Here is a 60,211-nt window from a genome sequence, read left to right on the forward strand (position 1 = left end):
GAATGTGACTCATCAAGCCGTGTTCCCTTCAAAAGGACACAAGAACAATAGCTAGCTATTAACATCCCTACTGATCACTGACAGCAAACTTTCGGGATATGGAGGGGGGTCCTGTTGAAGAAGGAGCTTTGAAACTAGGGCTCCTACTAGCTGGATGAGCTTTAAAACATTTCCAACAGAAAATAATTTTTCTTTTGAATCCGAAAACTTAATCACGTTCATCTAAAGTTTATTTTGGATAGATGAGAAAAAACTATTTCCTGGGAAGAAAGCTTTTCACTGACTGAATTTTGCCTCTACCCCTGGCAGTTGGTTGTAATAAAAATAAAAGAATATAAAAACTGCTCTGAAAAGTAAATCCTGTCATAATTAATGCATGATGAAGTAACCCTCAAATGCTCTCTCTCTCTCCCTCTCTCTGTCTTTTGCAGACACAGGACACATCTTAAGTCACTTTGAAACACAATTGTTATGATAAAACCAAATGAAGCGCACTATCCCTCCCTGTAGTTTGCATGCCCCTGCATGGTAAACTTGCATTATTTTACTTTTTGTGTCAATTCAATCCTATGTTGCATCTATAATCTTGTTTCAAGCTGTCACTTCAAACCACTTTGCCTGGACTTTGATGGACTTTGCCTACAAAGGGAGCCCGAGGACAACGAATGCCAAATAAGAAACCAGCTGCAGGGCCTCTGCCTATATAAAGATGTCCACAGCTGGTGTTTTGTGATGACAACTGTTGTTTTCCAAAGTAAATACATTATACATGCATAAGGACTAAGGAAAGCACGACTTGTGTCAGAGGCTGGCTTCTTGTTGGAGTATATGCTTCTTTGAAGGAATGCCTCTGCAGACATATATAAATGCTTGCTGTGGACCATCTAAAACTCAGCCTCCAAACATGATGCTGAGTGTCATCCAAGTTCCCTCTGGGTGCTCAGGCTTCCTCCCACAGTTGAAATGCATGCTTATTTAGTTCATTGGTGATTGTAAATTATGATTATAAATGCGAATGAATGAATGAGTGAGTGAGTGAATCTATTACGGGCAGCATGGTGGTCCAGTGGTTAGCACTGTTGCCTCACAGCAAGGAGGTCCAGGGTTCAATTGCGCCATCTGTGGAGTTTGCATGTTCTCCCCATGCCTGTGTGAGTTCACGCTGGGTACTCTCTCCCACACACCAAAGACTAGTGGTGTTAGGCTAATTGGTGAATCTAAATTGCCCATAGGTGTGAATGTGAGTGTTGTGAATGGTTGTCTAACTCTCTCTGTGTTAGCCATGCTGGTACGATTCTGATAAGAACATAATAAATCACTCTCACGGAAAGCCAACACAGCTTTGGTTAACAGGCGGTGCTTAAAAGTTAAACTTGAACACAAGTGGCAGAAACAGGGCAAAGCAATGCATCCAGCTGTCCAGGGAAGAAGAGGTGGGTGCACTGATGCCTGAAACAGGTTTGTGTAATAAAGTATGTTGAGCTTTTATCTCTATGGTGACCATAGTTTTCCATTCATATAATCTAAATGTGGCCTTCAAAGCACCTCACAAAAAAAATGAGTTTCCTTTGTTTGTTATTTCAGGGGAACCAGAAATAGCACAGAGACTCTTGGCAAGTACCGATACAGTACCTGCCATAAATAAACAGACATGAAGACATTTGAATGCTCAACAGCTTCTCCACTTGGCTGTGTGCCTGCACTGAAAACCCCTCTGAGCTCTGGCACTTAAACATTTGATGCCAGCACACTCACCTGCTGGAGTGTAATCAGCTTTACGAGAGAGGAATGGTGAATAAGGCTCCCCGTGATCGGCTTTTCATTTTAGCAAGAAAAGAAAAAAACAAAACAAAAAGCATCTTTTGCAGCTATCTAATAATTAAACTCTACACTACATCGCTCAGTGTAAGTTAAAATCTCTCTGCTTCTGATAAAATATTAGATCTAGCCTGGCACACTGGGATTTGTTTAGTACTCAGAGACATTTAAAAATTACCATGTTGAAACCCTTTGAAGGATTAAAAGACACATTACAAAGTCTCAAATTTTGATTTGTGCATTTTAACGTGAGCGGCAGTGGCACCTCTGGCTGAGTGTATTGAAAATAAATGAAAAAGCCCTTTGAGGTCAGCAGGTTCTCTCATTGCTTCTTTGCAACTCAAATCATTTGCCATTGACGTTATTCAAGAGTATCATTATGTAACACAGTGAGAACCAGATCCCATATTTACCCTCTGCTGCCTTTTGGTTGTTCTAATTTTAATTTCTTTTTCACCATTAGCTATGATGCAGGATGCTAAAAAAAATCTTTGGAAAGTGGATAAATCCACTGGCTGCAAAGAGTCCTCTAAGTGCTGTGATGGGCTGTGATGGGAGGAGGTAAAATTTAAAAAAAAGATCAGCTTTCCTCTGGAGAGATGTGACTTGCAATGACAGAATCCACAGAATTGTTTAAATTCACATGGTTTGCTCTTTCAATGATTTATAATGAGAACAATGCTTTCTTATCCAGAGAGAAAAACTGAGGACCTTAAAGCTTCCATTGACATTAATACTATAGCCTGTATCATATTTATCATATATTTATGATGCTGCATCATATTTGTTTGTAATGTTTTAAAAATGTAATACTGTACTCTATAGTACTCATTTATGACAAAATTACTTATAAACTATGTTTTGTTACCATATTGTTCCTCACAGTCTTCCCTGCACTCAAATATTTGGCAAAAAAATCTTAAATTTACTGCATTTCAAAGTGCATTGCAATCACCTTAACATCTGCAGTGCTTATGTTCAATTGCTAAATAATCATATAAAACTTACATTGCTGTTGATGCCTGCAGCTGTGACCTTTACAAGTGACAGCAGCACCCCCTCCGCAGGGGCCATACCGAATCACACTGCGCCCTTCATGATTTCGCGTCATCTGAAAAGCTTGTTTCGGGAGAATCTGTTCTGTGGCAGTTTGCTGCCAGAGGAACCATTTAATCATGGATGGCTACCAAAAAAATCACAGGGACATATTATACTGATTACATCAGATTCAGTGTCCAGACATGTTTTGGAGTTAAGGAACAATAACAGGGTGACATTTATTACTCTGCAGGCTTTTAAAATGCCTGGCGTGCTGTGGGGTTGCACTTGCACAACGCTATCAGGCTGATGACTGATTAAAAATCATCTTTTCCCCATCATCTCCTCAATATGTTCACAAACACAGAAAAATAACCCCTCTGATCACCCGTTGCTATAGCAACTCCAGCTTTAGCGCCGTGATGCTACAAGGCCACGGATGCTGTGGTGATATCAGGCGTTTGCGGCAAAACAGCACAGTCTGTGAGCAAAAGTACTTGGCACGCCGTGAATAACGACCGGAGAAGATAATTAGGGACAGAAATACAACAAAGAAAAAAGCGTGAGTAGGGAGGACACAGAATATGATAATCACGCTTCATGTGGACACTATGCAGGACAAACCCTTCATAGTTTCATGCTGTAAATGAATTAAAAGGCTACTTGGTCCTCTACCTTAAGAACACGTGTCAGTAAGTGTGCACTACAATGAAAAATATCAGCAGAAAAAGAAACGATATAGACTCTTAGACATTTTATGAGACTGCAGCACAATGAGGAAGAACATGATGTTGTAGCGACAGATCCATGAGACTCTCGTCTGTCTCTGACTCGAGATGACAGCTGAGTCTACATTCTGCACTAACTACTGCTTTGCCTCATTACATCACAGGTGTAGTCGTGACTGACAACAAAGTGACTAACTGTTAAACGTGTCAGATGTTGCTCTGTGCCACTCAGGATTGTAAATCCTATCTTTTTTTGCTTTATTCCTTTGTTCGTGAACATGCAGAGAGAGATAAGAAATATATTAATATCTCCTTAAACAGGTAAACTTTGTAGCAGCTCAGGAAATAATGCTTAGTTCTTGATGAATCCTGGCTTGCTTTCTTGTCAAAATTTCAGTAACTAGACTGCTCTCAGTGTCATGTCTGCTAGAAAGAGGGAGTAACAGGTAACAGGTGTATCCAGAGGTCAAGCTTAACTACTATCACCTAGAAGTATAAAAATCAACATGTACGCTTGGTTAAAAAAGATTAGTGTTTCATAACACATGCTTCTGAGAAGGCTGAGGTAAAACTATTCAACACAGTGCACCGATCCCTAGAAATAAATGACCTCGCTTTGCTGCAAAGCTCCTCTGCCACGCCATCGTAAGAGTGATCGATGCTGGTGAGCACACCGTGAACAGCTGAAAACTCGTGATCCCAGTTGGCACTAGTTATAAATGACCAGTATGACATGTTGGCTTCTCTCAGTACTTCCAGATGGCACCCAGCGATACCGCGGTCAACGGTCTGTCTGCGACCCAGCGAAAATGTTCGTCCTGGGTGGGAAGCTTCAGGTTTATTTGGCTCAGCAGATTTCTGCTGAATCTATTTCTTTTTGCATGAGGTGGTAGAACAGTTTGTAAAACAGTTTGTTGGGAGTCTTTAGAGTAATTCATTTAGATTAGTTATTAAAAATCTTTGTTTCTATTAAATATAATTTCTGGACTCTTTTGGCCTTTTATTTGTGAGCACATATGGAACACTGAATGTAGTCTCCATCCATTTGTTCCTTCCAGTACCAGGTTTTCCATTAGCCTATATGTTCCCCCCACACTTCATTTCTAATGTGTGTGGACATTAGGATGCTTCAGGGTTTTTAGAATGTTAGAGCAACATTTCATCTCCAATAACAGTCAGATTCTTGAATTAGCTTTATATAGGTTCCTGCATCCCAGTGAAGAAAAAAAAAACAAACAAGAAAAAAAAACAGATTTTCTCATTGTACTTGTGACATGGCAGTGAGCCAGAGAGATTTCTGCCATCACCTTGGTACGGTTGTCAGTGGAACTCCTTTATACTAAAGATATAGTCATATAATCACAAAAAGCACTATACTCCAAAATGGTTTGATGCAATACCTACTGAATAAAACATAAAACTTTGCCAATTGTGTCACAAAAAAGCCACAAAAAGGGATGATAAAGATCTCCACAGAAAACTCCACATGTTAAAATGCAATAACTTTAAACTGTTGAACATACAGAATAATCATGAGAATTAACTAAAGATCTTAGTTCATTCTCTAATTAAGAGATTTTAAAAGATCATTTTGTGATGTAATGGCATTATTTTACTATAACTTCAGCTGCTTCTCCTCAGCTCTGCTGAGAATCATTAAAGTGATGGTTGGGACTTCCATTCAATCAGTCTGTCAATGAATCCATTAAAACAGATTATCATGGATTTCAAAATCTTATTTGGTTTTTATTTGTACCTATTTTCAGTGATATCATCTTTAATAGCAGGAAATTAACTAGGCATATCCTTTCTTTTTTGACATATTTTTCAAGTAATCTATATTTGACAACAGTACAATAAAACTGCAATTTGTATTTTTGGTGTGCCATCCCAGTACTTTTAGTCGCTCCCCACATGGCCACACTCATGAAAAATTTCTGGAGGTGCACCTGATTGTACAATACTTATCATTTATTTATTTATCATCATTATTTACAGATTTAAAAACAATTCGTTTAAGTTTTTTTTTTCTTTTTCACAATTCCTCGTTTATGTGCTCATATACCTGTATGGGCTTTAAAGGCTATAAATGCAGGTCTCAATGAAGTGCATTTGTTGATTGTAAAAAAGTCAACCTGTAACCTCACAGTTGGGTCAACACCTCTATTTCAAAAAAGAAAGAAGGAAAAAGAAAAAAAAAAGAAAGAAAACATTTTAACACAGAACAAGAAGCAAGCAAACAAACGATGGTACAAATGAGTTTACTTGACCTAAACGGTGTGGAGTCTGAAAGGAGGCACTGGAGCATTAATTAAGAAGGCTTTTACAAAATAAACTGATTGAATCTGTATGTAAGTGATGCACTGTAAAAATATAAAGATCATTAAATCTGTCAGTGTTGTTTACGTACTCGGTAAATCGAGGTAAATCAGTCCATCACACTGAGCCATAGCAGAAGCTACATGGCTCTGATTTGCTGCCAGCACATCGGTCAGAGTCATGTTTTTTCTATTCGTGTCATTACATCACCAGCACCCGGCGTTCCCTTCCGTTCTGACGGCTAAGTTTGTTAACACAGTTGCTGGTAGCAAACTTACACACGCATAATACATTCACACCGCTTTTATGTGTCAATCAATCACTCGAGGTTACAACGGAGTGAGCCTATCTGAAGCTACATCTCAACTCGCTGAATCCGTTAACCCTAAAATCACTTTTTTTTCTTTTAATTTACTTCTTTTCTTTCCTCTTTTCTTTGTTTTATCAGTATATCTGAGATTAACTCCTGTCTCTGCGCCCCCCCCTCCTTCTCCTCCGTACCCACTGTGTCCTATTCGCTGTGCCGTGCGCTCCGGACCCTTCGCTCCCTTTTCTCCCCTCCTCCCCTCCTTTCTCCTCCTATCTCCTCTCCTGCTCTCCGTGCAGATCTCGACGCACACGGGCACAACAGATGGTACAGTACCACAGGCTGCAGGAGCGCTAGAATCGGCTGTAGAAGTACTTTTTATTTCTCTGAACTTCACAGGGACGTAAAGTGTAATAGGAGTGGGGAGTGAGGACAGACTCGACTTTGACAGGCACTGGATCCTACGTTTAGTGGCGGAATTTGGAGTCAAGGTAAGTTGTGGTGTTTTTTTTTCTTTTCTGAATAGCCGTCCACATTTTGGAATGGAAAAGAGAGAAAAAAAAGCGACCACGTACTGGCTTTATTTTATCGATCTGTTTAGTAAACCCAAACATTTGGGTTTGTTCTGTAGAATGTGCTGAATAAACTGACTATTGCAACCTGACGATTTTGGTGACTATATATATATATATATATATATATATATATATATATATATATATATATATATATATATATATATATATGGATATATTTAATAAAGTTATGTGACATCATTACCACTTTTTCATTAGTGATCGCATCCACAAAAAAGCTGGATTTGAATATGTAACGAAGTCCGCCAATAATAAGAATATAGAAGAATGAACCGGAATCCTTAACACCTCTAATCCTTGTTTAATTATTTATTTATTCTTAACAGCAAGTTTCACTCTAGTTTCTATTCCCAGAGTTTATTACAGCACTCTATCTTCACTGGCTCCCCCGGCACAAACACATGCACAGTACGTGCTGATGCTGAACGTGCAGGAGATGCTCTCACATCACCCAGATAAATGAAATCATAAAACGATCGGTGCTGACGATTGCCACGCCGCAGAGCAAACTTTCACCGTGGGGAAAAAAAGCTGGCAAACGGTGACATGTCAAAGGTCAATAATGTTCCTGTGAGACCTGCTGTTGAATGAGGTTTACCTTAAGTCACTTTGTCATTGCTCAGAAGCAGATGAAAACTTCCAGATGTGAATGTAAAAAATGGACTTAACCTTGCTGTCGTGTTCGGGTCAAATCGGGTCAAATTAATCAACAAAAAGTTTTAATGACATGTTTTTCATTATGCCTCACATATGTCACGAGGGGCAAATGTTTTAGGTAGTGGTAATTTAAACCACTAAATTGCACTGATGACCTTTGTATTAATTCAATTAAGTTTAGTTTTGTTGGAAAGGATCTCTCAGGAACAGCTAGCAATGGATAGAAGCCGCACCCTTGCCAGATGATTGAGTCACACTCAGAATTACATAGGAAAATAAATACTACAGCATTTCCATTATAGAGTCATGCCATTCATCATTAACTCATGTCCTTAAGGTACTTTAAGAAGGGTGATGCACTGGTGAGCTGTATGTAATGATTTGTTTAGTCCCAGAAGAGGTCCAGACCTCCGCTTAACCCCATGTGGCCCCAGTGGCAGCAGGAAAGTGCAGCAGATTACCACCTAGCCTTGCAATTTGTACACAATTAGATCTCTGGGGAGAGAGCTGCTCCAACTTTGCATTGCAACTGCTCTTGACTCTGCGTGAGCTTCTGGCCCAATATAGATGTGGAAGGTGCGGAGACTGCTTTGAAAAAGGCAAATGCAAATGTACAAATCTGTTATTGTTGGTTTATCTACGAGGACAACAGTAACATTGCTAATTAATAGAAATAATTGGGAGAAGAGCAGAGCTGGTTCCCCTGGTCTGCAGAAGTAGCTGTGGGATCACTTTCACGAGGTTTGCTCGTTCAAATCTGTGCTTTTTCTCAAAGTACTGCAGCACATTCAATTATGTAATATTACACTGTATCCTTTGTCTCTGAGATAGTTTATTTGTGCTCATTAAAATTTTTGTGGGACCGCTGAGAGCCACTAATGTGCAAGACCAACATAAAAAGCTGAGTTGTGCTGAGCGCCTGTACTGTGTATAGATCTGAACACAGAGTGAGCCACAATATTGGTACATAAATTGGTATGTACTGCAGTGAGATATCACACAGAGAACCGGTGAGATTATCATATATATATAGCATTTCTTTTCTGCTCTAACAAGTGGAAACAGTGATGCAGTGATGAGGAGGAGCAGAGGAGTTTGCTCATTTTGGAGGAGGCTGTGCTGCTTACACAGATGCTCCCAGTGTGGTATTTTTCATTACATTGTTTTCAGTGTTGTGAGAAAATAAACATAGTGGGCGAGGGGAGTTTAATGACTTAAGTCAGAAGAAACATCCACCGAGTGTGGCAGGTTTAGATCTAAAGTAATAAGAGATGGGACGGGCTGTTTTTATGAGGACTGTAGCGTGTGAGTGCGGTCTCTCCTTTTGAAGAGCGGAATCAAAAAGCATGTGGATACTCAGCCACTGCAGAGGCTGACTGTTGTATTGACTTTACATAACACAGATGTGAGGTATGCCTCATAGATACACATTTTTACCATTTAAACTGTTTATTTCACTTAAAAAATATTTTTCCAGACTTAATAAGCATGCAAACATATTAAATGCTACATTTCAACAGAGAGAAAATTAAATTGCATGATGCATTGTTGCTCATTAGAAACCATTTCCAAACAGCCTGCAGACCCTCAGTTTCATAAATGTGGTGCCATGCAAATATGATGTAATGCTCACAGCAAACCATATACTGTAAACAAAACAAATCATGCTGACTTCCACTTCCACGTACGTCAAATGCTGCCACTATTATCTCTGATTCAGGGTGCCCTGTTTAAATTAATATGCTTCATTTGACGGCTTTCCTAATTTTGCTGCGGCTCCTGTCCACCCATCAAATTGAAGTCGAAGCTGGCCTCACATGACTCAAGCGGCCAAGCAGGAATAAGTGACACCACCAAGTCAGAGACTAAGTGCACAGCGGCTGCTGTATCCGTGCTTGTAGCACTCCATTTACAGTGAATCAATACCCCGCTGTGACAAGTGAGTGAGAGGAAAATAAGGGGGATACTATAGTAAAAAATCCTGCAGTGATACCTGTGGCAGCTGTTAAGCACTCACGCAATGCAGCATCTAACATTAAGCTGCTAATCTCAACATGAAAGAGAAGACGCTCACGTTTGTGACAGAGAGGGAGGTTGCATTTAAAATGAGTACACTGAGCATACAGTGTATGCATACATTACTGGTTGACTGTCAGAATCCTTGTAAGCTCCTACGGTAGAGCTCCTATAGTAATGAATTTTCAATACAAACAGCCTTCCAGATCATCCTCTGACTGCTAAAACACCTCACAGCAGTTATAATAATAAATGTTATTACTGATTTATTATTATACATTGGGAGGCTGATAAAAGCAGAAGAAGAAAATACATCTGTGGAATTGACCATCATCACTTTCACGAGTGGCATGCAACAGTCAGCGTCTGGAATTGTGCACCGATGTATAAAATCCATAAAATATAAAATCAGTCAGGTGGACTGTCAGCTGCACTGAGCATCATCCTCTGTTTTTAATCACACGGGATATTTCATGTATTTTTTTTCTCTGTCCTTCTATCCAGTTTGAAGTTGGGCGACTGTTTGAAAATGCAGATGCAAAAAAACTCTTTGTGCATCAATCCAGTATTTAGAATCTAATTATGTTCTTTTTCTTTTTCACATAGACTCTGTATGAAAGATGGACATAGCTTCTGTGAAAAGTGAACTCAGTACATTCTTACTAATCAGTGAGAGACTCCTCACAAAAGACCTCTTCCCTGATCTCTTCAAGTCTTACTATATATGACATGATGTTGGAGTCCAGACTGGTTTGACTGGCTTCAGAAACTAAGATGCAACGATTACAAGTTACTCTGACCAAGGCTTTAAAAGTCAAGTAGTTACGTCCATCTTTCATATGCAATCAGTGAAATCCAATGAATCCACACCCACAGAGCTCTAATGATATACATTAGATGAGTTTATTTAAAAAAAAAATTTAATAAATGGAACTTAAAATATTTTGTGAAATCTGCCTCAGCTGATGTCTTTTTACTTGTGAGATCCTAGTCTAATATCAGAGATCAAGTTTTCAGAGGCTGTAAAATAGGCTCTGACATCTGCACGCCTCAAGAGTTGTTCAGTATAATGATACTTCCACAGCACTGAGCTACAGACTGTAGTTGCACATGCAATATGTATCAGGAAACTATTTTTGTCCATGTTTCAACTTCCACACACCACTGACTGTGCAGTGCCTCGCATGGATCATTGTTTACTCTCACCTTTACTTTTTTAAGATGCTTTGTTTGTTTCTCTCTTTAGTATTGCAGCTCTGCTTATTTACTGCAACGTGTTTTGTAATTTGGTGTTGTGAGGGAGGCAGAAGCTGAGGGGAAAGAAAAAAAAGATGCCAGTGCACGCTCTGTAGAGCAGATCAGCTGTGGATTGTCAGTCTGTCGTCGTTGCTTTCTTATTAGGCTGGTTTCTTCTCTGCAGGCACTTGGGACAAGTTGTTGACATGAGTCATTATGGGTCGTACCAGGGGAAGACACGGAGCGTGGTTGTGTTGTAACATGTCACGCTGCCAGCTCTGTTTACGGAGAGGAAACAATTAAGAGCCTTATAAATTGAGAGAGTGTGTCCATGTGGAAATCACGCAGGAAGGAGTTGTGTCTATCCTCAAACCTCATCTTTAGAGAAAGGGTTACCACAGCACCATGAAGCTTCAAAGAGCCACCCTGCCTGGCCATCCACAAATAGAAAATTTAAAGGGGAATTTTAAATTGAAGCAGATTAATATTTCACCTCAGGATTGATTCGCTCTGCCGTTGTCTGACATTTTCATCCGCAAGTGAGTTGCTTATGCAAAAATCAGGCAGTGACGTTGGTGTGGTCCTGATCTGGCACATCTCCTCCTTTTCACACTGCATTAGAAGTAACAGGCTACCTATTGCTGTCATTGGCAGTTTGTCACCCTACTTTGCCTGCTCTGTTATTTTCTCATTCACAGTAGTGAGAAGAAAAAGGGGGGTTAAAGCGATGCTGATTTGTGGTGTTGCATCTTGAAACAAAGTGTTGTTTCCATTAATATTTGAGGGTCTAAAGAAAATTTAGACGTTGACATTTTGCACATCAGTGCATGTCTGCAGTATGTTTCTGCCCTATATAACAAAACGCTGATGAAATGTGTTGAAATTTCTAGCGATATTTCCTTTTAATTTCCGAAATCAGTTAAATAAATAACATTACTGTTGATGTAACAAGATTATTATCTGGGACAAAAAAATGAAGCACTTTCATGTTTGTTGTGTTCTGTGCATGAGGAATGTTATTGGTTTTTCTGTCTCTTTTAATACTGGCTTGCCTACATGTGGCTCTGGTCCCTGTTGCATGTTGCACAGTTGAAGGACAGGGGCAATCTGTTTTCATTAAAGTTGTATGACAGGACCTGAATACAACGGGGCTGTTGCGTGACTATAATCAATGGCGCTCTGGTCGTTTGTCACCATGGTCACATGGGTAGAGATGTGCCTTGAATTGCCCCCTGAATCAGGACTTAATGAGAGTCTGAATTCAGCCTGAGGGATAGAAAGTATTTTTTAGACACCTTCAAACGGAGGCGTATTTCAGCTTGAGCAGGCTGTATTGTCTGTGTGTGTTTTCTGACTTCGCTCTGGATTTCAAGCAAGATGACAAGCTCAGATTTGTCAGTTTGCAGTTTTCAGAAGTGCAACACTGCGGCTTTGGCTTCTGGCAGAAAGGAGGAGAATGGGGAGGAAAGGCTCGGTGATAGAGCTGGCAGCTTTTAAGACAGTGTGCAATTAAATCAGAAATGTTAAAGGAGGGCAAGGATTTTGTTTTTTTCTAAAGGAGTCAACTTCAATCATACGTGAAATGCAGGCTTAATCACTATTGTCTCATTGTATATTCTTGTAAATTAGTAATTTCCAAATGGAAGTAGGATTCTGATTTTTAATTGTTGTTTAAATAGCTTGGCATTGACTACTTGTATGCAGCTGCCATTATCTTTATTGCCTAAATAAAACAGAGCATTAAACCTGGGTTATCTGAGGGGTTGTTGACCACTTTGGGGGCCCTGGAAACTGGTTGTGAACACAACACTGACCAGATGTCACCTTGAGAGAGAAAGCTAAAGCAAACAGTTGACACCATGCTGTTACGCAACTTCATAAAAAGCTGTATAATGAACCACAGGAGAGGAGGGCCTGAAAAACAGGACCCCAGAAGCAGAGGGCCAAAGCCAAAAGCTTGGGGTGATGCTCAAGTGATAGTTCAGGACTATAAAAGGAGGTTACAGAACAGAAACCTAAAACCACTAAAAAGCCCACTATTCCCTCTCTTACTTCTGATTTTCACTGTCTCATCTCTTGAGGAAATTAGCACTCTTTTTAGGTGCTAAATGTACATGTTTGCCTATCTTGTGTGGGTGGAGTCTAGCCTTTTACTTTTAGAAGCAAAACAGAAAGTCATCTAACGGCTGATATCCTTATTAACCCTGTTATCCTTATTCTCAGAGTGTTTAAGACGACACAACCTTCTCAAGAAAAGTTATGTTCGAGATGATTTATATTATGCAGTGATTTATATCAATGCATATAAAAGCACCGCCTTGCATAGAAGATCCAGTGAAGCACGGTGGATAGCTTGTGAGAGGGGCTCTTACAAAAAAATACAAAAAAAGTGTCTTTCCCTGATGTGCGCCTACTTATCTTATATAAAAGAAATAAATTCTCAGCATTAGGAGCTGCCATTTCATTGCTCTAAAGGTCTTTGTATGGTGATATAATCCTAAAAGACAGAGCGATTAGAGCTTTAAAGCCTTGCATTTATTGACACTATAAGACCTGCAAGTAAGCCTTCATACTGTTTTGAATTATGACTATATATTATGCTCCCAGGATCATTTAATACTGTCAGGATTCCAGCACAAAGAATGAGGCTAAAACTGACTTACGCACTACAAGAATATATCAAAGCAACATATTTAATCACTGGAATACACAAGTGTAATTATTGTTAGATGCTCTCCTTGTGCCCTATTGATGGAACAGTTTTGCCAGTTTTCTCTCGTGGCTTTGTATGCAGCATATAGCTTTGAGTTCTTGAGAGAAATACACAGCTACACTTGCCTCTTTCACCTCTCACAGTTAGATTCAGAACACCTGGGTTCACAAACAGAATTGACAACACCCTCATGACACCGCTTAATGGGACTGTGAATTTTGGGTTGAGTAAAACCCAGGATATCCCGAACTTGCTGGCTTTGCAGCACATATCCCAGCTGGAGTCAGCTCTCTTTATGTGGTATTAGATTGGTTTGGGTTGATCTTGTGGTCTTGTGTTTATGTTTATTTCCCGCTACAATTAGATATTTGTTTTTCCATTTAAAAGTTTAAAGTAAATCTAAATTTAGATGTTCATGAACAGTGGAACAGTAGGACTGCTAACAATGGCCCAAAACAGTGTGTTTAGGTAAACAATGAGCCGAACTCAACAATAAGTTTCGATATGCCAAACAGGACTGCACATTTAGGTGATAGTTCTAAGATCATCACTGCAAAAGACCCATCTGTCCTTCATACATGTTGTTGTATTATAACATTCTGATGGATTCAGCCATATTCCAAGATTTCAGACAGTAGTTTTGTCTCAGTCTGTCCCATATCTGAGCAAATTTGTATCCTTTTGCTAATTTGACAACCTTCTTCTTTAATAAGAAGTAGAAGTTTCACATTGAATGAATCCCACTCGACTACAGATAAGGGAGGAGGGAAAGTGAGCCGAGGGAGCAGGTGGTAGACTTGAATGAGCAGATCTAATAAAAAATCATTCAAAACAACTGTTCCTGCTCTTCTTGCACGAAAGGCAACAACAGAAGCACTTATCTGTGCTGTAATGTACATGAATATTTTATCTCTACTCGCTGTTTGGTGACATAAACAAACGTCTTGGACATCCAAAAGATGAAAAAAAAAAAGTCTTCCAATTTTAGTAATATGCAGCGTGCAACACACACCCTTCTGCTCAGTGCGCTCTCTGCATTGAGCAGGAGTGGTACTGTACTATGATGCCACACTGACTGTGTAACCAAGGCAACTAACAACAGGCAGAGTGAATGGTCAGATTAGCTGCTGAAGTGTGAAAAGGAAGCGTTTCAGATTTTACATAAAGCAAAATGGTCAAGCCGTCGTACATCAAAACAGCCCGTGAAAAGCAGAAATGAACAATTTCCATGTATGCACTTTATCTGGTTTTCTCTGTTGCATAAACAAATACCACAGAGAAGATCTGGAAATTTTGCAGATTCTCACATTAAAACCGGAATATTCAAACGCCTGGCTCAAAAGATGAAGCCACGTAGCCTGACATTAGGCTGGAGATGAGCTAATCGCAGACTTCAGGAAGAGAGGGATTGGTGGGGGTGGATGCCTCCATTAGCGATTCGGATTCACACCTCAGTCATTCATCTCACTGCCTCCCACCGCAATGACCCCCCTGTCACATGTTCTGAGTCACCTGGCCCCTCGCCTCTCCTCCCTGCTTGTTTTCTCAGCGTGTATATACGCTTCTCTCCCTTTCATTCTCTTCTTATGGAGCTCAGCAGCACACAGAGGGGAGATTAACTGTATCACTGCCTAGACCAAGCAAGAAAAGAGAGGAAAGTATATTTAGGTACAGACAGCTACTACTGACTGGAGAAAGGCCTCAGAGGTAGGCTTTGTTCATTCACGTGGGAGGTAAAGAAGCACCATTTGTAGGTTTTTTTTGCAGTTAGCCTGTTCTTCCAGCTACATTAACTTATACCAAAAAAGGCCAAGCAAACATAGGAGGACCGACCCCATGGGTTTTTAGTGTACCTGCTCCTGTTTTCCCAGCACACATTCGCATACATTCATTTGCCACCAACCATCATAGAGTTAAATGAGTCAGTCACTTCAGACTGGCTTTGTTGTGCCTCAACAGTTGCATGTTGTTTCTGCCAGGAACATTGTCGTCATGAGAGCATTATTAAAAGAGAGCCACATGTCAAGAAACATGCATCCTTTTAAAGGACTCTGATACATAGCAACAGCAACAGCAACGAGAATACTTAAATTTGCCGTACATGTTCAAAAAAGTGCCACCGGATGAAGAAGTGTTGTAACCTCAAGGGCCTTTTTGCAACTCTTCAGAAGCTTTTAGTCACATTACATGAGCGTTATCGGTAGAGTCTGTTCTATTTCAGTGGGCAAGTTATTGCAATTGCAATACAATGTAACAAAGCATTAGTGTGCTGCTGCTTTCCCATAGTTGGCGTTATGTGTTTATATCTGCTTATAATTAACGTTGTGCCATCAATTTCAAATGCAATAGACAGGAGTTTTTTTTAACCAGCACATGTAGAAGTAGTGCTTTTCCAGTCATTTACAAAGGACTCCTCTGAGCCAGTAAGTGTGTTGCACTATGTTACTGTATCATCAGCTCATAGGTTACAGATTTACTCCGTCTGTGTGTGCATATGTGTTCAGTATATTTGGCAAAAATCTCTTCTTATTTAACATTAAGTACAATGAAGACATTGTTAGTGACAGTGTTGGGTAAACAAGGCTTTAACCAAGTTAAGTTATTATCTTACTATAATGAGCCTATCGATGTATATACACTACTAGTCAAAGGTTTGGACACACATTCTCATTTAATGGTTTTTCTTTATTTTTATTTTTATGACTATTTACATTGTAGATTGTCACTGAAGGCATCAAAACTATGGATGAACACATATGGAATTATGTAGTAAACAAAAAAGTGTGAAATAACTCTAAACATGTTTTATATTTTAGATTCTTTAAAATAGCCACCCTTTGCTTTGATTACGGCTTTGCACACTCTTGGCATTCTCTCGATGAGCTTCATGAGGTCGTCACCTGAAATGGTTTTCCGACAGCCTTGATGGAGTTCCCAGAGATGCTGAGCACTTGTTGGCCCTTTTGCCTTCACTCTGCGATCCGTCTCATCCCAGACCATCTTGGTTGGGTTTAGGTCAGGTGACTGTGGAGGCCAAGTCATGTGGCGATCCATCACTATCCTTCTTGGTCAAATAGCCCTTACACAGCCTGGAGGTGTGTTTAGGGTCATTGTCCTCTTAAAAAAATAAATGATGATCCAACTAAACACAAACCGGATGGGATGGCATATCGCTGCAGGATGCTGTGCTAGCCAGCCTTCCTACCACAGCATCACACCATCACACCTCCATGCATGTAGAGGCCATCCGTTCACCTTTTCTGTGTCACACAAAAACACGGCGGATGGAACCAAACATCTCAAATTCGGATTCATCAGACCAAAGCACAGATTTCCACTGGTCTAATGTTCATGTCTTGTGTTTCTTGGTCCAAACAAATCTCACAAGACATGAATGAAAATTTTAAGAATGGGTTTTTGCTAATAAAATGAATGCGATCATTTACTTTATGAATTGTTAAATTGAAGCAAATACTTAACAACAATGAATAAAAGGTTTAATGTGGTGTGAATTAACTGCTCATTGTGTTGCTTTGTATCAATATGCTGTGTGGAAATCCCACATTTCAAGACCTGCAGGCTTTTGTGTACACAGAATGGAAGAGGAATCTGCTTAAATTAACAAGGTTTTTCCAGATATGTTTGATCTAATGAACTTCCTTTTTGGGTCATCCGTTGGAACATACAATAAAATAAGTAAGGCTAAGTTGGAGTGCTGTGCTGGATCTGACGTGGTTGGAGTGCACTCTTGTCTCCTTTCAGAAGGACAAATGTGATCACACTGTGGGTGTGAAACATGCATGAATGCCTAGAACAATTTAAGCATTGGCGGAAATGCAAACTGAATGACGTTTCTTGGGTGGCTCAGCGCTTGTCTGTGTGCAACAGGAAGTATCGCCAGCAGAGAATGAGTTTTGCTTTTGGCTCTGCCAAGGACCAGGTGGGCCTGGGCTGGTGGGCAGGCGCGATTCCACCGGGACTATCAAGGCCATATGAGACACAGCTCATCATCCCTCACTGGGTCCATATGGTGGTCTCAACACGTACTCACCCCAGTCTGAGGTGTTAGAGTGTGTTCCCTCCAGAAGGCAAAGTTCTTTCTCCACCGTGAATATGTCATCTCTTACAGATCGAGCTCTTGTTCCATTTCACCCATGTGAGTACTATGTAACCATGGAGACTGCACTTAAGCTCTTGTGGAACTTGTAAGCCACAGCACTGTGATTCTGTTTGCAATTGAATTCTCTTAAAGTCGGTGTCTCAAACATCTGCTTACCTGCGCACAGTGAGAAATGTAGCTGCTCCACTCAGCTGCCATTTGTAAAGCAGCTACAAGTTCAGTGCAAGCCTGCTTCTCTTTTTAAGCATCCAAAAGCATACAGCAGTGACAGCATCCTAATTTTCATGAACATTCTGTCAAGGGAGATTATGCATTCCTCATCCTGCTGCCCCCCCAGAGAGAATAGCTGGTAAATATGATGACGCTGTGGTGTACATTGCAAAAATGACCTACTTACTTAGACACTACACTGTATGTAGGTTTCTGTGTTACGAACTGGATCTTTGATATTTTACAGACAAAGACAAAATGTTATTATCCCTAGTTTACATTGCACTAGTGATTACTGACTCTGCAGAAAAGCTTTTTAACAAACAGTCTTTGCACAAGCATAAAGGCAATTTCTTTCAAATAGGACATGAAGGTTGAATTAATCTGCTCTGTCGCAATGTTTTAAAGACCTCGGCAGACATTCTGCATATTTATGACTGCAGCAATGTCGGATCTAATTATTGAATTTGTGGTAATTTACTAACTCTCTTTAACAAATTTGCCACTTAGGCCCTCGTGCCATATTTTTTTATAACTGCTGAGCAAGAACAACTAACTTTCCCGCTTTTTATCTTTAGTAGAGATAAATTATCCTCACAAGCTCCATTCTGAAAAATCTACTGTTCACCAGAAAATACACATAGACCAGCCTGTTTGAAAAAGTCATGCTTTCCTTTGTGCATAGTTTTGTTGGGTGTACAGTATGTGACTGTCAGAACAAAGTACCGTACATGCATACTAATAAGGCCTCTGCCTTATTGTGTAAAGATTTTTTAAAAGGAAATTTTAAGAAACAGTTTTTGCTATCTGGACAATAATGAACTTATTTCATTTTTGTTATTACGGTTTTGCCTGTCTGTGCACAAAACTATCGTAGCTGCCAACCAAAAACTACTGACTTTAAATGAGGTATATTGGTTTCAATCATTATTAAATGGCCACGCGTCTGTTGTCCGTCCATTCGTACACAGTCCACAGTGGTATCACCTGTAGTAGCATCTGCTTCCACATAATGATCACCCAATCACACAATAATTTGGTCTTCACCCCAAATTCTGCTCAAGGTGAAGGTCTCATTTGTCTTCTTGCAAGCAATAACATATGAATTGTAATTATTTCATTAGAAGGTTCACTAAACACTCATTTTCAAAAAATTTGAATTTTCTAGCAATTATTTCATGGTTCCGACTGTAGAAGGTTAACATTACCTTACCTTAATTACCCTAAAAAATTGTGACTGCATCAGCATCTGTTGAAACCTACACTCCATTAAACTGTGAGTTGAGCTACACACTCCCACACAGCGTTTCTCATTTCTTTGGCTAATTAACCACATATTATTCCTTATAGTACTGACTGTGGAATTCATGCATTGTTCAAGACAATAGTTAAAATTCTTGCACTCATGTAGAGTCAGTCTGCTGACTGACTCTACATTTACATGTACCTATACTGGATGGCATATAATTTCTTACAAGATTTCATCATGAAATCAGCAGCCCCCTATCATCTTTTTAGCTGTAAACCATAAATGCTTAAAATGTGTAGGCTATGAACCATTTCTAACCGAATTATGTATCCAAGTGACTGATACTGATCAATATTGCTTTCTTTTGGTGCACACGTATTTATATTTGGTTCAACAAGTCTTCAAAAACATCAATGATCATTCCTAAATCAATCGTTTGCTATAGATTCTCTGGATGTGGATGCCAGACAGCAACAGTACCCTTAGAACATGCAACAAGGGAATGCATTCATGTATTGTTGTCACAATGCAAAATACTGCTTGGGTCCTGGCATCCATGTGGATGACATGCACAACCCAGCTAAACATTGTTACAAAGCAAGCAGACAATTTGGCAAAGAGTTCATTTTGAGCTGAATCATCAAAGCAACAGCACCCTGCCAAAATCTGTCTCCCTGTCCTCTTGTTTTTGTGTCTCAAATAAAAGCAATGTCAAACTAGTGAAAGCTAGTGTGCTCTGCTGACTGACTCTGAGCCTAAATAATGAAGGAAAACTGGAACAGTTATTTCTTTTGTAACCAGATGCTTTTTAAAAATTTGGCAGGTTCATCTGTGTGACAATAAAGGGAAAAAAGTTTATGGTTCGTAACTGAAATAAAACCTCAAACCTTAACTAGATGGCTGTGTGTATTCCATTTCAGGTGGTAAACATTTAAAGTAGAGTTCATGTAATGATATGCTCTGACTGTCCTTACTGTACTTAACATCGCCCTACAGGAGCTGTGCTGTAGATAGTCATCATTAACTGATATAATATCCCCGTTCCATTTCTAGGCTTTTCTCCAAAGCAGCGAGCATTAGAAACTTCTCTTTGATTTCACACCAAAGCCTCAGAAAACAACAGTTCTGTAACAGTCATCCCCATCAGTTTCTATTCCCTCCAAGAACCTAGTAGCACACAAAGTCTCTTTATGCTGTTGAGTTTTATTTGCTCTCTCCAAATTAAAGAGAATTTAAATGAAGACGTGGATGGCTTTTAAGGCTGGACTTGGAGGGAGAGCTAACAAAATCTAAAACTGGTTAATTCTAGAAGAATGAGGGAGGCCTGTTTATGAGACTGAATCATTATCACTGGGTTGGTTTTCATCCGTTATACTGCAGTGTGTGCTGATTTGATGATAGTTTCCTGCTGAAAATGAGTGAGCCATGTCGATTTCACACCTATGAGATTGCTTTCCTTTTACACAACAGTGTTAAACTTCCCACTGCAGCATTCCTGTTTTTGCTGACTCACTTTTTTTTAGCTGAATACCTAAATCTATTTCACCAGAGCTGATTTATGGCAGTTAGACACAAATCCATACTGCTCAGATGCATTCAAACACTTAGCAGCCTAGCCCTGTTTTGCAGCTGTGTAGAGTATTATTTTTAGCATGCTCCTATATATCATGTTGCCATATATATATATATATATATATATATATATATATATATATATATATATATATATATATATATGGCAATGATCACCATGGTGTGATCTTTACATATTTTTAAGGAGCATATTTTAATGTCAGTGTCTGCACTCTCTGTGGATTGATGCTATTTCGTCATCAGATTCATAATAATGACTCTGAATCATGCAGATTCCCATATCCTCATCACACGTGTTGCCTTTGAGCAACACGCTGTCATGTGGAATTGAGTTTCAGATGTGCAGGACTTAACACAAAAGCCTCCAGATCATCCTTGTTTTAACCATCAGGCTCTGGGTGTAGCCGTAGCAGGAGGAGCATCAGTACTCCCCATCCCCCGTCAGAGGCTCTAAACTTCCTATTTACAGTTTATCCAGTTCAGTGAAAGGATGATATAATGGGAGGAAAAGAATCCTCTGCTCCCAGATGGGAGAACAGGGCTGTTCAAACTGAATGAGAACAGAGAATAAAAGATGAAGCCAGCATGCAATGCTATGCAGAGATAGAGCAGGAACTAATGAGAGCATTAGACCCAAACTACTCTCCTTACACTGAGTAGAGGAAACAGCAGATTGTGAGAGGACACGGGGTGGTGCAGGAAAGAATTGGATTGTGCTAAAAAAAAAAAAAAAAAAAAAGACAAAAAGAAATATTGGGCTTTTTTCCCCCTTTTTATCAAGACCATGATATCAGTCACAGAGACATGCCAGCAGTACAGTGCAGGATTGTAGTACAGTGCATTAATAAAGTTGTATCTAGGAGTATTTTAGTCTTTGTCTGTTGATGAAAACCCCTTGGAAATTGAAACTGAACTGGAGGGCTCCAGGCTAATTTGCATTTGCACATTTGTCTTGAACTGGAAGGCTTGGTTCCTAAAAGATCACCCTTAATGACTTTGGTGATCCCCTTACGCTTCCTTTTGTACTATCATGAGATTGACAGTTTCAGTCTTTATTGAAATGTCTCAGCAGATATTAAATAGATTTCTGGTGGTTAGCCTTGAAGAGCTGTTAGTAAAGTAGGACAAAAAGATGTTTTATTTTTCTTGTTGGACTCCTGTTTCTTTAATGTGGAACTGTACAGGCATTAGCTTTAAGTCTCGCCTTTGAATGAACTCAGGGCTGCTCAGGGCTGCACCAATTCAGCTGCTCATATTTCTCCCCACACTTCTCTTTATTTTCCCCCTCTTGTCAATTTATCAGGCAGATTCATTAAGCCTCAGGTTAAGAGAAAATTATCCAGTCATTTAGAAGCATTTTTTAATTCCTGCAGATGTATCTTCACTTCTGTCTGTGCTGCCCCAGGCACGGTGCTTATATATGCATGTCTTTACTGTCTTTCCATGGACTGTATGCACCATCTTGTTATACTGTATACAGGCTAAAACTGAAGTTTTGTTTTATTTTTTTAATAAAAAGCTTCAGTTTTGATGGAAAAACAAATCAGCTGCTGGAACTCCTAGAGTTCATAAAGTACTGACATTCTTGGTTTTAGCATTTCTTCTTCCTGAAGACAGGTGAAAGTAGATTTAGCAAAAGGATGAGATTAGAGTCAGGGGTGGCTGTCGCTCCTGGTGATGACTTGATGGATCTTGAGACTACGAGAGTAAGACGGGGCATACAGTGTGTTGGGTGCTGGGCCAAAGAAATAGCAGTTTTTCATTCAGCTAATTTGATCTGTTACATATCCAACTTCAAGAAGAGGAACTGCTATTTTTAAGAGGTTTTTAAGAAGTCTCTCATAACTGATCAACATTCTCCTTTTTTTGAAGGAAGCCAGGTAGCAGGAGCAGTGTTATGAAACATATAACTGACTACCTGGCTGTGTTAATAAAATGCTATTTAATTGTGGCTTCATTGTGACTTTAATCTACCTTTTATGTTGCCAAACAAAACAATATTATGTAGAAAAAGAAATGTCATGAATATCAGCCTAAGGTTGATTTTTTGCTGTGTTTGTCATAGAAAGTCATTTTTCCCACTGTTTTCTTTCTTTTCTTTCTTCTTCTTCTTTTTTTTTAACAGTTGTTTGCTCTAAATGTGACCAATTTACAGTCTCATCCTGTCAGTTTTATTCATGTCCTATCATAAATTTACTGTTCGTAATTTGTGTCTCTTTTGCTCTGTTAATTTCACAGTCAGCACTCTAAGGGGACTTTCAATTAGTGTTAGCTCGACATTAAAAACAAGTCCACTTTATTTATCACTGCTTCTAGATGATATTTTTCATGTAATGTCGATTTTATGCGTAGCAATTAAAGTGTCTGTGCCGTGAAGCGGCTTGCAGGAGCAAAGCAGTTAATGAGGTTGGCTTAGTAAAGACTTGGGTGTTGTAGAGGAGAATTTGAGGAGAGGAGAAATCTCCCAATGAGTCTCCAAAAGGCACTACAGCTTTATTAAAGTTAATTTGTTTGGAATTGGCAGTCATGAGATGAAATATAACTGTTAATAAATATATATTATTAATCTCATGTAATTTAACTTTTGTATGATTATGGATGGATGGATTGATGGATGATTATCCTCTAATAAATAATTTAAGTGGTATAAATTTTGTTTTAATGGAAATCATACAGCAATCATAGCTTATGATATCTTTAAGGGTCAGGAGTCAGGAGGTAGAGTACAGCTTCTGCCAGTCAGAAGGTCGGTGGATCAGTTTCTTGTTTACTCCAGTCTGGATGGCGAAGTATGTTTGGACAAGACAAGTATTCTTGTCAAGGCAAGACAAGTTGCCCTCAATGAATCCATCGGAGTGTTAGTGAGTGTCGGGAATGTTAGAAAGTGCTTAGGTAGGTAGAAAAAAAGTGCTTACATGAATGTGTGTTTAAATATATATGAATATGCTGACATCTGCAGGCAATATCTTTGGTACTGGGAGTGTTGTGGTTTACATTCATTGTCCTATTAATGACTTTAGTTTTACTGACGACTGATGTTTAAGCAGGTTTTGGTTGAATGAAAGTCTTGCAAGAGGTTTTGCATCAGATACCAAGTGGCTGGAGTGGAAACCCTATCACATATAGGCTGCTGCCCCCCGAGACAAATCATGTTAGGGTTCTTGATTCCTTCCGCTGTGACCCGTCAGCCATAAAAGGCTAATGGGGTATTGCTGTCACATCACCAGGCATGGACACCGAGTTTCAAGCATTTTCAAAATGATACCATGGGAACATCTACTAAAAATCTTGGACGAGTCCAAATCTTGATGATCAAGGTCAAAAGTCATGTTTTCTGAAAACCTTATGAACACGATAACTCAAGAAAGATGGCACCTAAGATTTTGAAATGTATACCATGAGTGCATTTACTAGAAGGCTGAGGACTGGCATTGACGACAGCCAGTAACTTTATAGTTATTTTGGAAATGAATTGGTAGTCAAAACTGTCCCTGACTGTCGCATCTTCTTGTGAATCTACTTTGTGCAGATTTGTGTGCATACTCAGGCACATCTGTTTTCTTTACCAATGTTAGACATCACCAATCATTTGTGATAGTATTGCTAAGACTCTTGCATTAGCCTTTCAACCTTAAATTCTCCCCAAACTTGTATTCTTCATATAATCTTTGATGTGTATCTACAAAGAGTACAGCCAAAGAAGACATACAATATGTTGTAATTCGTTACACTCACAATACTTTTGTGTATTGAATTACAAGTGACATAAAGGTACAGGAGTTTTGACAGCAGAGACATTTCTTGGGCTAAAATTAGAAATTGTAGCTGTCTCCAATGGAAATCCGAAAGGACACAAATTCTCATAGAGCATCGCACTATATGGTTTCACCGTGCATTGCACAATGGCAGGCGTGTATTCAGGCATGCACTTATATGTATACAAACAAACTATTCTCCTTCAGGTTGAATTGTCTGCAGCTGTTTCATCAAAAACAAGCTAACATTGTTTCTCACGCACTCTGTCCATAGGGAATGTGCTTATGAGCCATGTTACCTTAAGACTATTGTGCATATATATGTACTGCAGTGTCTGCACTAAAGTACCCATGGACACTCATATTGGACGTCAAAAGTGGCCATTTGGATTGCATTTCTAATAATACAGTTTGATCCTCTCAGTAGGACGTAGATATAGTAGTTAATTTTTTTATGTATGATATCTAACTCTTTGTTATTTACCTACACATAATAGAGATATAATCAGTTTTATCAGCTTTTATCAGCTATTTTTAGCTGTATGCTTTATTGGAACAGCTGCCATCAACACAACTCTCACTACTTTGCAGTTTCATTGAGTTAGCTTCACTAGAGAAACTGCACATGCAAGAGACAGCTCTACATTTTCTAGTAGAATATATAACATTGTACAAAAGTCTTGAGCCACCCCCTCATTTCATTATAATTTGTTCCAAAGGAGTCAGAGTTTCTTATAATTTTTAAAAAGTGGTCTTGAGCAACAGTTTTTCAGGGTTTCTGAAGCTCTTTTAAAGTTTGTCTTTGACTCTTTTTTCACCTCATTTTAAGTCCAGTCTTTGTACCAGTCCAATTTTTATAGGTCAAGATTAAGGCTACTAAAATTGCCTCAGTGCAAAGGTAGCTGCAAAGAACCATTCAAAATGAAGTGAACATGGCTAATTACACAAGAACTTGACTGAAAAGTTCTGGCAGCAACACATCCAAATTTGAAGTTTTTGGTTCAACTTATTGTAAATATGTACGGAGGAGGTCAGGAGAGAGTTACCACATTGAGTGTCTACAGCGTTCAACAAAACGTGTTGGAGGCTCTGTCATGGTTTGGGGAGGCATTTCACCCGGGTGGTGTTGGAGATCAAAATTGATGGAATTATGAACACAGAATCTTTTGATTTACCATGTGGAAAGCATCTGATATGCAACTAATTCATTTAACATTCTTGAATGATCTCAAACACACTGCCAATGTAAGAAAAACATATAATAAAACACTATCAATCATGGATGGCCTCTCCAGAACCTGAACCTGATCATTATTGAAGCAGTATGAGAGGATCTTGACAGAGAATGGAACGAATAGCAGCCAGCATCCAAAGAAGAGCTTTGTGTGTTCTTCAAGAGGCTCAAAGAACTATTCCTGAAAGCTACTTAATACACTGACAAGAAAACTGTCTAAGAGAGTTCAGGCTCTGCTGAAGAATAAAAGTGGTCATGCCTAATATTGACTTTCAAGCTTGTTAGAACTGTACAAACTCTGTTTTTGGCCTATATGCTGTATTTCCTTGAATGTTTGCACATTTTAATAAAGTGCTTCACCTATTTCCCATTGTCCTAACAAAAAATAAAGAAATGAGGGCTGGCTCAAACCTGCCTGTAGTATGCACATCACTGTACAGACTGTAAATATAGTAAAACAGGTATTGCATTCTAAGTACATTTTAAATAGGTTCCCACTTTTTCTGGAAATATGGTTAAATTACTTTTAATTCATAGCTGGTCTTGTTAAAAATTCTTTATAGTTTTCACTGAGTATTAAAACACTTCAAAAGTTTATCACACTTGTAAATGAACATGTATCATGAGTATAACAGTTTCTCTTGTATTCTAGAAATCACCATATAGCAAATAAAAATGCAGGAAAGGAAACAGCCCCTCTGGCAAACTAATAGAGCCAACAATTACTATTCAAGTACTAGTAGCAAAGTCAGCATCTACTCACTTGAATCCTTTAAATAATTGATGTGACCAAACCACAGTATCTCATATTCACTGTCTTCATGACAGAGATACAGGAGAAAATGGTGCAAGGAGCCATTTAAATTAGCATTATGGTGATTCTACTGTAGGTGTCTCTGTTGGCTTTATTATACTAGGTCTTTCTTTATCTGCTATTTTCTAATTTATTTATAGAATTTATTTTGGCAAGTCTCAAAATGTACTAAGCAGAGGTGCAAACACAGGTTCTTTTTGGACACTCATGCATGGCTTTGTTCCAGGTTTGAAATCGCTTCTAGTCAAATGTCTGATGGAACCTGTGATGTCATTTTTTTGGCATAGTAGAGGCCAACAGTGCCAAAAGAAACAAAGTGGAGCTACAACATGTTCCTCTGCTGCAGACTGGCTCAGAGGTCTATTTGCTATACAATATAAATATACAGATTATTGACAAAAAACAACAAAATGGTCTATACTGTGTAATGATGGATGTGCTTCTTTTGTACATGGTGGGCATCAGATGTAAAAAGGGTTGTTTGCCGGTCCTGGAAGGGTTGGAAATACACTGACCATAAAACTGTGACTCTTTGCTGTGTGTGACACAGTCCTGTCGTCTCACTTCCTCTCTAGAAGCTGCCATAAGAAGCAACTGTACTCTGATTTGTCGACTGACTCTTGTAAGGTGCAAAGTTAAGCTCGTGCTGTTGTTTGCTTAGAGTGTTTCGCCATGAAGCGTGGCTGCGAGAGAGCGATGGCACAGGATGACAGAAGGAAGTAGGAAGGAAGTGAAGTGCAAAAGTGCGCTTACTCTTGTGCTGCAAAGTGTTCTCATTCAGAGAAGAATGCAGCAGTGTGAGTCAGATGCACAGCTTTTGTTTTGAATGAATGAAAGCACATCGTCACCTATTCTTTAAAGGTGACGGAGTGATTAGGAGCCACGGCCTTCAATAAACCCTCAAAAACTTTCCATTCCTCTGTGATGCTGCGCAAACAAACGAGAGATGTAGTGGATCTGGAGAGACTAGCCCTGTGTGAGACTGATGCAGACACAGTAAGCAGTATTGTGTACTGAACTAGGATTAAAAGAGGCTGAGTAGAGAAGGCTTGTAATTATTACTGTACTGCCAGACCTGCCATGCTTCTGCTCCTAGCACACTGTTTAGCAAGTGCCCCAGGACACAGAGATTCCTCGATACAAGAAACACACGGATCACAGGCCCAGTGAGACACACTGTGGAAAATGAGACTGCCAGCCATGAATAATTAAATCAATTGTGAATTCGCCGGCTTTTTAAAACCTTTGCCACCATCTTTTTATTCTAACCCTGCTCTACACATGCTGCGGATTAATGCAACTTCCAGTCCCTTCGTGTGTTCCCTGTCTGCTATTATTACCCTGCCTTCCTCCTCTTGTTATAGAGCTCTCTGGTCCATGCTCTTCAGCTAGCCCTCTAAAGGTTGAAACAGCAAGATTTATACAGCGCCTTGCCATTTTAATTAGTGCAGTAAAAAGCCCCAGAGACATAGCATGCAAACTTTTTTTTTTTGGTCAACATTTCTAAGAATTCATTTCCCTTAAAGTCAAAATGAAAAAAAAAAGAAGATGTAATTCTTGTGCAGTGCAGTAATGAGGCAGAGTGATGATGTTGCTGATGCTCTTCCCCACTGAGTTTTGGAGAAGTACTTTTATGAATGCACTCATATGCCACTCAATTAATGCGGCTTGAACTGTATACTGTAAAATACCTTTGAACTGGTTTCCATCTTGGCTGGCCCATTTTTCTGGGAATAGTAGTATCTATTATTCTGGCCTCTATAACAGACGCACTGCCGGGGTCACTTACTGCTGATGTAGATTTATTGCATAACATCAGTATTCCAACGCGCCTGCTGGCCTTTCAGTTACTCTCAACACTAATGGATTGTCTCGGCTCTTAGCTGAAACTGTTCATAAAAGTTCACTTAGAGTTGGGCAGCTTTACATTAATGGATAGCAAATGATTTCAGTGCAGTGTCTATATTTGCCTGTATCTTTAATTCATAATAGCTACAAGGGCAAAATTGCACATAGGTTTTGAGTTAGAGTACCATGGCTGGACTGCCTTCATGTCATTTTAATGATTTACTTCCTGTAGCTTCCATACACCTGCTCACCCTTCACAGCCGACACTTCCTTTTGTTTTATGTGTCTACACCCGACTTGAAAAGTAACTGCTTCACAGTCTTGGTGTTGCTTAAAATTATTATTGCACCTTCAAAACTTCACACCTGCAAGTAAAATCAGGTTTCTTTTTTGAATTAGTAACGTTTCACTTAGAAAGCAGACGTGACAGATGAGATTTGCAGAGCAATTGTTGGTCATTTTTTTAATATAGCACTCGTCTGACCTCTGAGATTGTGTTTAACATAAACATAAACAGAATACAGTGTATGCCACAGGTCGGCATAACAAGGAGCATAAGATTAGACAACACCTGGGTTAGTAAAAATGTTGATACAGTTATCGATGTGAGTTACAAAGACAGGTTGTTAAATGCTGAATTGAATGTCTGTAGACACTGCTTAGGACTGGGAAATGTGCTCTCTGTTTCAGTGCTTTATATTGTTCTACTGTCAGTCAGGACGCTGACAGTCTGTGTGAATCTCAGTGAAGGTAGGATTTGAAAAGAATCTTGAAATCATTGTTTGAAAGTCGTGAAAACATGAAGGAGTCGATAAATTCTTACAGAAACTCAAAGTTAACTGTAGCCAGAGTGTTATTTATAAGCCCATTAGTTTTCCATTGTTTTGGCACAGCTAAAGCTAAGGGCTTTCAGACCTGACTTGCTGCAATCCAACAGATGTGCTTTCTATTAGCTTTCATTGTTTATGTTTGCTTCCACTGCAAAAAGAATAGTTTCCTTGCACTGTGTGCGTGCAATAGAACCTTTCTGCTCAGATGGAGGCTTTATTAAGACTTACACAATTGTCATTGTGCCCATCTGTGCTGCCCTTATCTTCTCTTTTTAGCTGAAAGCAAAGTGCTCTCACAGTCTTTTGGGCAATCCCAGGAGATCAGTGAGGATGAAAGAAAACGAAGGTCAAGAATGTTTATTTCCAAAAACCTAGAGAGGCGCGTCTTTTTGGACTCAGGCTCCAAACAATCTTTAGGAACATGGAGAATGGAGAGATAATGAGAGACAGAGAAAGAGGTGATATTTTATCTTAGCCTTTTCAAAACAGAATTAGTAGTTTGCCCACTTAAGTAGTGTGCTTGAGGGACTCAACATGGACGGTATTTGTATTAAAGAGTTTTGACCACTTATTCATATTATCTCCTGGTTATGTTTGCTACCTAAAACCTTCAGAAAAGGATTAATAGTAAATGATTGGACTGTGACTGCAGAGCTTCAGTGAAACAGGAAATGGTGAACTGGGGAGAGTTGAGAGATGCGGCTTGGTTGGCACACATTACCAAGAGGAAAAAGTTCACTGAATTTAAATCTGAATTTGAATGGACTAACATTTATATTCATATATGTTTACTGACCACTCAAAGCACTTTACACTACAAGCCACATTCACCTTCTTACATACACTTGGGATGAAGCTACAGGGAGCTAGCACAGATGCAGAGCATGCAAACTCTTCATAGAAACTTGCTACAAGCACCACACTGGCAAATGTCTGCTCATTTATATCTTCAGTTGATGCAGAAGAACATTTGCATTAATTTGATCTATTTCTTGCTGCATGACAAACAAAAGTGGAAAACTCACATCTGTTTTTTGTTACCCATTTAATAAATACCTGACTCTTTAGCTCTACTTTGCTGACCAGCTGGTTGCTAAATTTTTAGTGAAATGCTCTAATGTTTAATAGAACATTTCACTAAAAACAGCTCCCTGCTGTTGCTGGAGTTGAGAGCCAGAACAGTAAAGCTATGGGGCCTTAAAATTTGCTAGAAGATGCTAACATGAAAGCTAACCTGAAACTGCAGTCAAATCTTTGTTTTTGTGATTTTATTAGTACAATGACATCTTTCAAATAGACATTGTCTTCTGATTCAATGTTAGCATAAGCAAATAAAATAGTGCAGCTCAGGTGCTTCTGCAAAGGCCAAAAGGTTAGTTTATTTATTTGAATTAGCTTACAAATGGACAGCTAGCCACTTAGTTTTTAATGAAAACCCTTAACACAATTATCTGGACTACATATATTTATTTCTTCAGTAATGGTAGACATTTTAGTGTGGAATTCTTTGGACTTTCTTTTGGAGCCAGCCTCAAGTGGCTGTTAGCGAAACTGGAGCTTTTTCGCACTATGATATTAGCTTCATATTTCATCACTGGTGGTTGTTGCTTGTCTCATTCTGGCAAAGCTACTTCTGCCATTGCATAAATATGTCAGTCAAAACCAAACTGAAGAAAGATGGAGTCTAATTTTTTTTGTCTTAGGTGCGGCATAAAAGCTTTTTATATTTCTTGATCCTGAAAAATGTTTTCAAATGAGAAATGTGTGATATTAAAAAGATATGACACAGTTTTCAATCATGTGTTATGCTGTTATTCTTATATAAGATGAGCAGTTATGTGTGTAAAATGTGGTTTGTGCATAACTGTTGCAGTTTAGCACTGCTTGGGTTCACTTCAGTGAAGTATGTAATGGCCTACAGTCAGCACAAGCGTAATGTATGGGATCTGATCTTTACTGTGCATCCTCATCTAGTAGCTACTGAGCCAGAGGGAGAGTAAGGGTGTGAAAGAACGCCGCACAGAGAGTCAACAACTAAACATGAAGTGAAACGTATATTAAAAACAAGGAAAAAATGGCTCACTTAAGTAAGCTAACTATACCAACTACTTCCCTGTGGAGTAACCCTGCATTATATCCCAGTAGCAGCTAAAATAATCCCCCCCCCCTTATGTGCTTCAAAAAGCACTCTCAGCACTGCCTTTAGTCTAATCCCAGGCTTTTCCAGGCACTGCAAGAGTTTCATCAAGCACAAAAAAAGAAAAACGACTCATTTCCTGATGGCCTTGCCTGGCTGAAGAAGGTATTGCACTTGCTTAATAAGCCTCCATCTTTTTTCACTATCCATCTTCTGTCCTGTAAATCCTCACAGCACTAGCAGAAATTCCTTGGTGATATAGCACTGTGTCCCAAGGTGGGCCCACAGCAGAGTCACAGCACACAGTGGCACATAAAGCATTAAGAGCCATTGACTGGTGCTCCCCAGAGGCAGATAACAGTCAGAACACGGGGCGATAATGCTTGAATGTTGCTGATGCCGGTCGATTGAAATGGACCCATTATGCAGCCTCTGTTATGTGATATGGCAAGCATCCTGCTATTTCTGCTTCAAGTGCTTGACAAGTTCTTCTTCCATTACATTGCTTCATGAGTTCTTTGAAGAATTACATTATCTGGTGTTGAACTTTTTGCGGATGTTCTCCCTTGTGCTTCTTATGGCTTTGCAGGCATAAAGTTTTTCAAAAACCGCAAAGGTTAATTTTCTGGATTACTTCATGCAATTCATTTCTCAAAATTGTGTGCCCACTCTCTTTTTCTCGTGTGCATTTTTCCTAGAAAGTCACGACTGTGGCTACTTGCTGAATGTAAATATTTCCTAGCATAATGTATTTTTCTGACGTGTTTTGCTCTTTCTCTGTCTGCTAAACCTACTCAGAAGGTCCTCCATTTAAACCACCATCCCTGCAGAACTTTCCTTTCATCTTTGCAGCGCAATTTTACTGACCAGAGCACTGATATACAATGTACTGAGAGTGAGAGAAAGAGAGGGAGCCAAAAAAAAGTCAGCTCCTCTCACTGACTGCACAAGTCAGTGTTGTGCTTCAGTTAAGAAAAGGAAGTGAACTGAGCACAAAGTTTTCTCTTCACAGTTTTCTCAGCTGAGCCTTGTTCATTTAGATTGGATTAGATTCATTAGATATCAGAAGCTGCAGAAGACAAATTTCCTTCTTACATAGTAAGGAGGTTCTCATTTTCCCTACTACCCTGCATCACAAAGTGACAATACAGATGGTTGTTTCATGGATAGGAAATATATTTTTATACTGTATGTTCATCTCTAGAAAATGCTGTTCAGGCATTTTCCACTACTGCTTTACATTCCTAGTTTTCCAAAGAGAATATTTATGCGAGTCCAGTCAGCAAGCATGCAGTGTTGTGCTTGCTGGCCCCGAAGTGTCTGCACTGGATTAATAAGTAGTATGATTCCTTTTTAAAAACACTAGTAGACACAGAGAGAGCCACTGTTTTCTCTCAGGATTTCTTGAATATATCAAGGGATTTCATCCACATTCTTGCTGAGTCAATTTCTTTTGGTTTTTGAGGGCATTTTTCCTTCACATTGGTTGTTAAAAATGACGCAAGGGAGCTATTCTTTAACACTGCTTTTAACCACTGGAGGCAGTGTTGCCAATCAATGAGCACAGTCCTTTAAGCGGCTCCATTTCTCAGGTATTAAAGGTGCTAAATTAGCCAAACACAACACTACTTGTGTTTTCACACAATTTACTATTATGTGATATAGAGGGCATTACTCAGGCAGATACCGTCACATAAATCTATAGAGTCTATGGGGAATGGGGAAAATAATGATAAAATAAGTTTTTGGTTTCCATTTGTGGTCCACTTTTTTTGCTCCAGGTAGTTTATTAAAATTATTTTTCCAACAGTTAAACACATAAACATATGCAGATAAGTGTACAACATTGCTCCCACCCCTTCCCTCCCACTGATGCCAAATCTCAAGTGAAAAACAGAAAATAAAATAGTAATATATACTCAGCGTATACGCAAAACTATAGGCATGTAAGACAATGGGTCACTCAACATAACAGAATCATGATTCCATATCACAGGATGACATATTGTCAATATAATTAATGAATGGTTGCCAGGAAGAATGGAATTTTCCAGCACATCCTCTGATGGTAAACTTAATGTTTCACAGATGAATGTGGCTCATCACGTCTCTAAGCCACTGGCCAAATGTTGGGGGCCGAGGGTCCTTTCACTTCGTGAGAATAAGTCTTCTGGCCTGCAGAGAGGTGATAGAGGAAGTTTATTCAGGGATGATTCAGAGGGAATCACACCAAACATTTAAATCAGAGGGGTTGGGTGGATCATTTGTTCTGTTATTTTGGAGTAAGTCTCAAAGGTTGAGCTCCATCCATGTAACTTGTGTAAAACATGTAAAACATGTGCAGCAGAGTGGCTGGAGCTGTCTTACCCAGGCCGCATGTGGGGTCCAAATCCATCTTGATTCTTGAAAGTTTATCCTTAGACCAGTGGAGATGATGTATAACCTTAAAATGTATAACAGATCGTCTAAGAGACAGTGATGAGTTGGAGATATTCATTGAAACCTGTAGCCAAGTTGTCTCTGGTATTGTTTCTCCCATCGATGCTTAAGGCCCTCTAAGCTACTCAACTTGTAGTCATTAAACACTGTATACATTTTACCAATGATCTTTTTTGAGTCAGTTTTGTTTTTAAGTATCAGGTCCAGCAGAGAAGTGGAAGGGTGCATAGGGAAACACTCAGAATTAGATGAGACAAAACATCTAATTTGCAAATATCTAAAAAAAAAAAAACTGAAATCAACGTAAATTAAACTTTTGAGACAGCTCTTCAAAAGAAACAAACCTCTTATCTATATACAAATCGTTTAAAGACCGTATCCCACACTCCAGCCAGCCGTGAAATGCTTCATCCATAACCGAGGGTGTAAACAGGTGGTTTTTCCTTATTGGAGCACCAAGTCACAACTCAGTAAGATTAAAGGCTTTTCTGAATGAATAACAACACGGTTGTATGTACATGATGGTTTTTAAGTGGTCCACCTTTTGCCCCAATGGATTTTTTTTTAATCATAGAATCCTTTGGTAAAAATAGCAATAGAAAACTGTGAAAACAACTCACCTCCACCCCCCCAAACAAAATACAAAACCAAACAAACAGTGCAGACGAGTTTGAAATTTAAACTATTAAAGAGAGTCACAGAAACACTGTAAAGCAATTAGATATTCAAGTGCTGATTTAGAGCTTCGAAAATACTTGAATTCCCTCAACACCCTCTCTGAGCCCCAGGGTGCTCTGCCTGTAATTGCTGGTTCCCTTTCTTGATTGGAAATGCTTCAGTTGTTGCGGGATTCACCTTACTGGGCTCTGTGTTTGTATTAGCCGCTACTCCTGCTGCTCCTTGACCCCTGTGTTTTGTACGTTTCTGCCCACGGAAAAGTGCTGGTATATTCAGTGCAGACTTTTCTAAATTATGAGATGTAACATAAAGGTAGGACTGTGCAGCAGTTATGCCTATTCCTTTATTCTTATTAAATCTGGATCATGAAAGCTCTGTTTAGCAAGTTTAAAACAATCTGTTGCACTCATACAGCCTCTGGTGACTCTTTAGCGCTCACACTTTGGAAATGCTTTCTCAGCATTACTGGAATAATTATTTTATGTCTGAGGGAGGGATATGTTGCAGCCAAGTCATCATCCAGTGTAAGATTAAGGATCTGTGTGAAGGAATAAATCAGCAGTAGTTAGAATGACCTGACAGATTGAAATGATTTTAATCTTTATTCTTATTTATTTCATTCTGTCTTTTTTTATACCACAGGTCAGGAGTGGCCATGCCATTTGGCTGTTTAACAATCGGGGAAAAGAAGGATTACCACAGTCCTTCAGACGTGACAGATAAATATGACCTGGGTCAGATCGTTAAATCGTAAGTATCTCAGAAGGTTTTTGCTTTTGAACTTGAATTTCCTTATTCCATTTTGTTGTTTAAGAAAAACTGAAGTGCTGTGAAAATCTTTTCAGGGAAGAGTTCTGTGAGATATTCAGGGCCAAGGACAGAACTACAATGAAGATGTACACATGTAAAAAATTCCTGAAAAAGGATGGGAGGAAAGTCCGTAAGGCTGCAAAAAACGAGATTGCCATATTGAAGATGTGAGTTTTTCATCCGATTCATCTTGCTATGTGACTCTTGCTTTATATTTAATTTTACTGAAAATGATTTCACAGAAAACATCTTTTTATGAAGAAGAAGAAACAGCTCAGTGCTCTTTAAGAAAGCAGAAAAGTGAACTTCATTCTGCTGAGTGATCATATGCAGTCACTTTTTAAAAGCCTTTATTATCAGAGATTTTCCTTCAGCTTCTCTTTGATGATCTGACTTTCTGGTAAAGCCCACATTAGCATAACCTGAGCCTTATCAAACAATTTGTCGCTGTCAGCAAGCAAAGCAGTAGAGTGAGATTACCATAAAAGTGCTTTTTTTTTTATAAGGAGCCTTTGAAAACACCGACTATTCCATTCAAAATTAGACTTTAATAACAGGGATGTGCACTGCATCCACATTTCATGTTGTAGTCATCAATGAAGGGGGTTGAGCAGTAAGACGACAGTGTCAAAGCCTGTGAATAATTGCTGGCAAAACATCAAATTACATTTTGAAGAGACAAATTCGGGCTGACATTACAAAAGAAAAGAATGAAAATGAAAAAAAAAAAAAGATTACTCCTTCAAGTTATCTACTTCCATTTTTTTTATTGTTACTCAAGATAACGTTCAGTTGTATGTTCTGTCAGTTTAGCTTCTTCTTGTTTAGTTTCATGTTTTGGTGCCCCTGTAAATATCCTGGATTTGAGATTTAAATATCAGTTTAACATGTGACGCAGCCATAGTTTAATACGGGCAAAGTAACCGATCTAGTAGTAGATCTAGCACACATCTAGTTGGTTTGGTATGGAAACATTAAAGAGGTATTAATGATCAAAGAACTGACCTCACAGGCCATTGTTCATTCTGTGGGCTAGTTTCAGTCATTGTGCAAAGATACTGTTTATGAGGTTGGGGAAACCTGCAGTCAGCTGAGACTGAAGAAGTCACTTGGACGAGTGGTGAAACGTTTCTCCCACTGAAAAAGCTAAATCCAGTTGAACAGAATTCTCTTTTTCTCTTACCTGGATGATTGAGCTTGCATCAAGACATTGGGTAGCTACTTAGATTTGCATGATCCAATATCATTTTTAAATATTATATACTATTTTTTTGCCACTGAAATGTAGCCTTAAAATTCCTTGCCAGATTTGCTCAACAGCATACACCTTAGTATCTTTTGGAAATGTTTTTGTATCATACTGTAAGATATAAACTATGTCACTATGAAGCTGGACATTGTTCATTTGGGGGTGTTTAAGGATTGACTCACTTTTGGAACCAACGTCAGGTAGCCCTTCCAGGAAGTGCAGTTTGTGGCATCATTGATTTTTGTTTTTTTATTTTTTTTTGCCACTTGTTTAAAGCTAAACTAAATATTCCAGTCCTAAACAACGACAGAAAAAATAGTGTATATCTGCTTTCATAAGTTGTTACAGTAGCTGGTAGCTGGTCTGTAATCTGCTGGACTGCATCTACTTTCTGCCATTTATTTCATGGCAGGTTTGAAAAAGAACATTTATATAACACATAATGAATATGTGCTCTTTAAAAATTCTCCAGTACTTCACAGCTCGTGTCTGGATTCTGATTCAGACATGTAAATTATGGTTACGAAACACAACACCTGTGATGCACAATGAAAATCATTCATAAATGTCCCAAATCTCAATTTTCCATTCACAAAATTAACTTTGAGCTTGGAGTGAATGAATAGGGAAGCAATTAAAGACAGAGCTTTAGCAGACTTCCACAGTCAGCACTGTGGAAAAATGATCATGAAAATAACCAGTAGGCTCGTGAATTTCCTTCAGAGTTTCTTGCATGTTGCTGTGGTTGTTGAAGGCATAGTCAATGCTCATGATATACAGTGGGGCAAAAAAGTATTTAGTCAGCCACCGATTGTGCAAGTGCCCCCACCTAAAATGATGACAGAGGCCAGTAATTTGCACCAGAGGTACACATCAACTGTGAGAGACAGAATGTGAAAAAAAAATCCATGAATACACATGGTAGGATTTGTAAAGAATTTATCCGTAAATCAGGGTGGCAAATAAGTATTTGGTCAATAACAAAAATACAACTCAATACTTTGTAACATAACCTTTGTTGGCAATAACAGAGGCCAAACGTTTACTATAGGTCTTTACCAGGTTTGCACACACAGTAGCTGGTATTTTGGCCCATTCCTCCATGCAGATCTTCTCCAGAGCAGTGATGTTTTGGGGCTGTCGCCGAGCAACACGGACTTTCAACTCCCGCCACAGATTTTCTATGGGGTTGAGGTCTGGAGACTGGCTAGGCCACTCCAGGACTTTCAAATGCTTCTTACGGAGCCACTCCTTTGTTGCCCGGGCGGTGTGTTTTGGATCATTGTCATGTTGGAAAACCCAGCCGCGTTTCATCTTCAAAGTTCTCACTGATGGAAGGAGGTTTTGGCTCAAAATCTCACGATACATGGCCCCATTCATTCTGTCCTTAACACGGATCAGTCGTCCTGTCCCCTTGGCAGAAAAACAGCCCCATAGCATGATGTTTCCACCCCCATGCTTCACAGTAGGTATGGTGTTCTTGGGATGCAACTCAGTATTCTTCGTCCACCAAACACGACGAGTTGAGTTTATACCAAAAAGTTCTACTTTGGTTTCATCTGACCACATGACATTCTCCCAATCCTCTGCTGTATCATCCATGTGCTCTCTGGCAAACTTCAGACGGGCCTGGACATGCACTGGCTTCAGCAGCGGAACACGTCTGGCACTGCGGGATCTGATTCCCTGCCGTTTTAGTGTGTTACTGATGGTGACCTTTGTTACTTTGGTCCCAGCTCTCTGCAGGTCATTCACCAGGTCCCCCCGTGTGGTTCTGGGATCTTTGCTCACCGTTCTCATGATCATTTTGACCCCACGGGATGAGATCTTGCGTGGAGCCCCAGATCGTGGGAGATTATCAGTGGTCTTGTATGTCTTCCATTTTCTGATGATTGCTCCCACAGTTGATTTTTTCACACCAAGCTGCTTGACTATTGTAGATTCACTCTTCCCAGCCTGGTGCAGGTCTACAATACTTTTCCTGGTGTCCTTCGAGAGCTCTTTGGTCTTGGCCATGGCGGAGTTTGGAGTCTGACTGTTTGAGGCTGTGGACAGGTGTCTTTTATACAGATGATGAGTTCGAACAGGTGCCATTCATACAGGTAACGAGTGGGGGACAGAAAAGCGTCTTACAGAAGACGTTACAGGTCTGTGGGAGCCAGAGATTTTCCATGTTTGAGGTGACCAAATACTTATTTGCCACCCTGATTTACGGATAAATTCTTTACAAATCCTACCATGTGTATTCATGGATTTTTTTTTCACATTCTGTCTCTCACAGTTGACGTGTACCTCTGGTGCAAATTACTGGCCTCTGTCATCATTTTAGGTGGGGGCACTTGCACAATTGGTGGCTGACTAAATACTTTTTTGCCCCACTGTACATGTTTGAGATATATGCCCATATGGATACATCAGATTACTCAAATCTGCTTATCTATGGGAATTTAAATATGTCTTGCAGTTTTTGTCTTTTCCTTTCTAATTGTTCCCTCTCTCAGATTTCAGAATGCATGTTGTTTATGTGCATTAAAATTAAAAGGTATTTACATTAGCCTTCTAAAAGAATGAATAGACTCAGATCTTATCTGATATTTGACTTGATTCTCTTCTTATGTTTTTTGACACATCTTTTCAGGGTAAAGCATCCCAATATTCTCCAACTGGTGGATGTCTTTGAGACCAAAAAAGAGTACTTCCTCTTCCTTGAACTGTGAGTTCTGATGTCTGATGAGCCAAGGGAAAAGCTTTCTGCTTGTCTTGACCGTAACTTAAACTTGAAATGTATCTGTTTATATTGTTGATACTTGTGGTGAATGAGCCCAAGGTCCTGTAGATAGAAGAACAGCTCGGACTTCCAGTCACTTGGTATTCATTGTGAAATTAGCTATTCCATGATTTTGTAATCTTATGTACTGTTTTCCATGGAATTCCAGAACATGGGATTCTTTTTTTGTGATTTAAAAAACTTTTGGTTATACGGAAATCTTTTATGCAATTTTGTTAAATAAGAATCAAATTAGGATGCCTTTATTTCAGTTTAAATTACAGATTTATTTTTTTCTTTTTTCTAAACTGTTAATAGTAGAGAGCAAAGGAAGTAAAAGAATAGGCGAAGACAGAAAGGTTTTTAGTAAATCTTAAATTTAAACTGTTTGTTAAAGCTTTTACTCCTGAAATTAAATTGCATTCCTAATTTCCAACAACTTCCACAGTGCAACAGGCAGAGAGGTGTTTGACTGGATCCTGGATCAAGGCTACTACTCAGAGCGGGACACCAGCAATGTGGTACGCCAAGTGTTGGAGGCGGTTGCCTACCTCCACTCACTCCACATTGTTCACAGAAATCTCAAGGTAATATGCTTCAGGATATCAAGTCGCATCATCAAATCAGAAGTATTCAAAACAACATGACTGTACTGGAGTTCATTAAAAGAGACAAGAATATACAAAGACTATCATTTTTAGACACATCTAAATGTCCTCAATTAATCAATTAAAAGCTGTTTTCATCACATTGAAAAAAAGAGTACGATGTAAAAAGGTTTTTTTTTTTAGGTTTTACTAAATGGCTAAATTACTTTTCCCTGAAAAACCAAATTGAAAGACATTTCTGCACCGTTATCAGCTTTCTCAACAACAAACCTCAGCTTAGAGAAAAGGTGTGCAATCCAAAACATCTGCTTCTTGGAATTAATTTCCCTTTCTGCCAAGCTACCTGCCTACTGTGCATAGTTGACAATTGTTCCACCCTCTGACAGCTGCCTCCTGCAGCGGGATGTTGCACACACCACTTTTCTTTCTTAAAAATGACGTATTTAATCTTATTACACTGAAAAATGGCGAGTTTCAGGTTTGTTTTCTTAAGAGAGCATCTCATGGGTTATGTATGTCCTTCACTAGAAAGCAGAGTGCAGGCACAAACATCTAGTATTATTTTCCCCCCAGTGCTATGTTTGACTAGTTTTCAAATTCACATAGGCCACCTCCATGTGATGCTGGTACAAATGTGTTCATTTGTAGATAACACTAAGGAAACAAGACTTTCAGGATCAATGACGCCTTTTTGTTGACTTGTTTTTCTGTAATGTTGCTTTTTGGTTGTCTTTTATTGTTATTAAAGCTTTTGTTGTCTTTATTCTTTTATTTGAATTTTTTGTTTGCTTGTTTTAATTTCACTTTTAAGCATTGCAACTTTTTCTTCTTCATCTTAACTCACTAGTTTAATTGTGTTCTCTTACTTATCAGTGAGACATCCGAAAATAAATCTCATATGAGATAATGTTTAGTTCTTGCAGCCCCTTGTTGATAAAGTCAGCATTTTTCTACAAGATAGCATCATTGCACCATGATAGCAAGATAGCAGCACCTTTTCACCAAATACCTCCAAAAATAATGATTATAGGCTTCATAAAACTAAGACACTACAATATAGTAACCATGCCAAACATTAGCTAGCGTTATCATTATGAGCGTGTGAGAGGGATAGCATTAGCATGTAGCTAAAAACCACTGTCTTGCAACTCATTAGTATGCAAATTTGAGACAATTAGAGAACGGTAGTTGTTGTATGATTTTGGACTTTTAAATGTGTGTCAGTGACAAATGCTGTGAAAACTGTTGAAATCCCACTTCTTAATACATAATTAAACATTTACATCTTTTAAGTCTTCTCTTTATTTTTGTTTTGAAACCACTGGAAATTTAAACTCGCTTTTTTAATGCCTTTAATATGAATATTACATCAGCTGCAAAACGTCACTTTTCACAGTTGGAGAACCTGGTTTACTACAACCGCCTGAAGAACTCAAAAATAGTCATCAGTGACTTCCATCTTGCCAAGCTGGAGAACGGACTAATCAAAGAGCCCTGTGGGACGCCAGAGTATCTGGGTGAGAATATTAAATTTCACAACATGCAAATGAGACAGTGCTTGTTCTGGTTTACAGACGTGTAGAAATTTAGTGAATGTCTTTTCTTCTGGTGCAGCTCCAGAGGTAGTTGGCAGACAGCGATACGGCAGACCCGTGGACTGCTGGGCAACAGGCGTCATCACGTATATTTTGTAAGTTATGTTTATTAGACTTAAAGGCTTATTCTCAGTCACATGTGGAAATTTGATTGATCTGTAATGCTCTGTTACAGCATAAGCTTGTTTAAATATGGGATGAAGGCTTTTTTTGGGACTCCACATATTCACTCTTTTTTCACTCTATCCTACATCAGGCTGTCAGGCAACCCACCTTTCTACGATGAAACTGATGATGATGATTATGAAAACCATGACAAGAACTTGTTCAGAAAGATCCTAGCAGGAGATTATGAGTTTGACTCTCCGTACTGGGATGAAATCTCTGATTCAGGTACTTTTAGGATAAAGATAACATTGTGAAGCAACACACTGACAGCTTGCTCGGTAAACATTTCAGATTTGGAGAGTTTTTTCCTCTTCTTTCCGCTAGAGTGTTCAAACATATGTCATATTTATGTTCTCGTCTGTCTGGGGAATATACCTGTTCTTTGTTGAGTTTCTTCTGTACGATATTTTTCTTTGACAGCTAAGAGTTTGGTTGCTCGTTTGATGGAGGTGGATCAAGACCAGAGACTGACAGCCCAGGAGGCTATAAACCATGAATGGTAGGCAACGGAGCTTTGATAAATTGTGCATTTAAATGAGAGGACTCTGATCTGACCATATTAATTTGATCTGAAAGACTTCTCAAAAGTTCATTTTGTTTTGTTGGTAGAATCATGCAAAGAAACAGCGGTTAACGTTTCCAGGATTGTTACTGTCCTGAGCATTAATTGCACTTTCTCAGTACACTCTCTGACAGTCAAATTATGCACAGGTGACAGCAACACATCAAGCAAAAATATTTATTATAAATGTTTCTTTAAGCATATAGATGTTCACTATAGGTGCAACAATATTTGTGCAAAGTTTGATTCAGATTAGCCCACCTGTTAGGGAGCAGATAGGGTACAGACAGATATATATATATATATATATATATATATATATATATATATATATGCCACACATTCACCAGTGTGTGAATGTGTGTGTGAATGGGTGGATGACTGGATATGTAAAGCGCTTTGGTGTCCTTAGGACTATTAAAGCGCTATATAAATACAGGCCATTTACCATTTACCATTTATATATATTAGGGGTGCAACAATACACAAAATTCACGGTTCGGTTCGGTACTTTGGTGACACGGTTCGATATTTTTTCGATACAAGAAAATGTTCATGCTTCTTTAATTTGTCATTTATTAAAATTATAAATATATATTTTACCTCTAAAGTACAGTTTTTAAATGTAATGTTGCTGAAACAACAAAGTAATAAAAAAATTAATCTGATGGAGAAATCCCTCATCTTTGGAAAAGAGAGTTTCCAAAATAAAAGCTATACTATACCCTTCTTCTGGGCTATATTCTTAGCAGCATATTAAGCATATCAGGTCCCCATAAGGAGAATCATGTGCTAACAGCTGTCTAAATGACTCGGGTAAAGTTTGTAGCATGGTGCTTGTTGTTTTTGTGTGCTTCCACTTGTCTTTGCACTAGGATGATGTCGGCGTAAATGTGCAGTCATATTCATTGTGTTCCCACTAGTGCTGTCAGCATTAATCTGAAATGACGTTAACACGGCAAATCTCCGTTAACGAGCTACCGCGGATCGACCCGTGCTTGGGGCTGGACGGAGTCAACACATTAACGAGCAAACTGCGCTAACGCACTAGTTCCCACCCATGTAATTGAGCATTGCATGGCACATCCGACATACTGTTTTACTTTTGTCCATGACGCGCTTACCTTCAGGGTCATACTTCACATGAAGACCAAAATAGTTCCAAAAGCCAGATCTGAATGCGGGCGGGGGAGGTTCAATTTGCCATGTTGCAATGAGCTTAACTTCTGTCTTGCTAGCTTGCGCTGCGCTCAGTGGATCTGCGCTCGACAGTGCAGCCTAGGCGGAGTAGTCGAACGCAGATCCACTGAGCTCTCAACACAGACAGCATCGTCAGAAGGAAAGTTGATAAAATAAATTAAAAATCTTGTATTGTTCGATACACATGCGGACCGAACCGAAAGCACTGTATCGAACGGTTCAATATCGATACGAGTATCGTTGCACCCCTAATATATATATATGTATATATATATATATATATATATATATATATATATATATATATATATATACATACATACATACATATATATACATATGCTATGATCATTATACTAAGATTATTAGCAGACGCACTGGCTGCGTCTGAGACAAAGATCAGGCACAAACAGTCTTAAAACTTGGTTCCCTGAAAATATATTGATTAACATTCTTCTGAATCCCATTTGCATGTCTAAATGTGCTTTAATTGGAGTTACCTGTTACATTTCTCTATAAATATAATCTCATGTTATCAATTTGACTTTATCACCTGTATACAGTATTTTTTTAGCTTCCCAGTTACCACTGCTTATTTATATTTCACACTTCTAATCTATGAACACAAATAGGCTGTCAATGCCAAACTCCTGAAGAAAAATACCCAAGATAAAAATGATCCTTAAAGGTTAGTTCGTCCTTAGAAAAGTTTGCCAATCGATAAAACAAACAGCAAATTGAGTAATACTGTGCGTAGCAGCCCGTGGCACACGAAGGTAGGGTAATGTGAATCTCTGTTGTGAAGTTGTATTTCTCCTGTTTTGTGCAACAGGATCTCTGGTGGTGCAGCCTCAGATAAGAACATCAAGGAAAATGTGTGCGCACAAATAGAAAAGAACTTTGCCAGAGCTAAATGGAAGGTAAGCCCTTTTGTTCTCTCTTTCTGGAAGCTTTTTTTTTTCTTTTTCAAAAAGTTCGACAATAGTTCTACTGTCTTTGAACAAGGATATACAGCAGCACGGTACAGTGTTGTGTAACTGTGAGTTGCATTTTTTTTGGGGGGGGGGGGGGGGGGGGGGTTATAGCACCAATTTGAGTTCAGTTTGATCTTAATTCTCCCACAGAAAGCTGTTCGGGTCACCACCATCATGAAGAGACTGAGAGCACCTGAGCACAGTGACGCAAAGGCAGCGAACCCTGCAGCCGGGGCCCCAGCAGACTCCACAGCTCCCCAGGCTGCTGCCGATCCTCCTGCTCCTTCATCTGCCATGGCACCTGAGGGTTCAACTGCTCCGGTCACAGAGCTCCCCGCCGGAGCGGAGAAAAGTCAACCGGCACCAGAGACCTCGGCCGGGGTGGCGCCCTCAGCCGAAGACCAACAGCAGCCCAGCCCGGCTCCACATGGGGACGAGCCCACATCGCGTTGTAACGGTGAAGCTTCAGCTGCCCTTCACACACCTGCTGAAGCTGGTGATGAGCAGGGTTAAAAACCAACCTCCCACCCCCGCCCCCTGTTTGACTTCTGCAGTCCCCACCAACTCCTGCACACTGTACATTAGCTGCTAGCATGGTGACACTGACTGTGCTTCTCTTTCACTTGCAGCATTAGTATCATCTCATGGAAGCTGTGTGCTACCTTTCCTGAGCCTGACTGCTACGTTGCCTTGGCTTTTTCTGTTTTTTTTACCCACGTAAGGTGCTTTTTTTTTCCTGACCTCCCCCAGTGTGTGTCAAATTATATAAACAACAACTTCTCAATCTTTAGTTTTAGGGCTAAAACAATTTGCTGTCAAGCTGTGGCTTGCAGCTAACTTTTTCTTTCCATTTCTTCTCATAGTGATAAGAGAATAATGGAAGACATAATTGTGCTGAAAACAGCTTTGATTCCTCTTTAATGAGCCAACCTGGGAAACTTCTCCCTGCAGTTATCCTCGCAATTCCAGTATTTGTTTGTAGAATCGGTAGAAAAGTTTTGCTTCTTAACATTCGCACCTGAAGAAGATCACGAGCACCTCTCTCACTTGACACATATGGCTATCTTTACCGTCTGTTGTATTCTCCACTTACCAGTTAACGGGCTTTAATCAGCGACTGGGAGTTTTTAAGCCAGTGTTGTGTTTAGAACGAGGCAGCTTCACACATAAGCACACACAGACACTATGTTTCTTTGCTAAGTTCCTGCTCAGGAAAGAACCTCATAGCTGTAAGTGTAAAGATTCTGTACATAGAGACCTTTGTAGAAGTAGCCAAAACAGCATGCTTTCTCACTTTTGCTGTTCATTTTACACCCACTTGGTGGATAAAGATGTGCTACAGCCAGCTTTGTCTTATCACAGGCCACAGCATTGTCGTCTCTTGCCACAAGCCATGTGAAGGCTAATGTTCTTTTCAAAAGCATACTGTACATTACGCTATCAACTACTGCTGTTCCTTTGGCGCCCCCGCTGTTAATGTGAAACAACCCCACCACTCTTTTCCCCCCATTTTTAGATAGCAGTTCTATGCATCCAAATTTTTTTGTAGCTTTTCTTTTTTAGACACCCATCTTTGACTTGTTCAAAACATTTGTGTTCAAATACCGACTCAAAATACTTCATGCACTGTGGTGACTTTGCTGTAATTAGGGCACCATCACTTACTCTTTGTTGACCTGTATTGTACTGAGATGTGCAACCACATATTTACACTGTTTTTTGTTTTTTTACTATTTCTATTATGTATTTGTTTAAAACTTTATGTACATGATCATTTTGCTTTTTTCTATGTTTCTTTTTATTTATTTGGCTCTTACTCTCTCTTTTTATTTCATAGATTTTTCAGCTTATACTTGATAAACAGTAATAACAATCTCATCTTTTCTTATCACTGATCCCCTTGAGTATTAATAATGAGCTACAGAAGGAAACCTCTGTAATCACTCTAGTGGAGTTAGAGCAATATTTGACTGGCTGCAGAAACTGTGATTCCTGGTGTCCTTTCGATACAGTCCACGTACCTGTAAGTAGAAGTCTGTAGTCCTTTCTCAGCTGTCAGGCCCATGAGGGCCACTGACCTACATAGACACTGACATATGGCTGCTGTCAAATTAATATGTGTCTCGATGGGTGGACTGTAAGTTCCCATGAGCCCGAAACGTGGGCCACATGAAGACAGTAGCCACTCTGCCAGTGCTATGACTTAATTCAAGTGTAGTATGTCATGGCTTATGCACAGCCAGCTTGTCTGATTTCCCCACTCTGTTGTCAAGAATATTTACTGTGCACACCTGTCAAATTATATAATAAAAAGATATATTTCTCCATTTGAAACTAAATGGGAAGAAAAAAGAAAAGGTTTACTATAGAATCTCAAGTTTGACCTTTTTTTGTTACAGTCGTTTACTCATAAAAGTATCTCTTTGAATGTGTTTAAAGTAGATTAGTCGAAGCATCGTTCAGATTGCATCACCATCTTTCTTACATTGTTTAGGATGAATATTTCATCTTTAAGAAGATGCTTAGTCAGAAAGATATCAGATGTTTTTTTTAATGTGAATAGATTATTTCATGTAGTGTGTTCTCTTTGTTTAGATGGCAAATAAATACCGTTCATATACTGTTGCACAATTTGAAGCAATGCTTTTTTCCAATACATACTCATAAACCTTGTATTTAATAACCCATGTCTGTTCATTTTGCCGAGCACTTCCAGGTGTATTTGTAGATGTGATGTTGCCAGGACCAGTGGTCATCTGTAGGTCCTGTCCTGCATTTGTGAGCTCTGTACTGTACTCCTTGACTGAGTTGATGACTTTGATGGTAATAAAATTGGATTCATCTGTTTATCCATGTGCGATCAGCTCTTATTTCTCGTCCAAGCGCAAAGATTGTGTACAGCATCTTTCAAACCAGTGAAGATTATTTTGAGAAAACGTGGGAAAGAGCCTGCGTCATTACACTCTGCTTTCCCCCTAACCCGGAGGAGAGCATCTGTGTTACACGCGCTCAATTAGCACCAGCTTAGCAACCATCCTCGTGGGGTGTGAACTCGTGTTTCGAAAAATCCCAGCAGTGCCATTTGGTGACACTTTCCAAGACACTTGAATTGCATCGCACTGGAATAATAATGCAGAGAGCTCGCTCTCCAGGCCCTCCGGGGTTTAAATAGGCTTCCTCTAGTGAGACTTTCTCTTTTTAATGCCCATTCTGCAATAGTATGCAGCCATTGATAGAGCCATCAGGGCTCAAGGGGATCCTAACTCTGTCTTTTTGTCATTGGATGACTTCATTAAGAATGGTAGGATGAGAGAAGCGTCTTTTTCCTCACTCTCTCAAGCAGTTGCGCGGAGATGAAATGCCAGTGATCAGAGTCTGTCCTTGCTGAGAGGAGAAGAGAAATTCATATGGAATACAAAAAATGTTCTTCCTCTGGGCAAAGCTTACATATAAGCTAAAATTGTGAACTAAATTTTGCGCAATTAATGTGCAATTACAGGAACAAGCAAGAATGAATCTCTTCTTTTTATCGATGGTCTTTTTGGTCTTTTTGTCAATGTTACTACCTCTTCCTCAATCTGGTAGTGATTAACAGATGCGCTGTAGACTCAGTTATTGGCATGCAGGTTAAAAAGAAAATCAAAACAAATCATTCCCATATGAACTCGCTTACCTCCCTCTCACTCTAAAATCCTACAGAATACACATGTATGTTTCAGTTGTTATTATCTGTAAACAGTCTATAATAGTATAACTTTGACAATAAATAATGTTAAATTTAAAAAAATAAATCTAAATTAATGCCAAGAAATATTTTAGTAATATGTTTTTACAGTCTATATATAATATTTCTAGGGCAATAATCTGAGTAAGGATGCCGAGTATAATCTGTGGTATTTTTCCAAGATGAATCAAATATATACTGAAAAAAATTGTCAAATGGCAATATATAATAATTGATACATACATATTTAAATATCGTCAAAAATAGACACTTTCACTTAAGTGCTATACTTCCTATAGACATGGTTTTACAAATTAGTCCATAACTTATTAAACAAAGACCTATTTTTTTTTTAGTTTTGTCTCTGTACACCACCACAGTGGACAGTAAATCAGTACATGTGTGACTGAAGAACAGACTTTAATTTTGAATTCTGCAAAAAGTTTGCACTGATAGTTTTGGCGTTACAGCCATTTTTACACATAGTCCCCCATTTTCAGAGGCTCTCTATTAAATTTAGTTTAGTTTTAAATACAAAGATTGCTTTTAATACTTTGATAAAAATTGTTTGCAGTAAGTGATTGTCTGACATCTGGAACCCATGGACGTCACCAAATGCTGTGCTTCCTTCATTGAGATGCTTTTCCAGAATTTTACTGCTACTTCATTTGCTCCAATCACTTTTACACTGTGATGTGCTGTCTGCTCAGTTTTGCAAAATTTGGTTGAATCTGTACAGAGAGCACACCTCTACACTTCACAGTTCATCCTGCTGCTCACACGAGCAGTCACATGATCAGTAAACATCAGTTCCAGTGGCAGCTACACATGCTCATGACATAACATCTTTTTTTGTTGTTTTCTGTTGTTTTTAAGTTTTCTGGGAAAGCCTGATCTCGTTCTTCTTTTTCTAGAGTGTAACCAGTTGTACCTTGTTGTAAATCCTCTGCATTTCCATTCATGAAGGTATCTCTGGACTGCATATCTTGACAATGACTGGCTTACCTCAGTGTTCTTGACTTTGCTAGATGATGCAAGGTTGTTTTTCTTAACCAAAAAAATTCTTCTGCCACCATGAACTTTGCCTTCTGTGATCTTTCAGACATTTTGGTGTTGCTGAGCTGTCCAGTTTACTGTTTCACATCTATGGTTCTATTGTTGCACAGTGCTTGACTGATCTACATGAAGCACAAGATCTGAGGTACTGACTTAAAAATATATGGAGGTATTTTATGTTCAACAATGGTCTAATCACAGAAAGATGATGTTGGATGTCGGAAGAAAGAAAGCACGAACAGTGTAATCATTTACAAATGCAAATATACCTGGAGTGGAAAAACAGTCTCCACACTTCACTCCAAATATTTCAGTCATGCTGTAGAGAGCTGGTATGGTATATGAGAGAAAAGCTGACACTGCCCTCTGGTGACCAGGTTTGCTTCTCTCAGCAGTCACATCAGTGGAAGGAACAGCAAAATGCCTGCAACGCAAACATTAAATACATATGCTCACATTAAAATACCGGCAGTATAGAAGTTTCTTACCTACACATACAAACATGTATGTGTGAGCTAAACAGTGATAAGGAATGCAACATAAAGTTCAATTAAGTTAATTTTGAAATACTGATATTTCTCAATAGACAAACTCATAGATAAACTGACTGACCCTATTTAGTGTAACTGGAGCCGTGAATCACTCCTTGTACTCTTATTTATCTTATTTAACTATTAGTATTTCATGAAAAAGCATTTTAAACAGAGAGTAAAGCTAAATGTAAACAACATGTTCCTTTTATGTTTCCCACTCATTTTTATTTATATGTGAATAAGTGAATGAGGCTAATAGGTTAAAACTATCCAGTTTCCCTCCCCAAATACAGACTATTATATACACAAATATACAATATACTTGATAATGTTGTGCTTCTGAATTTTTGGGAGGACTACTCCAAAGAGCTCCAAGAATAAACTAAGGTGCCTAACAGTAGCTCAGCTTGACCACTCCAACATCCTTAGCAGTTTATCATTATATTAGTAGAGTTGATACTTTTTTATTGAATAGGTTTAGCCAATAATACCTTATTTAATTATAGAGTTTAGAATCCAGCACTTCAAGTAGCACTGGGGGATTTGGTGCGAGTACCTCTACCACAGTCAGTAAATGTTGCAGGCAACATAAAATCATAGAATAAGTTAAAGTGTTATAGGTGTCATGTGTTTTTACTTATTTTCTAAGTTGTTGAACCCCATGAACAGTACTGATGACAACATGCCACCTGCTGGCTGATAGCATGAAATGCATGTGTAAGCAGGACCCCTGCTATGATTGCATAGATGCAGCAGAGAGCAGTGGTGCTCCCTCCCGTTCCTCTGCTTTACTTTGACAGGTGCTGTTTGTCTGCAGCGGTTGTTTCGCACTTTCCCCTGAGCCTCCTCTGTTTGTGTTTAGCGTATACAAAAGTCTGACAAAACGACGGCTGACAGTTTACAAAGGCCAAAATACTGTGTAAAATAAAACTGCCAGATACTTTTAGAGGTGAATTCTTTAACACGTTTATGACAAGTCCCAGAAAGAGACTTTAAATTGCTGTCAGTTCATCATCTCTCCAACAGACTGGCCTTAGTTTTTAATACTGCTCTGTTGATCCTCAGGAGGATGCTTGTGAACAAGAACACAGTTTCGTGCCAGACTTCTGCCTCTTAGACTTCTGGGTTTTTCCTTCCTGACAATGCAGTCACTGTCCGACAGCTCTCACTGTGGGAGCTATCCAGAGAATGCCTCTCCTGCCTCTGAGCTGCAGAGTACCAGATGAGACTCGCTGATAAGACAGAGCCGAATTCCACATCTGAAAAGTCCACTGAATGATGCCATAGCTTGGCACTATGTCATGTGATTTGACTCTTTGGAGATAATTCCCTACAGTAACACATCCCTATTGTGTTGTAAAGAATGGAGCACAGAAATGTCCAATCAGATTGTAACAGGTCATCCTTTTGTTGTCAGTGGTGCTGAATTCCCAACATGTAGATCAGCTTCTTGGTTTTAGCTGGTTTATGATTCAGAGGCAGAGGTGGCTGAATCAGAAGTGATCTGCGTGTTGATGACATACATAATTTTGACAGCCACAGCACAGGAAGCTGACCTCAGTTACTGGTGTCATCTATTCAGCACCGTGGGACTCCCAACCTAACACCCCTTACATCCTCCGCTGTATGCTGGTAGGAATCAGATAAGCAGTTGGAACAGAGCCCTGTCTATAAGGGGAAAAAGAGACGTCAGAAGTCTCTAGAGCCCAGACGCCATCTGATGCTCTCTGAATGCACTGTGATGGTTTTTCAAACAATCTGATATGTTGTTCCTTGTATCCTGAAACAAATCCACCCTGTTCTAAAAAAAGGAGCAGGCATGTTGTCATTGTCACTTATTCAGATGTGTCATTTAGTCTAAACTGAGCAAAGAAAGTTCTCTTTGTAGAACGGTCTCAACCACCTTTGTGACAAGCACTAACAGTCAAAAGTTTTAGAGCGCCCCAATTTTTCTAGTTATTTATTGCAGTTCAAGTTGTTCAAGTCCAATGAATAGTTTGAAATGGTACAAAAGTAAGTGGAGAACTGCCAGTGGTTGTGCAGCAATGAATGTTGATCAAGCCTTAAAAGCTGGTGTTCCAACTTTTCTGGAGTACTTACGATCCCCTCTGTCTGCATAAAAGCAGTGGTGGAACACACTGTAGTACCATAGCCTCGTGAGCATCCGTTGAACATTATTGTACTGCAGAAAGTGTTGTGTTGCTACAAAAATGGCGAGAAAAAGGCAATTAACAATGGAAGAGAGACTGACCATCATAACACTTAAAAATGTAGGTCTTTCCTACAGAGAAATTGCAAAGAAAGTCAAGGTGTATAGTTCCCTTCACCATCAAAAGGCACTCAGAAACTGGGGCAAACTCTAACAGGAAGAGGTTTGGCAGATTCAAAGCCACAACTGAATCAGAGAACAAGTTTCTGAGAGTTAGCAGCTTGCGTGATAGGCGGCTCACTCACCAACAGCTTCAAACACAGCTTAATAGTGGTCGCAGTAAGCAAGTCTCAACTGTGAAGAGAAGTCTTTGAGCTGCAGGTTTGACAGGACGAGTTGCAGCAAGAAAGCCATTGCCAAGATGTCAGAATAAGACAAAGAGGCTTGCCTGGGTCATTAAACACTGCCATTGGACTACTGAAGACTGGAAGAAGGTGTTATGGACCAATGAATCAAAATTTGAAAACTTTGGTTCATCACGCAGGATTTGTACGCCATCGAGTAGGCGAAAGGATGGCTCCACAGTGTGTGGCACCAACTGTCACACATGGAGGAGGAAGTGTGATGGTCTAGGGCTGTTTTCCTGGATCCAGGGTCAGTGAGAGGCAAGATAATGGCCCTGTTATATTCTCTCTTATAACTTAACTGGTAAAGTAACAACGCCTTTTTGGTTGTTAGTAACTTACTTTAATAACCATTCTGAGGAAAAGCACAGGCATATCAATGCGCACATACACCACACTTGGTGTTCTCTATTTTGCACAGAAAGTAGTACCACAAAACTATAAACTGATTTTACTAAATACATAACAGTTCCTCCCATCCAGCTTTGATGAACACAATAGGTATCAAACAATCAAAATATTTTCAGGTAAATGCTGTAAACCAATAATTTAACTTGAACTGAAATATGACACCTATTCATTGATTTACAACATGGAGGTAGGTTGTTTCCTCTTAAACATTTGAACTGCTTTCCTACAAAATTAACTTGAAACCTATAAGTTCAGTCTCTGAGGTGCTCTGCGATTTCTCTCAGGGTAAAGTCTGCCTGTTTGGTCAGACTCCATAGTGCTCTGTGTGGGAAGTTCAGGTGTTTGAGCATTGGTAGTTTCATGTAAATCCTGAACCTCAGGTGGTGAAGCGAGGGCAAACTCTTCTGAATCTTGAGGTGTAGATGTGCTCTCAGGTTGCTGTGGAACCATGTGACTTTCCGCATCTAGAATCTGATCAACATGTTTACGCCAGACTAAGTTGGCTCCAACATTTACAGTGTATGTCAGCGGTCCGGTCCGTGACAGAATCGTGCCAGACTGCCATTTCTGACTTGGGTCTCTGTAGTCCCTGGCGAGAACTTTTTGTCCAACATTGAAGAATCTGGTTTTGTTTCTTGTTGCTTCAACCATGGAAGACTGTTTATCTTGGACATCCTTGCGAATGTCTGGTTTCAGTAAATCTAGACGTGATCTCAGATTCCGTCCCATGAAGAGCATTGCAGGTGTGTGTCCAGTTGTTGCATGAGTGGCGTTCCTGTAAGCCAGTAAGAAAGTGTCTATTTTCTGTTGTAGCGGCTTCCCCTCTGTGCGACTGGCTTTCATTGACCGCTTGAAGGACTGGATGAACCGTTCAGCTTGTCCATTTGTTGCAGGATGATGGGGAGCTGAAGTGATGTGTCGTATACCGTTACTCCGAAGGAAACACTGGAACTCCTCTCCAGTAAACTGACGACCATTGTCGCTTACGAGCTGTTGTGGCAGACCTGTGCGTGCAAACAGTGACCGAAGACTATTGATCGTGCTGGCAGCTGTTGCTTGCTTTACGGGGAAGATTTCTGGCCATTTTGAGTGAGCATCAACCACAACCAGGAACATTTGGTCCATAAATGGGCCAGCATAGTCTATATGAATGCGTTGCCATGGAGCGGATGGCCACTCCCACGCGTGTACAGGTGCTGTTTGAGGCTGACGCAGCGTCTGCTGACAACCAGTGCAGGATTTAGCCATATTCTCTATTTCACAGTCAAGGCCTGGCCACCAAACATAGCTTCTAGCAAGACTTTTCATCTTAACCACACCTAAATGTCCATTGTGCAGTGAGTCCAGTACCTTCGTACGTAGTTTGGGCGGCAGGATGACACGAGTTCCCCACATGACACATCCTTGGCAAACGGATAGTTGGTCTTTGCGGGTGGAGTTCGCAGAGAACTGAGTGTCACTGCAGGACGGCCAACCATTCACAGTAAAATCGTATACTTTGGACAAGATTGTGTCTCGGCTCATTTCTCTTTTCACCTGAGCACTTGTGACAGGTAGGGGTTCCATTTGTGTAACGTGAAACACAGTAGCTAGATCAGTCATTTCTTCAGTGGGTTGCATGTGTGGAAGACGTGAAAGTCCATCTGCTTTTCCATGTAGCTTTGTCCCTTTGAACTCAATGGTGTAGGTGTGTGCACCCAGGAACAAAGCCCATCGCTGCAAGCGTGCCGCAGCCATGGTTGGAATACCTTTCTGAGGGTTAAAGATGGACACCAGCGGTCTGTGGTCTGTGATCAGGGTGAAGTGTCGTCCATATAAATACTGATTAAACTTCTTCACTCCCCACACTAGACTGAGTGCTTCTTTGTCTATCTGCGCATAGTTGCGCTCGGCTGCATTTAGGGACCTTGAAGCAAAGGCAACTGGGCGTTCTGATCCATCAGGCATTTTGTGAGATAGCACGGCACCAATGCCATATGGTGAGGCATCACAGGCGAGGCGAAGTGGTAGATTGGAGTCAAAGTGTGTCAGAACCTCCTCTGATGTAATGAGCTGCTTAGCGCCATTAAATGCCTCTTCACAGTTTTTTGTCCATTGCCATTTGACATTTTGTTGCAGCAGAGAGTTCAGCGGGTGCAGGACTGTTGAAAGGTTTGGTAGAAACTTGTGGTAATAATTAACTAAGCCCAAGAATGAGCGTAGCTGACTCACATTTGTAGGTTCTGGTGCCTTCAGGACTGCTTCAACTTTGTCCTTGGTTTTGTGGAGCCCATGTCTGTCGATCTTGTGTCCACAATACTCAATGGCATCCTTAAAGAACTCACATTTGTTTTTGTTTGCTCTCAGTCCATATTTTTCTAGCCTGGCCAGGACTGCTGTTAAGTTAGCCAGATGAGTCTCCTCATCAACACCAGTGACGATTATGTCATCCAGAAAACACTGTGTTCCTGGAATGCCTTGTAGGACCTGATCCATGGCACGCTGCCATACTGCTGGGGCACTGGCGATACCAAATACCAGTCTGTTGTACTGATATAGGCCTTTGTGAGTGTTTATTACCAGATATTTCCTGGATGTCTCTTCTACTTCCATCTGGAGATAAGCCTGAGCAAGGTCAATTTTTGAAAAGTGTTTGCCACCTGCTACTGCTGTGAATATGTCTTCTATCCGTGGAAGTGGGTACTGATCTATGCGGAGAACTGGGTTCACTGAAACCTTAAAATCACCACAGATCCACACACTGTCACTTGCTTTCTTGCTTACTGATACTATTGGTGTAGCCCAATCTGACCATTCCACCTTGGTGAGTATTCCTTGCTCTTCCAAGCGTTGGAGATCTGCTTCGACTTTAGGGCGTAAAGCATAAGATACAGGGCGTGCCTTGTGGAATCTTGGTTTTGCATTGTCCTCTAGTATGATCTGTGCTTTAATATTTTTCAGGGTGCCGATTCCATCTTTGAACACCTGGGCATGGTTATTAAGGATCTGTTTCAGTCTTTCATCCACAGAATGTGCACTCAGGCCTCGTTCCAGTCTCATTGACTTTATTTCTTTCCAGTTGAGGTGGATGTGCTTCAACCAGTCACGCCCAAATAATGGCACACCTCCATTTTTCAGAACATAAAGTTCCAGGTTGCATTTCTTTTTCTCATATTCCACTTCCACTTTTAATTTTCCCAGAGGAGTTATTCTTTCACCTGTGTACGTTTTCAGTTTCACTGAGGTGTGTTTCAGTTTCAGTTTGGGGAATTTGTCTCTGTAATCTTGATATGAAATCAGTGAGCGAGCAGACCCAGTGTCCAGTTCCATCTGTAACTCAACCCCTTGTATTTTAGGTGTGAGCCATATTGCATCATTATCTTTCTCTTGCATTGTGTACAGCTCCAGGCATGCCAAATCCTCCTCAGAATCATTTGACTCTGTCTCATTTACTTCAGGCAGCTTTCTGTCTCTTTTCCACATTTTGTTTTTCTTTTTATCATACTGCTTTGATTTGCACATTTTCTGTATATGCCCCTTTTTGTTACATTGCAGGCATTCTTTCTCTTTAAACCAGCAATTAGCAGCGTCATGTGACTTTTTGCCGCATCTGAAGCACATCTGTAATTTATTATTGCGCTGCGGATGTATTTTATTGACAGAACACGGCTCCGTGCATTTTCCCTGGAGCTCGCCTGCATCTTTTGCTGCTGTCTCCATCGATATCGCTATCTCTAATGCATGGTGCAAAGTGAGGTTATCCTCTGTGAGAAGTCGTTTCTGTGTGCTTTCATTGTTCATGCCGCAGACGAAACGGTCTCTCAGCGCATCTGACAGTGTTCCGACAGCCGCCGGAGTTCCGCGATGTACTCCGATGTGGACTCATTCTTTAGTTGATTTCGTTTATGAAATCGGAAACGTTCGGCTATAACCAGTGGCTTCGGTTGGAAATGTTTTTGGAGCACTTCTGTGATCTCCTTGAAACATTTGTCAGCTGGTTTGACCGGTGTGATGAGGCTGCGCAACAAGTTGTATGTTTTCGCTCCCATCACACTCAGTAACACAGCAACTTTCCTCTCATCCTCGACTTTGTTAGCCAGACAATACTGTTCAACTCTCTCTACATATGTTGTCCAATCCTCTGTGCCGTTATCAAAAACGTCCATTTGTCCAACGCCTCCTGACATTTTCTCGGTATTTTATAAGCGTCCTTCACTTAAAAGAATTGATGTTACTCACGCCCTCTCTGCAGCGCTTTAGCCAGGCAGGTGAGTTAGCATCCACACGGAGGGTTAGTTGTTTTGGCTCTAACCTTGTCGTGTCTTTTGGCCACTTTTTTCCCCTCTCTGTCGTCCAATGCACATCGGGGATCGGTTTTAATCCTCATCGCCAGTCTGTTATATTCTCTCTTATAACTTAACTGGTAAAGTAACAACGCCTTTTTGGTTGTTAGTAACTTACTTTAATAACCATTCTGAGGAAAAGCACAGGCATATCAATGCGCACATACACCACACTTGGTGTTCTCTATTTTGCACAGAAAGTAGTACCACAAAACTATAAACTGATTTTACTAAATACATAACAGGCCCAAAACAAAAGTCCAAGCTATGCCAGAACTACCTCAGGAAAAAAAGAACACGATGTTCTCTAGACTTAAACCACATCAAGCTGGTTTGGGATGAACTGGACAGAAGAGTGAAGCAAAGCAAACCTACAAGTGCCACATTTATGGGAACTTCTGCAGCAGATATGGGAAGAACTTTCTGAAGAATATTTGATTTCTATTGTGGAAAGAATGCCATGGGTGTGTTCAGCTGTTATATCTGCTAAAGGTGGCTACTTTGATGAGTCAAAAGTTTAGAATACATTTTGGTCTATAAATTCATTCCATGATTTTTATTTTTTTTTTAATTCCAGTTGCTTAGTTGTTTGCTTTCATTTCAGAGAGCAATAAGACATTAAACTGCATAATTTTTATTTAAAAAATGTTTTTAAAAATGGGGTGTTTTAAAACATTTGACCTGCAGTGTACATGTATGCACTTATGTATGAACATCTGAGAGCAAGTGTTATCTGCATTCTGATTTTTTTTTCTTTAAGTCAAAGCAAAATCTTCCACATCACTGACTTTGCTTGTTTGCTCATTATGATTTAGCTCCCATCAATTATGAACCCTTTGAGTTTGTCTGAGCATCAAAGGGACATGAAGCCTTCTTTATTTATTTACATCCTTGCTTGTCTTAGTATTCATGGGGAAAACGTTCATACTTAAAGGTGTGCTTGTACTGTATAACACTGGTTGCATGAGAACAACCACAAACATCAACCAGGCACTTCATTAGTTAAACCTCACTATGACCCTCTTGGATATTTTTTTCCCTTCAGAACTGCTTTAATTCCTCATGTCAGAGATTTAACAAGGTGCTGGGAACATCAGAGATTCTGGTCCATATTAGCATGATAGCATCACATAGCTGCTGCAGATTTGTCATCAGTTTGAAATTATCTGAGCTTTGTGACATGGCCCGCTATCTTTCTGGAAGAAACCATTAGCAGATGATTACACTGCGGTCATGAAGGATGGACATGGTCAACAGCAATACTGAGGTTGGCTATTGCATTTAAATGATGCTCAGTTGGTACTAAAGGGCTCAGAGTGTGCCAAAACACATGCCCCAAGGCATTATAACACCAGCAACAGCCCGAACTGTTGATACAAGACATTATGGATCCATGTCGTCATGTTGTTTAAACTAAATTCTGACTATATTCTGTCACAGCAGTGACTCATGAGACCAACATTTTACTAATCTTCTGTTCTCCAGTTACAGCCTCAGATTCTTGATCTTTGCTGGTGCCTGGTTGTGTTCGAAAACTGAACTTCAGCAGTTTGTCCTCAACATGTCTACATACTTTAATGCACTGAGCTTCTGTCATGTGGCTGTCTGATTAGCTATTTGCATTAGTAACCAGTTGAATAAATGCACCTAAGGGTGTACCTAGGTGTCTAATGCATGTATATCTAAAGCCCAGTATGTTTGTTCTTCTTAACCACAGAGGTCCACTATTACCCAGAATAAATCCCAACCCTAACCCTGACCCACTATCACTAAGTGACAGTTTCTCACTACATCACAGTAAATGACTTAACTTCACAAACCAAGTATATAACATAATTCCTTAAGTGTGTGATGTTGGAAAACATTTTCTGTCCTTTACAAAATAAAATGTTGTTTCATGCACTTTCCATGTTTTATATGTTTAGCATCAAAAAGCAGGCAAGCTGAAAAGAGGATGGATGGATGCAAATCCTGTGAGGATGTATGTGAGACAGTCATTTTCTGTCTTGGGTTTATTTTCTTATCTTCTTCTATTATATCTACTTTCCACCTTCACCTGCCAGCTCCTCCAGTGGCTTTTATTCTTTGTCCTCTTTTACCTATCTCTGTTTCTTCCACTGCCACTTTACTCTGACCTAGATTGTTGTGAGAAAAAGTGAGTCACTGTTGGGCTGATCGGAGGTCAGCTCTGCCATTAAGGTTTTTATGAGGTGCAGAAACTCTGGTCTGATTTAACTGACACCGCTCTGGCCTGTTCCCCTTGGGTGCTGTGGGTCAGAGTTTGCCTCCATGAACTTCCATTACCTCGTAACATCTGAGTCATTATATGATGGAAATATTAGTGCTGAGTAAGGGGACTTGAGAGAGCTGTATTTTATGAACGATTGCACAACAGATGAACACAGAACAATGGCAGCTCATAATGCCCTCATGCGGTCTGAAAAATAAAGGGTAAATAATAAGTTAATAAAAAATAAAAAGGATTGCAATATATATTCTTAGGTCCAGTTTTTATAGCAAACAGCACTACGTTACAGATATTTTAAGTCCTGAACAAGTTCATGTTTTGAAATGAGAGAACTTAGCTCTTGGCTCTCATAGTTTTTCTGCCATGCCTTCCTTAACCCAAAATGTTTTCTCTCCATCCTCCACTTTCCACAATTTTAGACATGAAACAAGATCCAAGCTGTTGTTTAGAAGAAAAAGTATGATGACATCTGTAAATTTTTGTCTGTTTTCTCTTCATATTTCATATTAGTTCAGTTTACTTTTGCTTCATATTTTTGTATTGATTCATTGCGGACTACAGCTCTAAAGAGAGAGAGACCCAGACCCACTCGGTCTCTGCAACCTTCTTGGATAAAGTTGGACTAAGCCTTTATCAAAGCAGGTATTTTTGTTCAGCTCTATTTAAGCTTCTTACCTCAGAGCAGTGTCATAATGAGCCGCTGAATCGGCTAAATAGAAAGCAGCCGTCATTAAACTGTTCACACATCTGCTTTTTTCTACAGTGACGCGTCAAAAGCGCTGTTTTAAACAAGCAAATTGGTGGGTTTTCTCATTTAAGTTCAGATATTATTGTTTGAAAATTCTAATTTTAGCTTACTGGTTGGTTTCAGTATTAGTTTCAGTCTTTTTACTTGTAATATGGGGGGTATTTGTTAGTGGCAGATTTAAGAAGTTCAGAAGCCATGTTACAATACAAATAGACACACTTTGTAAAGGCAGTTGACTCAGAGTCATGCAGGCTTCCTCAAGTCTCAATAAACAATTTCACCAAAGCCTCCTCAGGTAGGTTGTGCTAACAGATGTGGCCAGATGTTAACTAAAGCTATTTCTGATTT

The 60,211-nt window shown here is 39.6% G+C and overlaps 2 protein-coding genes across 2 annotated transcripts; one reads left to right on the forward strand and one right to left on the reverse strand.

Annotated features, from left to right (window-relative positions):
* Window positions 1–6,472: 6,472 nt before the first annotated feature.
* On the forward strand, window positions 6,473–47,108 carry camkvb (CaM kinase-like vesicle-associated b). The gene is made up of 11 exons (XM_063474725.1): window positions 6,473–6,701; window positions 34,978–35,085; window positions 35,181–35,312; window positions 39,033–39,107; window positions 39,610–39,748; window positions 41,166–41,286; window positions 41,384–41,459; window positions 41,621–41,757; window positions 41,953–42,031; window positions 44,127–44,214; window positions 44,419–47,108. Exons 2-11 carry the CDS (start codon window positions 34,991–34,993, stop codon window positions 44,779–44,781), a joined length of 1,305 nt encoding a protein of 434 aa, XP_063330795.1. The 5' UTR covers window positions 6,473–6,701; window positions 34,978–34,990; the 3' UTR covers window positions 44,782–47,108.
* A 5,680-nt stretch (window positions 47,109–52,788) lies between these two features.
* Window positions 52,789–56,007, reverse strand: LOC134628259 (uncharacterized protein K02A2.6). The gene has a single exon (XM_063475027.1). It carries the CDS (start codon window positions 56,005–56,007, stop codon window positions 52,789–52,791), a length of 3,219 nt encoding a protein of 1,072 aa, XP_063331097.1.
* Between the last annotated feature and the right edge of the window lie 4,204 nt (window positions 56,008–60,211).

Source organism: Pelmatolapia mariae, linkage group LG5 (assembly GCF_036321145.2).
Source record: "Pelmatolapia mariae isolate MD_Pm_ZW linkage group LG5, Pm_UMD_F_2, whole genome shotgun sequence".
NCBI lineage: Eukaryota > Metazoa > Chordata > Actinopteri > Cichliformes > Cichlidae > Pelmatolapia > Pelmatolapia mariae.

What these genes read in the sequence shown, in the direction of transcription:
- LOC134628259 (XM_063475027.1), bottom strand. Translation starts at nt 56,007, where the DNA reads ATGTGGAAAAGAGACAGAAAGCTGCCTGAAGTAAATGAGACAGAGTCA.
- camkvb (XM_063474725.1), top strand. Translation starts at nt 34,991, where the DNA reads ATGCCATTTGGCTGTTTAACAATCGGGGAAAAGAAGGATTACCACAGT. An exon ending in GGATGAAATCTCTGATTCAG is followed by an intron (nt 41,758 to 41,952) that starts GTACTTTTAGGA and finishes TTTCTTTGACAG; the next exon opens with CTAAGAGTTTGGTTGCTCGT. An exon ending in TTGCCAGAGCTAAATGGAAG is followed by an intron (nt 44,215 to 44,418) that starts GTAAGCCCTTTT and finishes ATTCTCCCACAG; the next exon opens with AAAGCTGTTCGGGTCACCAC.